Here is a 72089-nt window from a genome sequence, read left to right as displayed (position 1 = left end):
CAATCAACAATCAATTATATTCAAATGCCAAGTTAAAACATAATAATTTCCAAAATATGAAGATAACACTGTGAAGTGATAATCAAAACATGATGATAATATTATTTTTAGTTGGGAGATCTTTAGCACCGATATACCACTTTTCACAATACCACTTTTCACTATACCAATGTTCACAATACCAATATCACCGTACTTTTAACATAGAGTCTGATCACGACCCGATCGGCTAGGCCATTTCATTAGAGATATCAACCAAAATCACTCTCAATACCAATACCACCGTAATGTTAGCACGGAGTCCGATCACGTCCCGATCGGCTAGGCCATCTCATTAGAGACATCAACCACAATCACAATTTTAATTATAATTTTCAGTACAATCACCACCATGTGTGCGGCATGGCATCCGATCACGACCCGATCGGCTAGGCCGTCTTACCAAATGCTGTGTGGATCGACATCATCCTTTTCTATCAATAAATCTCATCCCAATTAAGGAGAATAATTTTATCACATAAATCTCATCCCAAATAAGGGGAATGATCATGATCCACTCCTACACAGGCACGTGTAGTTTCGGGGTTAGGTTATTTTAACCTACCCTTCCCCGGTGACTATCTATACTCTCCAAAAATATATTTTTTTTCACACAAAGGTAACATAGGTATAAATGTATTTACTTCATCATCTTTCACATTGTATGAATCTCCACTAGTAGTTTCAACCAATAACAACAAAAATATTCCCTTGGCTCATTTGGCTATCACACGATTCTTTATTCAAGGCACGGTGGCCGTATTTCATATTTCACACTTTCATTTCTTCCCTCTAATGTATCATCATCATAAATATCAACATATATAATATTCCGGAAATCACAACTTTAAGTTCATTAGAAATGAAGAATTTAAGCACAATAGATTTCTTTCCAAGAATGGAGTAAATTGATTGGCAATCGATGCGCAAGTTAAAACCATAACAAGTAACACACCATTTATTCTTGAAATACTTTTCCCCAGAAAAGGCAATACACAATTTCCACTCACAAATATGTAAGAACGCAAAACACATTAAAAATACTCACAAATCATAGCATTAGTTAAAATAGCCACATTTAGGCATGACTTGAGTACATAAGGTTTTAGGCAATTCTATTTTCGAAGTCAATTCGGAATAGTTGATTCAAGGCTCATTTCATAACTTTTCTCACATCATTTCATCTCATTGGCACCATTGGCCACAAGTATAATTTTTGTTATTGGCACGTTGGCCACACTTGGTACCTCCAACTCACTTCTTTCACTTTCGAGCATCTTTATAAATTATCAACAACAAGCCATTTCCAATCAAGACTTTAGGTACACATATGCGCAATTAAAAGTCTTAAGCATATCGAGTTTTTCTCACACAATTTGGCATACTAACTTTCATTTGGAACACAACTCAAAGCCATAACATTTTAATGCATAACCCATACTTTGGACATATATCTTTCAACATAAGGCTCATTCAGAATAGTCAAGTTTATAAGGATTAACTCGGAACATAAGAATTAGGAACTTGAGCCAACCATACTTGAAACTTACGGGAACATCATGAAATTCAATTCTAAGAGAGTAGTTTAGCCAACATACCTTGCTTTGAGCTTTTCTTAAATTACTATAACATTCCGAAAATTCTAGCAATCCTAATCTATTTTGAGACATAACAAAATTGAACACAAATTAGGAAGGTATTCATGGTTTCAGTTCATTTGAGCATTTTATAAAATACTAGGTGTGCAAATTTGGCTACAAGGTTCTTCTACATTATTTCCTTCATTCTACAATCTAATCTTTACTTATTTAAGCTCAACAATCTTCCCACAAACCTTATTGGTACATGCATGTATAAATAATACTCTCATACCCAAGAATCCTACTCCTAATCAACCATCTTCTACCCAAATTCGAAATTGAAAACTTGGGTATGGAACCTTACCTTTTAGATGAAGAACTTGTGAGATTTTGTTGTTGGATTTCAAAGCTTGGACAAGATCTTGATGAACAAAGCACTTGAGCTTCTTCCTCTCCCTAGAACACTCTCACTTCTCTATAAAATCATCAGATAATTGCCCTAAAATAAGCCCCAAAGCCTATTTATCAAAATGGGATCGGGTTATAAAATTAGAAAATGGACCCTCCGAACTCATGTATGCGGTCGCACAATGGACCGCACAATGGGTATGCGGGTCGCACAATGGACCGCAAAATCGATGCCCAGAACTGGGCAGCACTGGTCAGGTCTGCGACCTTTTTGCGGTCGTAGAATCAGTTTTGCGGTTCGCATAATGATTCTGCGGTCGCACATCTGACCGCAGAATCACATTCTTCCAGCCTTTGGTAATTTGGTCATAACTTCTTGTAGGAGTGTCCAAATGATGAACGGTTTGAAGAGTTAGAAACTAGACTCAAAGATATTTTATTTGATAGGTTTATCATCACATAAATCCATACATATATGTGTAGATATTCTCGTCTAAAATTTGGTCTTGTGCGTACCCATTTGAAACTTTAGTCTATCATGAAATTTCCAACTTGACTTGGAATTAGGGCTCTCCTTAGACTCCACATCACATATAATATGCATCGTACACTTATTATCGTATCCAATTGATATCCATCATATTAATAGTCCTCGTCTGTACACAAAATAATATAATTAGCGCACATCAACTTTCTTAATAGCGCTTAAGTACTTTAAAATTTTTCGGGGTGTTACATTCTCCCCCAATTAAGAACATTCATCCTCGAATGTTTCACAAGTCACTTCTAATAATAGAGTTACCATCCTTTTACCTTCAACCATTATACATAGGCGCTTATGACTACATGGGTCTTATACTTCCTTTCCAAAATCTCAACTTACTTATGACCCTTAAAATTTGGCTATCTTTACAAATTCTAAAAAATTTCGACAGTGTTTCCCCTGTAACTGGGCCTATCCACCTGTCAGATAATCACCAAAATCAACCTATCAACACATCCAGAACTTGGCAAAGCCTCACCATATATATCAATATCACAAATCTCATAATTATAGGCATTATATTATCAAGAGTGATATTTAGACATGAGCTGTACATATTTAAATCATAACACATAGGAAGCACCTTTCAAATCACAATCATTTGACTATACACTCAAGTGAGAACATTTTATTTCCTTAACACTTTTGGCCCTCAAGGTGGCCTCCTCGACTTACAGACTTCGCCATAACACATTAACGGAGGCAATCTCAACTTCCAAAATTTTCTAACAAGGATAGAAAATAGTTGCTCCTCATAATCCAATTATCCATTAACTTCACCTTCTTAGACATAGACACATAAAATGCCGGGTACACGGAGAACAATAATAGGGAAACATCGTACTCATAGTTTGGCCTATTTCCTTCAATATTTCATAAGGCCTAATGTGACTACACATACTTTACCTTTATTAACAATTCACATAGCATCCTCATGGAGAAAATTTTGAGAATAACCCGTTCAATTTCTTCAACTTTAAATCTCTACGCCGAACACCCAAACTAAACCTTTGGCGACTTCCAACAATTAGTCTAAGATGTGCTAGCTTGAATATGACCATAAAATTTCCTATCCAATATATTTGATCACGGGATGATGGTTCTTCTTTGACATGTGACATATGGGAGGCATAATAGGAAGGATAAAGACATTAGCGTCAGTTATTCTTGGAAGACCATGAGTTATGAAAAGGACAACAACCATTGTTTCATTCCATATGTGTCTTGTTCGGCAATAGTAAGCCTCAAAGAGAAATGGCCAAGTACATGACACCAGTCATCTCCTGAGGTGTAGGGAAAATCAGTTCAACTCAAAATGAGAATATTCTGGCACCCTGAATGTAATATGGGTTTCAAAATGCATGAAATTGCATTACGGTCTTAACATTAACTGACACAAGGAATATATGTCACAGTCCCATGGGGATGAAAAAGGAGTTGAACACTTGTGAGATTATTATCATTCTCACAACTTAACCTTTGCCAATAGTTGGTCCTATATGAGAGGACTAGAGATACGATGAATTTGTCTTTCAATTCAATATACTCATCATAAGGCTTCTTAACTTTCAACCTCACACGAGTGAAATCATGTAGATAGTACATCTTAATATTGGGATGAAATCATGTATTGGTTAGAGAGAATGAACACTTTGCTGTGAGCTAGACTTGTTTTTGCCATACCAACTCTCAAGCTGCAATACTAGGCCACTTCATGGGCAACTACAATGCTAGGAACAATGTGAGTTACTTGCTAAGGCATGATCTAGGTGGACATGAAAGTCATACTGAGATGGGTGAATCATAAGATCTTCCTGTGACGAATTGGTGAAAATCTCAAATTTCCAGAAACATTATGCGGACAAGTGACACCTTTCAATTGACAGGTACACATATGATAAGTGCTGAGATATGATGTCATGTTAGTAGACAATGAAAAGGATTCATGATAATATTCACAAAGGAACAAAGTGACTGTTCGAACAATTTGAGCCACATACACCGGGGAGAAAAGAGTAGCTCAAGAAGGATCTCAACACTAGGCTGATTTACCTTAGATATGATACCACATAGGTAAATGTTATGATGGTGCGTGCATAGGCACAAGTGAGCAGATGTTATCCATTCGATTCAAAAGGTTCTGTAAGAAACTCATCAGGTATAGTCCCTTGTTGAGAATTTAGGAAAGCAGGGGAAAGTATTAACCTAGGGTTATAGCTCATTCTAAGGAAATCATTATAAAACTCAATTACTCAAGAGGTTGTAAATAAGAGAATTATGATCAAGAGGCTTCACGAATACTGCGTCTCGTTCAAAGAGTCGGTACATGCTACATTTTATGATTCAACATTTTGGTTAAGACCATATTTATGTAGGCCCTTTCAATATAGATGTACAACAAGGAAAATAATGCGATGTTCATAATGATGTACTAAGGAGTGACTTACTTGATGACTTTAGATTGACAGGGCAGTACCATAATTGATACCCCTCTACTCCACATCCAAAACATACATTAGTACTATAGTGACAGACATACCCCCGAATGACATCTTATGCACTTCACACAACGAGGATGGGGTCCGCTAAATTGACTCACCCCACTTGCCTGATATTTATCCTTTTTGCATACATGATAAGCATTCCCCCTATCCTTCCTCCAGGATCCCGTGATGGGATTAACAATCTCTGTAACAGCTCGTTGTATGGACTTTTCGAATTGACCAAATCTACCACTCCCAACACGCATTTGAGCATACTCACAACATGACGCAAAATGTTCCCGCCTGCATATCGGGCAGACCGGGATGGGTGTATCCAACCTAAGGGCATTTGTTCTTCTGGTGCCCCCTCTTTCCACTAACATAACATATTTTAAGAGTCATTCAACATGTCCCAAAATGGCATTTCTTACAAATCAAACATCCCGGCTTATTGGTACAAACAACCCTTTTTTGTTTCTTAGGTGATCTTACCACATGATACGGTGGTATGATAACATTAATAGGGACAAGGACACTTTCCTTAGCAACTCGTTCTTTCATTCCCTCATTGCTTACTCGAACCTGTGGGTTACTCATATGGAAAATGAGACATGGCGAGGAAATTAGTTTCCTATCTTGAGCTTAATCGCACGATCAGGAGTATCAAAGAAGTGTGAAATTCCTAAATGCCCATGTAGCCTCCTCATTATAGATGTGGTCGACAACACACCGAAAAGAAGGACTCTACAATACACGGCTCCGAGACATCCTAGGACACTTTAAAACCTTAGGCTCTGATACTAAGTTTGTCATGCCCCAAACTCGGGGAGCGCGACCAGCGCGCAACCTAGTGAACCCAGCCGAGAAAGACTATTAGATTTCCTTTTACCCAAACTCATCCATGAATAAAGAGGAGATGCACTCCATTAATCAAACACTAAAAATATTTCATTCCATTAGCAGCTTCATTCATAATTTTCAAAGTATTGCAAGTTTATAGATGTAATGAAAAACATGTTTGCCAAATACCAACATTTCTAGTTCAATTCCCAACATTCAACTACCATTCACAACCTATCTATGGAGCCTCTAAGTACAACACAAGAGTAGTATGGAAGTGTCGGCAACAAGGCCCCGGCTATACCCCAAAACACAATGTACAACTCGAATGACATCAGGCCCGGAATAGAGTAGGGCTCACAAAACCTACTAAATAGAGAGGGACTACTAATGAGGACCAAAGATGCTTGTTGATGAATGTAAGGCCCCGTAAAATATTTCCTAAAAACCAGATTTCTGTGATGCCAAAGTAGGCGTAGAGGTTATATTAGTAGAAATTCTTCGCGGCCAGCCTCCGAGCCGTGGTTCAGACTTTTTGGATTGAACAGTGCATTGGGGAGTTGAAGGAAATTGTTCGGTAGAAGTACGCATTTCTGCGGCCCATTCTGCTACCGCAGAACCACTCTGCGGACCGCAGACTGGTCGTAGAGTGGGGCAGATTTTTGGGGCATTTTTGATGCCCAATTTCGCGGCCATTATGCGACCGCATAACCTTTTCGCGGGCCGCATTCTTGTCGCATATCCTGCCTTGGGATATTTTAGAGGTAGGTTCTACGATGCACTATGCGACCGCAGAACCATTCTGCGGTGCATTATGCGACCGCAGAACAGGTCTGCAGGTCGCATAGTGATCGCAGACCAGGTCAGTGTTTTTCCAGTTTTGGCACCTAGTTTTGCGGTCATTTCGTAGACCACATAACTATTATACGGTCACATATGCGATCGTAGAACCCGTTCCGGAGCTTCATATTTAGGGTTTTTAAACCCGAACCAATTCCGTTAAAACACACCCCAGAGACCATTTTGAGCACATTTATGATATTTTAGAGTTAGAGGAAGAGTTCTTAGAGTGGAAGAGCAATATTTAACCATTACCCATCAATTCTTGCTCAATTATTAAGGATTAACAAAGGAAGTCTTCACCCTAAAAGTAAGAATCTATGTCCTAGCTCTCAATTTTGATATGTTGTAAAAATGGGGTAATTAGAGAGGCAATTATTGGGTGTGGGGGGTTGTTGTCTTGCATTCATGTGTCCTTTAAGTATGTGGGAAGGTTGTGAGTTAAAAATAGTAGAGAGTGGGTTGGAAAATGATAGAATGTTCCGCAAAAGAGCCTTAGAACCTTAATGCACACCTAGTGTTTGATAAAATGCTCAAATGAGCTGAAACCATGATCATCTTCCTAATTTTTGGTTCAATTTGTTATATTTATAAAATAAATTGAAGTTGCTAAGAATTCCGGATCATTTTTGAGTTTGAGAAGCTCAATTGAGGTATGTTGGCTAAACCCCCTTCTTCTTAGAATCGAATCCCACGGTGTTCATGTAATTGGAGTAAGTCCTTGATCATTATTGAATTGGGTTTTCCTAATGTGGTTGTGTTGAAGGATGTTTGTTCAATGTTTATGCTAAATGCTTCATCATGTCATCTTTCCATTTGAGAATATGTTCAAAAATGTGGAATATGTGTGAGGAATGTTAAGACTTCATGTCAAGATTGAAATAAAGGTTGTTATGCCAAATTGTATGAAAGGCCTCTATGTGCCTAAGATTTCCCAAATTGCTCAAATGTGAATTAATGTCTTGAATGGGAAGCCCTATTGATGTTGATAATGATAATGATATTTGAAGGTGGAAAAGGGAACTGGAACTATGAAATACAGCCAGGTGTCAGGAATGACTTTGTAATCATAATCACTAGTGCCAATGAATTGAATGTATATGAAAGAAGTTTGATGTGAGATAATTGACTGAAAAAGGTAATGTCTCAAATGAGATGGCCTAGCCAATCGGGCCGAGATTGGACTCCGTGTAAGAACACGGTGGTATTGTTGATGAAATTGTGGCAATGTCTCAAATGAGATAGCCTAGCCGATCAGGCCGTGATCGGACGCCATGCCGCACATATGGTGGTACTGTGCAAGAAATTATAATGAAATTGTGGTAATGTCTCAAATGAGATGGCCTAGCTGATCGGGCCGAGATCGGACTCCGAGTAAGAATACAGAGGTATTGTGAATTCTGGAATATTGGTGCTAAAGATCACCCAACCTAATAATATGGAAATTTACTTGAAAACGTATATGATCCTTAACTTGTTGTTTTAATATTATTTGAAGCCTTATTGAATTATTGACCGTTCCTCTTGTATTATTATTCATTCTATTGAGTTGGTGTTTAGCTTTACATACTAGTGCTATTCGACGGTACTAACGTCTCTTTTGTCGGGGGCGCTGCATCTTTATATGGATACGTGTGGTTACATAGAAGACAGTGTTGATTACAGATAGTGTTGCATCCTCTTCTCAGCGGACTCGGTGAGCCCTATTTCATTCCGGGGTCATGTATTGTACCTTTCGTTTATATTGTGGTCATTTTTGCGGTATAGCCGGGGCCTTGTTGCCGGCACCATCTTGACTCTCTTTTGTATATTTAGATGCTTTGTAGATGCTATGTGGGATGTATATGGGTGGTGGGAATGTTAAACAAGTATATGTTGTGTTTGATCACTTGTTCCACTCAGACTATAAGAATCTGTGTATTTTGAGACTAAAAGGCTGAATAGCTAATGAAAAGGTTTAATGTTGTATGTATAAACTTCCTTCCATCTAATTAATGAAATCGTGTCTTTTATTGATCATGGTTGAGTTGGGTAGAAAGTATCTAAAAGGCTTGCTTAATCAGGTTCACTCGGTTGAGCGTCGGTCGTGCCTCTCGAGGTTGGGGCATGACAATGAACCACCTGCATCCATTAAAGATGCAGCGCCCCCGGCAAAAAGGGATGTTAGTATATATAGAATATTACTAGTATGTAAAGCTAACTATCCTCTTTCAAAATAGAATTCCAATGTAAGAAAGGGAAAACCATGGAAACAACAATCAACAATCAATGATATTCAAATTCCAAGTTGAAACATAATAATTTCCAAAATATGAAGATAACACTATGAAGTGATAATCAAAATTTGATGATAATATTATTTTTGGTTGGGAGATCTTTAGCACCGATATCCCAAATAAGGGGAATGATCATGATCCACTCCTACACCGGCACGTGTAGTTTCGGGGTTAGGTTATTTTAACCTACCCTTCCTTGGTAACTATCGATACTCCCCAAAATATTATTTTTGTTTTTGCACACAAATGTAACATATGTACAAATATATTTACCTTATCATCTTTCACATTGTATGAATTTTCACTAGTATTTTCAACCAATAACAACAACAATATTCCCTTAGCTCTTTTGTCCATTCACAAGATTCTTTATTCAAGGCACGGTGGACGTATTTGATATTCCACACTTTCATTTCTTCCCTCTCACGTATCATCATCATAAATATCAACATATATAATATTCCGGAAATCACAACTTTAAGTTCATTAGAAATGAAGAATTTAAGCACAATAGATTTCTTTTCAAGAATGGAGTAAAATGATTGGCAATCGATGCGCAAGTTAAATCATAAACAAGTAACACACCATTTATTCTTGAAATACTTTTTCCCAAAAAGGGCAATACACAATTTTCACTCACGGATATGTAAGAATGTAAAACACATTGAAAATACTCACAAATCATAGCATTAGTTAAATTAGCCACATTTAGGCATGACTTGAGTACATAAGCTTTTAGGAAAATCTATTTTTGAAGTCAATACGGAATAGTTGAATCGAGGCTCATTTCATAACATTTCTCACATTATACCTCCAACTCACTTCTTTCTATTTCGAGCATATTTATACATTATCAATAACAAGGCATTTTCAATCAAGACTTTAGGTACACATATGAGAAATTAAAAGTCTTAAGCATATCGAGTTTTTCTTACACAATTTGGCATACTAACTTTTATTTGGAACACGACTCAAATCCATAACATTTTAATGCATAAATCATACTTTGAACATATATCTTTCAACATAAGGCTCATTCAGAATAGTCAAGTTTATAATAAATAACTCGGAACATAGGAATTAGGAACTTGAGCCAACCATACTTGAAACTTACGGGAACATCATGAAAGTCAATTCTAAGAGAGTAGTTTAGCCAACATACCTTGGTTTGAGCTTTCCTTAAATTACTATAACATTCCAAAAATTCTAGCAATCCTAATCTATTTTGAGACATAACAAAATTGAACACAAATTAGGAAGCTATTCATGGTTTCAGTTCATTTGAGCATTTTATAAAACACTAGGTGTGCAAATTTGGCTACAAGGTTCTTCTACAAGATTTCCTTCATTCTACAATCTAATCTTTACTTATTTAAGCTCAACAATCTTCCCACAAACCTTATTGGTACATGCATAAAATCTTCCCACTTGAGCTTCTTCCTCTCCCTAGAACACTCTCACTTCTCTCTAAAATCATAAGATAATTGCCCTAAAATAAACCCCAAAGCCTATTTATCAAAATGGGATCGGGTTATAAAATTAGAAAATGGACCCTCCGAACTCATGTATGCGGTCGCACAATAGACCGCACAATGGGTATGCGGGTCGCACAATGGACCGCAAAATCGATGCCCAGAATTGGGCAGCACTGGTCAGGTCTGCGACCTTTTTGCGGTCGCAGAATCAGTTTTGCGGTTCGCATAATGATTCTGCGGTCGCATATCTGACCGCAGGATCACATTCTTCCAGCCTTTGGTAATTTGGTCATAACTTCTTGTAGGAGTGTCCAACTGATGAACGGTTTGAAGAGTTAGAAACTAGACTCAAAGATCTTTCATTTTATAGGTTTATCATCACATAAATCCATATATATATGTGTAGATATTCTCGTCTAAAATTTGATCTTGTGCGTACCCATTTGAAACTTTAGTCTATCATGAAATTTCCAACTTGACTTGGAATTAGGGCTCTCCTTAGACCCCACATCACATATAATATGCATCGTACACTTATTATCGTATCCAATTGATATCCATCATATTAATAGTCCTCGTCTGCACACAAAATAATATAATTAGCGCACATCAACTTTCTTAATAGCGCTTAAGTACTTCGAAGTTTTTCGGGGTGTTACAATTCTGCCATATTGTTGTTGCATGGGAACCTGAGCTTGGCGGATACCAGGTAATGTTGATTGCTTTCTGACACCAAAACAGCTCTGATGCCCATTCCTTTGAAGTTTGTGGCTCCGTCAAAAAACATCCTCCAACCATCATATGTTTTGGCAACTCTTCAATGGTTCGTATTCTCCATCTACGGGAAAATATGTCGAAAAACATCCTCATCGGGAAAATACATCTTCAATGGTTCGTATTCTCCATCTACGGGGTTCTATGCCAGGTGATCGGCCACTGCTTGGCCCATGATTGCCTTCCAAGTCACATAGGATGTCGAACTCACTTTGCAATATCTGCCACTTTGCTAACTTACCCGTAGGCCTGGGTTTCTGAAAGATGTAATTTAGCAGATCCATCCTCGATATGAGATATGTGGTGTATGCACAGAAGTAGTGCCTCAATTTTTGGGCTATCCATGTCAATGCGTAACAGGTGCATTCCAACAAAGAGTATCGGGCTTCGCAAGGTGTGAACTTCTTACTCAGATAGTATATCGCCTGCTCCTTTCTTCCGGTTTCATCGTGTTGCCCCAGGACGCAACCAAAAGCCGCATCTAACATGGATAGGTATAGTAATAGAGGTCTCTCAGGCTCTGGTGGGAACAACATGGGTGGCTTGGACAGGTACTCCTTGATTTTATCGAAAGGCCTTTGACACTCTTCGGTCTAGCTTGTCACAACATCTTTCCTCGGCATTGAAGATCGGCTCACATATTACCATTGAATGTACTATGAAACGGCTAACATAATTGAGGCATCCAAAAAAGCTCATCACATCCTTCTTGCTCTTTGGCGGTGGCAAGTCCTGAATAGCTTTGATTTTTTACGGGTTTAACTCAATACCATGGCGACTGATGATGAAACCCATCAACTTTCCAGAAGGGACTCTGAAAGCACATTTTGCAGGATTCAACTTCAGATTATACTTTCATATTCGGTCGAAAAACTTTCTCAGGTCTGTTATGTGATCTGAACTCCTCTTAAACTTGGAAAAGAGTAGTCATGGACCTCATGTAGGTCACCCTGGCATTCTTTAAACCAAACGACATTATTTTGTAGTAGTATATTCCCTATGGCATGATGAAGGCTTTCTTTTCGGCATCCTCTTCGTCCATCCAAATCTGGTGATATCCTGTGAAGTAATCCACAAAGGATTGGAGTTCATGCTTGGCATAGTTGTCAATTAGCATGTGTATGTTGGGCAATGGGAAATCATCCTTAGGACTTGCTCTGTTCAGATCTCGATAGTCAACACACACCCTGACTTTCCCATCCTTCTTTGGAACCGGTATAATGTTGGCTATCCAGGTTAGGTACTCGACCACCCGAAGGACCTTGGCTTTGATTTGCTTGGTAACCTCTTCTTTTATGTTTAAACACATAGGGTTGGTAGGTAGCTTGTGAGCCACAATCGATGTGCTTAACATGGTCATGTCGTCATAGGACAATCGATGTGCTTAACATGGTCATGACGTCATAGGACCATCAGAATCCCCTATGTTAACTGCCTCAGTTTCTTCTATATTGGACTTTGGTTTGCTCTCAAAATTCTCTACTTCTTTGACAATAGGTATTATATCATCTTCCCAATCTTCCGAATCACTTTCCTTATGTTGCATTGTCTCATTACATGTCATAATCATAGGTTCATCAGGATATGTAATAATTATGCTGAAAAAGAATGTAGAAAGATAATAATATAAATAAACGAAAAGCAATGATGCATTAATAAAACTTTAAAATGTCAACAAGTACGACTCGATGTCTTGAGTAATTATTTCAAACCAAAACACTGAAAATGTCTTAAATGCCAAAAATAATTTTTAAAAATAAATCATACTAGTTCTACCAAGGCTACCCAGGTGCTCGACGAGCTCGGGATGGTGCAGCAGTCCAGTTCCTGAGAACATCTCCTTCTCCTGTTGTCTAAATGGTAAGGTCTTCCTCCTTCTCCTCCAAGATCGCACTCCAGTCCATATTTTCCTCATCCAGAAATAGATTCCTCATGCCGGCCAAAACCTCATATTCCTCGGATCCCCAAATTACATTAGTCTGGCGAAATGTCTGGTGCAGCGGTGGTATGGGCTGTTCCAATGGATAGTAGAAGTCACGTCGTGGCAATGTCCAATCATTATATTCTTGCATGGTGTATTGATATCCGAGACCAAAGGTTGTGCCATGATATTGTGGTTGTATCGGTTCTGTGTTCCCTTGAAGCTTTGGACCAAGAACCTTGCCTGGTTCATACCCTAACCACATCAGTATGCTCTCTATCTTGTTGCTCCACCATCGCCCCTTCTCGATTGCATTTATCTGCTCAATGTTGTGGTATGTTTCTCCTCCAAATTTCCTCCGATTCTCGATAGTTGGCACAGTCTGGTCGGTGTATATAAGGTTACTTCCATCTCGGTGAATAATCACCTCTTAGTGATTCCACTCTAACTTCACAACCTGGTGCAAAGTAGAAGCGACTGCCCCAACTGCGTGTATCCATGGTCGTCCCAGTAACAAGTTATAAGCAGCGGATATATCTAGCACCTGGAATTCAACGTCGAACCAAGTCGGGCCCATCTACAGATCCAGGTTGATCTCTCCGATAGTGGCTCTCTAAGACCCATCAAATGCCTTCACGTTCATAACTCCCATCCGTATCTCATGTAGGACTATACCCAGCCTTTTCAAAGTAGTCAGCGGGCATATGTTCAGACTTGAACCCCCGTCTATTAGAACCCTAGCAATGAACTTGTCTTCATATTGCACAGTGATGTGCAATGCTTTGTTGTGACTCAAACCTTGCGGCGATAGCTCGTCTTCGTGGAATGTAATCTTGTGACTCTCCAGTATCTGTCCCACCATATTCGCCATCTCTCCACTAGTGATACCAGTGGGTACATAAGCTTCACTTAACACCTTCATCAAGGAATTCTTGTGCGCATCTGAATTTTGCAATAGTAATAAGATGGATACTTGAGCAGGAGTCTTGTTTAAGTGATCAATAACAGAGTATTCCCTCGCATGTACCTTCCTCCAAAGATCATCAGTGCATGTCTCCACGACAGGTAGTTTCGGTGCGGTCTCATTACTTATTCCTCCAAGATTTTCGGGTGTGAAAACCCTGTCAATTCTGGTCATTCCTTGTGCAACACATGTCTCTTCCATCTTGGATTTTCCTTTTCTCCTTGCCTCCGCCACATAATCCCATGGGACAATATTTAACTAATAAAACGGTGTTGGAGCTACCATCACAATGAAAGGTGTAGCTACTTCGGCCTCGAATGGTGACTCGGTTTGCACCACAATTGGCGAGAGGGTGACCGGGGATGTTTTGGGAGATTCCCCCTCTCGGATAAGCTCGATGGATATTTTTTGATCCCATTCTTCATCTGTTTCTATCACATTCACTCTCTCGCCCCTACGATCAGGAAGAGGGTTATTGCGGACATCCGACGCAAACTCCTTTGCCTGTATAATTTTGGTGTGAACCAGTGTCTGGATCTTGTCTTTCAACATACGGCAGTCCTCGATCGTATGACCCTTCATGCCTGAATAGTAGGCACAAGTTTTGTTGGGGATAACCCACTGGGAAGGATTTTCAACAGCTATAGCAGGAATGGGAGTGACATAACCTGTGACCTTCAATCTCTCATATATTTGGGCTATGGGTTCAGCGATAGAAGTGTATTGTCTGGGAATTCTGCGATCAAAGTTCGGTCATGGCTTTGGGTAGTTTTGGCGGGTTGGAGGGGGTGAATGGTAATATACATGTTGGGTATTATATGTATGGTAGGTAGTGGCAGGGTATTGGTATTTTGGAGGTGAGGGTTGATATGTGGGTGGAGGTGTTTGATAGGTAAGGGGAGACTTAGGGCCTTGGGCTACCATCACGGCACCCACTTCCTTCTTCTTCGAGATACCTCCTGACTGTAAGGCTTTGTTGGTGGCTTTCACGCCTCAACATTGGTCACCATACCACTCTTGATTCCTTCTTCTATTCTTTCTCTCAACTTGATAATGTCGGAGAACTTGTGATTCTCTATTACTATTAATCTTTCATAATACTGTGGATCCTAAGCTCTAACAAAGAATTTGTTCATTCGCTCTTCTTCTAGTGGCAGCCTCACCTTGGTGGCCTCCGATCTCCAGTGAGTAGCATACTCACATAATGTTTCTGTTGGATTCTTCTTGAGATTTTGGATATAGAAAATATATGGCACGTTTTCTGTGTTAAACCTGAATATATCCATGAAATCAGATGCCATGCTTACCCAGTTCGCCCACTTCTTCGGATTCTGGCTAATATACCAAGATAAGGCATCACTTATAAGACATCGCATGAGCAATTTCATGCGGATTTGCTCATTCTTGCCCACTCCTCAAGCTTGTCACGTTAGGTTCTTAAATGCACCTTAGGATCGCCGATGCCATCAAACATCTCGAACTTAGGAGGTTTGTAACCCTCCGGCAGTTCCACATCTGGATGGATACAAAAGTCTTCGTAGTTCAAACCTTCAATGCCTTTCCCTCCTTCAACACTCTGGACACTTCCTGTCAGTTTACTTTTCTCCTCTGTCATGTTTTGGATGAGCAGGTCCTTATCGGTTGGTTCGGGTATGTATAGGGTTTGTTGTGGGGTGTGTGGTAAGGTCTCTACCTATATTGGTTGCCTTGGTTTGTTCCCAGGACTTGGGAGTATGCGTGATCATTGATTGAGGTTTGAGGGGGATCAGAGGTAAGTTGGGGTGCGTTTTGTGGGGTATGATAAGCAGTAGTTTGAGGATACTGGGTTAGTTGATGGTGGTGTGGTTGAGGGGTTTGTACTGGTGGGGGTTAAGGTTTTGAGGAGGTGCGGGATTGTGATACTAGTGCGTTGCGGGAGGATTTTGTAGAGCTATGGGTGGCGGATTTTGGGCTTGTGTGTTTTAGGGTGGTGTTTGATTCTGGGTGGTGGTATTCTGATGGTTGATGTCGGGGACATTAAGAGTAAGGGGAAAGTTCTTAAGATTTCAGACATGCTCAAGCTCACCTTGTAGCCCCAAGATTTTCTGTTCCAACTGTAGGACAAACTCATTCTGTCCTAGCGTACTCCTTCCATATAAGGTTTCAACATATTATGCCATCGTGGCACTGTCCTTTCGATTACCACTCAGATTATCCATCTTCCCTTTGACTCTGCCTTTGCGTTTTGGGCCGCTAAGTGGAGAAGAATGTGGAGGACCTCTGGATCTGGTGTGGTATGTTAATGATGCCAGAATGCACGAACCAACCTTTGGAAATGGGAATAATCAAAACAAAGAAAAATAAAAGGTAACCAAGTCAGTAAGACGAAATAAAAAGAGTGTTTGCAATATTTAAGCAAGTATCACGTAAGGTTATGCAATAATTCGCGTCCTAATTTGGGAACCTCATTGTGCCCGAGATAGGCCTAAGCGACATATAGATTTGGAAAAAATTCATGACAATGTTGCCTCATTTCATTAATGCAAAAAATAAATCAAATCAATCTTTACTAAATCAAAATAATAATATGAAATCACAAATGGCATGAAGCCTTATTACATCAAAATCTAACGAAATCTAATCTAGAAAGTAATAAAAAACATTATATCCTAATCTATTTAGTCCCAGAAGGACCTTCTCCATGCTTGGCTCTTTTGACTCCATCGATCACACTTCCCAGGTCACGTATGTCGAGTAGCAAGTAAGCTATTTCCAGCATCACTCCTTCATCATAGCCCATACCTTAACAATCCCAAAGCCTCTTTCTCATCTTCCCCTCTATCTCCATCAATCCTTGCTCTAGGTGCTCCAACCTTTTTGTCGACTTATTTGCAATTTCCTTTCATTCTTTGATCACTTTCATGTCCACCTTATACTGTTGTAGATGCTTAGCTTCAGACTCCAATACTCTTTTACGGAGCCTCTTGTACTTTACCTATGTCTCAGCCACCTCATCTATGATTCTATCTTTCAGATTGACCCCCGATTCGATGTCCCCGGTTATGTCGCCTCCCAACCATGAGAGATAGTAGTACATATGACCGGCATGATACCTATTTGGTTCAATAGTCTTTCCATCCATAATGATCTTTTGGTTCCACATGTGTTAGGCTTCGAATTTGAATGGGATAACATCTTCTTTGAAATCTACTTTATACTAAACCATGTTGGAAACCCGAGGTACGACTTTCTTCCTCCCATATTGCCTCATTACCCTTATAAGAGCATAACGGTAGATGCCTCGCAACCCAATCAGTACCAAATAGGTGGTTCCTTTAGACCTGATGATGAACTCGCTACTAGGGAACCACTCGTAACATCAAATGCACTTGCTCGTCTGTCAGATTACTGAAGAAACACACCCAGCCTGCAACATTCCTAGGCTTGGAAAACCTGTCTGGAGCGAATGTCATCTTCTTTGGATGATGACTGGCTATGTAGTCATTCAGTGGCCTACAGGAGCTCTTGGCGATAATTTCCCCTTTGGAAGTGTTCTAGCACCCAAATCTGTAGTAGGAGATTGTAACCCTCAAAATGTCCAAACCCATGCTTGCACCGATCCAGAGCACGGTACATCTTGGCTAAGATCATAGGGATGATGGTGTATTTTTTCCCCTTGATACCCTCCATCACGGTCCTAGCGACCATGGCTAAGTGAGTATGAAATGATCAATAAACCCAAGAAACAAACTATGAAGACGTAAACCCGATGGTGTACCCATCCCAAAGAGGTAATGGCTAGCTCCCCGTGATGCAAGCAATATGATTTGTTGTGCCCATATCGCTCATAGAGAAATTTGAAGGGGATGTAGGATTTCTTCAGGCAAATCAATTCGTCGTTCTTCTTAAACCCTAGCATATTCCAAAAACCGCGTGGGGGTGCGATTTTCTGGCACTAGTAGGCTCGGACTATCCTATAATAATTCTTCTAGAAGAGGAGTCATTTCTATATTGCCAAATTTGAAAACAACCCTCTTTTCATCCCAGAATATGGTGGCTGCCTCAATTAATTCCCTGTTGGTTCGAATATTCAGTAAAGATGGCAAGTTACCTAGTACTCTCCTCACATGATTTCTGTCACATGGTGCAAGGTCATTCCACCAGTCAATTAGCAAAGGCAGGATATTCTGGACCATACCAAACTTAGGGATTTCGTGCTTCATTTTCTGTAAATGAATAAAAGTTAGCCCTGTCCCCCTCCAGATTCGACTATTTATGTAATAACGGTCACCATGTTGGCACATTTTTTCTCCAAGTAATGCACATAATATGATGGTGTCCTTTGGAATTATGGAAATCCCTTTGGACTTTGGACAAGGTTTATCTCAGCGGGTTGATGCATCAATGACGTCTCAATCCATACTAGGTTTAACATGATGCATGTACATTTCAAATCAGAGTGTGGTTTCTAGAAGGGTCTAGACTGGTACTCTCAAGTGGATGACTTGAGAGGGAAAGGCACGAGGCCGTCGACTGCACCACTGATCGACTAGTCTACCCTAATAAGCCTTTTCGGTTTAAAAGGGTGTTTTTAGGAAAGCACGGACACTCATCAATCGCCGCTATGTTGATAATAAGAACGAGTGGAGTATGATGTTGAAAGTATGCAACTGCAAAAATAGTAACACGTTGCCAGATATTTGCATGATGAAAGTACGTAAAAATAGTAAATAATATGATAAAGATGAATAGGAGAAGGAAAAGAAGAAAAAAAAGAAAGATAAAGGAGAGAAGTTAGCATAACTCATGAAAAAGTGTGAGAATGTACTCAAACGAAGCAAATTGTGGAGATAGGGACGGGAGACATGATATAGCAGTTTTAAGCAAGATAAAGGAAATAGGAAGGGAATGTACATGACATAGCAGCTTAAGCAAATAAGGGAAATAGGAGGGGATGTACATGTCATCAAGTAATACGTTAATCCACATAAGCAAAACTTCATTATGGTAAGAGCCTAAGTATATCCCCAGTAGAGTCGCCATGTTGTCACGCCCCATTTTATCGCAAAAGCAGGTTTTGCCATGTGACAACTCTTTTAAATAGGTTATTGAATGAGAAGAATCACCACCTAACGATATAAGGTGCGTTAGGGCACGTATTTTCAAATAACTCTGTTTTAACTAGTCCGCGTCACCAAAGATCGGGTAAGGGATCAAATTACCTCGAAGAGAAGGTATTAGGCCTTCTTTAAGATCCACAACTATGGGTCCCGGCCAAAATTTATGCAATGTGGGATTATTGGATTATAATTGTCCTATGAGATCATGTAAATTGAGGGAAAATAGGGAATTATGTATTCAACTACGATATAAAACAAAAGTAAAGAAGATTTCACATATGATGGAATTAGACTTTCTATAAATGATCATTACAAGTCTTTGGAGGTTACAATGTACAACCTAATTTATTCTAATTTCATAGAAACAAAGGCGCGAGTAACAAACATATAAAGGGGGGGGGGGGATCCTAAGTTTTTTAGACTAAAGGATCTCCCCGTGCAACATAAATAATACTTCCCAACTCCCTTAAGGTGGGGTTGCTCATATTATTCAGCGGGCACAGACTATCATCTTCTGCTACCCAATTACTATGTTAAAGTTGCTTACCTAAAGCGCTCTAATTCAATTCTAGGTCGTATCCTATGTGTGTATTACCTGTCCCATGCTTATGGTCCAGGAGTCTTTGGACCTGCTATTTGGGTAGATCCAAACTTTACTTAGGTATCTCAAAATGATAAAACTAAGCACACATTCAAAACAAGTAGGACTACACGTAAAGACAACGAATGGCTCAAGTTAGCCTCCACACATAAGCAACAAAGTCACTCGAACAGATTTCAGATTCTGCAGTAGGCAGTTTTAGAATCGAGATGTATTAGAGTTGTTTAAAACCTATAGGCATGGCTTCTATGTGACCACACAGTTTAAGAACATCTCATAGGCAGTGCCTCTATCCAGATTATCGAAATTACAGATTATAAGTGTTATAAAAAGCATATAGACATGATCTCAAAGTGATTTTCGCCTGGGGCAGTGAAGCCATTGGAAAACTCAGAATTACTCATTTTTTAATCCTATTGGCATGCTTTCTAAGCGAGTAGCAGTATCCTATAGGCAAGTTCTCTAATAGTTGGTATTTGAACACAGATTTATCATTCTTATTCCTGAGGGTATGTTTTCTAAGCGGGCAGTGTGATAAGAATAGCAAAACAGTCAATTAGTTAATCAATTAAGGCCCTATAGACATGGTATCTAGATGAGTATCGGTGGAAGCATTACTTAACACGATCCTATAGGCGTGTTATCTAATAATCACACTACAATTGCACAAGTTGAGCAAATATTCAATGATGTTTGATTCCTATAGGCATGCTATCTAATATTGCATAGAAGTAAACATGTAAACAAGTAAAACACTTAGATACTTGCAAACATCTTTCTGATAATGTGCGGGCATTAGACATGTTGAGTAGGTGAAGTGTTTGAGTTCCTATAGGCATGATTTCTATTAGTATATAAAAATAAAGAACATCAAACAAATACCAAACAAAGCAATTAATCCCTATGGACATGTTTACTACCCATTCATGCAAGAATTAGAATACCCCGACCCTCCTTTTTACTAATTTCCCCATCATTCAGTTTTACAAGTTTTTACAGACCACATTGAATAATTACAGGCCCAATTACAAAATATAGAATAACCCAGTAACATATCTGGGCCTTCAAATACGCTTAGAACTTCATGCGGACAACATGCTCAATCTCCAGGTGCAGACAGTGTACTTCAATCCCCCAATACCAAAGGCATGCCCAGCATACCAGGCCCAAATGATTGAAGTAATTAAGCTAATGGATGCTAAATTTAGCCATACAGGCAACAAAACTACTCATAGAATTAAGTAAAATAACTTAAACACTTAGTTCTTACAACTGAAATAGCTGCAGCTTCAACCAATAAACAAGACCATGCTAAGTTGAAAGGTATCAAAGGCACATATGGGCAAGTAATTCCAGAAAAAAACAAAATTTAACAGTGACAAGATAGGATATCATAAGATAGAAAACTGTTGCAAACAGTTAGAACCAACCTAAAGAACTTCAGATGACAGCCTAGCAGAATCATAGATAAGAAGATGGGAGAGTCAAGGATCAGTTTGTAAGAAATAGTAGATTACACATAAAGGATTTAGCAGGAAGAGATTCATTAAAGCAGATTCTGAGCAAGCAGTTTACACAAAAGGTCCTAGAAATCCAGGGCAAGAATGTGAACTCATAACAAGTAAACGTCACAACATTCAAGGCCTTAGCACAACTAATCAGGCAAAACCTAAGAAGGCCAGAAACCATTTGAGTCAAATACACAGAGTGAGAGTACACTACACATGTTGAAGCCTATCAAGTTTGATGCTAGAGAACATGGAATTGCAGAACATCATTGAGACAATAGAATTACAGTAAAGCATACAACAAACTGGGAGTTCATAAATAGCAAAGAAACTTAGGTCCTGCTTGTCTATAGAAGTTCAGACTCTGGTGGCACGCAGAATACACATACATGAATAAGTAGAGGAGTAACAATTAAGGTTGTAAAGGGTCAAGAACACTAACTAGTTGCAAAGATAAACAAGCAAAATAGTGAGTAACTTAGAATCTCAGCAGTGACAACAATTGAAAGATAACAGTGAGAATCCCAGATCCTAGTGCATCAGAGTTCACATGAGTTTTAGTGACCTCGAGTAGTGTTCGCACTAGGGAGGTTGATAGAGAAGATTCTGGTTGCCTTGGCTTTCAGCCGACCACAATCAAGATTGCAGAAATAGTATAGAAGGTGTGAAAGTGAGAGAATAACAGTAGTCATTAAGATCCTCTAGGGGAAACAGGGAAGGGGGTTTATATAGTGACAGATTAGGACGAACAAACAAGAAAAAAAATTAATTAAACCTAAATAAGGAAATAAAAATAACATGAAATCCCTAAAAGATCTGGTAAAGGAGTGAAAGAAATTTCAAACTTTAGTTGAGTCCAACTGCAATGAATCGGACCGAAAATGCAAGAATCATTCATTGTAGAGTGTATATAGATGAAACATTGCTCAGATCTTCACAAAATTTGAGCCAATCAAGCCCGATTTGAAAGGCAGTACTTACAAAAGTTAGGCTTCTCTTTGACTTCCACAACAAGCGATGATTCAGACCTATTTTGCACAACTACCCATCCTTCATTAGAGTCCGTAAGACGAACTCCCAAAGAAGCCAATCGATGGACTTCCTTGGCCAATGGCCTTTGATATACCTCCAAGTGTGGTAAACTACCCATAGATTTCCGGCTAAGAGCATCTGCCTCAACATTGGCTTTCCCCGGGTGATATAGAATATCGATATCGTAATCCTTGAGTAACTCAAGCCATCTTCTCTGCCTCAGATTTAGCTCCTTTTGTTTGAAAATATATGGAAGAAACTTGTGGTCCGTGAATACATCCACATGGACCTCATACAAATAGTGATGCCAAATTTTTAATGCAAAAACCACCGCCGCAAGTTCTAAGTCATGTGTTGGATAATTCTTTTCATGATTTTTGAGTTGCCTAGAAGCATATGATATAACCTTCCCGTGTTGCATTAACACACACCCAAGCCCAATTCTTGAAGCATCACAATATACCACGAATTCATCAGTACCCTCAGTCAGGGTCAACACCGGCGCCATAGTTAATTTCGATTTCAACTCCTAGAAGCTCCTTTCAAGAGCAGCAGACCATTGGAACTCAACTGCTTTCTGAGTCAATTTAGTCAATGTAGAGGCAAGAGTAAAGAAACCCTCCACAAACTTCCTATAATACCCTGGTAAGCCCAAGAAACTACAAATCTCGGTGGGCATTGTAGGTCTAGGCCAATTCTTTACTGCTGAAATCTTTTGAGAATCAACCTTAATTACTTCTCTAGAGACAACATGACCCAAGAATGCGAAAGATTCTAGCCAAATTTTGCACTTTGAAAACTTCACATACAATTGGTGCTGATGAAGAGTCAACAAAACTGCCCTGAGATAATCGACATGGTCCTCCCAACCTCGTGAATACACAAGAATGTTGTCAATGAACAATATCACAAAAGAGTCGAGGAAAGGCTTCAAAACCCGATTCACAAGATCCATGAAAGTTGTTGGGGAATTTGTTAGCCCAAAAGACATTACCAGAAATTCAAAGTGCCGATACCGGGTTTTGGAAGCTGTTTTCAGAATATCCTGCTCCCTGATCTTCAATTGGTAATACCCGGATCGTAAATCAATTTTGGAGAAGTATCTAGCACCCTGTAACTAATCAAACAAATCATCTATTCTTTGATTGTGACTTTGTTGAGCTGCCGGTAGTCAATGCACATCCTCAGTGATCCATCTTTCTTCCTCACGAAGAGAACCGATGTGCCCCATGGAGACACACTCAGTCGGATGAAACCCTTCTCTAACAAATCCTTCAACTGTTTCTTTAGTTCCTTCAATTCTACTGGTGCCATTCTATAGGGTGGAATGGATATATGATGCATGTCTGGAATCACATCAATCCCAAAATCAATCTCCCTGTCTGGCGGAATACCAGGAAGCTCATCAGGAAAGACCTCTGGAAATTCATTCACAACTGGCATGGACTCGAGTGTAGGTGCCTCAGCGTCGGTGTCCGTAACCTGGACCAAATAATAGATACACCCTTTGTTAATCATCTTCGTGGCCTTAAGGTAAGAAATAAACCTACCCTTCTGTACCACATTATCCCTCTTCCACTCAACAACCGGCTCATTAGGAAATTCAAACATCACAGTTCTAGTTCGGCAGTCGAGCTTAACAAAACCTAAATAAAGCCAATCCATTCCCTTAATTACATCAAATTTGACCATCCCCAATTCAATGAGTTCGTTCACGGTGTCTGAACTACGTACCGTAACAACACAACCCTTATATACCTGTGCGGCCACAATAGACTCGCTAACCGAAGTAGATATGGAGAACGGCTCAGGAAGCTATTCCGATTCTATCCCAAATTCCATAGCAACAAAAGGGGTAACATAGGATAAGGTGGAATCGGGATCAATAAGAGCATATAAATCATGAGTTTGGACAGTCAATATACCTGTGATGACATCTGGAGAAGCCTCTGCACTCTGGCGACCAATCATAGCATAGAAACGGGTGGGTCCTCCTGAACTCTATGCACCACCCCTCGTTGCACCACGCTCTGCTGGTGCCGAAGCGCCTCGAGCTGGAGGGGGTGCTGAAGATGTAGAAGCTGCACAAATGGACGGTTATGTTGTGCCCTTTCCCGTACCATGGCGGGATCAACGGCACTCCCTCTGAATATGACCACTCAATCCGCACCTATAACATATAGGTAAGTCCATGTAGCAGATCCCCGAGTGCATCTTCCCACACCTGGGGCATGGGGTCCTCTGCTGCTGCGGGAATCTCCCTCTTGATCGGCCCTGATGGTAGGGTCCCCTGCTACCCTGATTGGGCCTGAAGCGACTCCCCGGCTGCTGACTATGCCCCGCTGGCGGTGCACTGGCTAAAGATTGAGCATGAGACTGGGTTGGCTCTGATGTTGATGACCCTCCCCTGAAAGCTGATCTCTCCCCACCAAATGACTCCCCAAAGTTGTTTGCGCACCGGGCCTTGCTGGTACCTTCTCGCTCCCTCCTATTCTTCAACTTGCGGTCTTCTGTAGCTTGAGCAAATGCTACCATCTTCCAATAGTTCATGTCTGAATTCAAGGCAGCGGCCTCATTGATAACTAAGGGGCCAAGGCCCTGCACAAACCGGCACACTCTGGCCTCCATAGTAGGCAACATGTGAATAGCATATTTTGACAGGCGCGCAAACTCCATGTGATACTCCCACACACTCCTACTCCCTTGCTCAAGATTCTCAAACTCTGCGGCACGGGCTGCCCTGGTCTTCGCAGGCAAGAAATGGTTTATAAAGGCATCCGCAAACTCACTCCATCTTGCTGGATGGCTCCCCTCCTCCCGAAAGTCCTCCCACAGCTCAAACCAAGAATATGCCACCCCTTTCAGGCGGTAAGTGGCCAATGCCACTCCCTCCGTCTCAGTATTGCGCATAACCCGGAGATTCTTATACATCTCATCAGTGAAGTCTTGTGGGTCTTCATCGGGATTACCACCCGTGAACACTAGAGGATCCAACTGCAGAAACCTGTTCACCTTGGAACTACTAGAATCCCCTTGTTGGCTAGAAGATGTGGGTGCAACATTCGACCTTTGGGCCTGAGAAGCCACTATTTGAGTCAGCATCTGAATAGCTCCCCTAAGATCCCCATCAGAAATACCAGAGCCGGAAGCTGGGGTTGGAGGTGGAATGGGAATATCCAGTGGAGGAATCATCGCACCCTCAGTAGGTGTAGGAACTGGTGTGGCCTAGGCCGGTGTAGTGGAATCAGGTAGTGTAGTAGTCAGGGGATTATCCTCACCCCTCGGGTGTTCACCCGCATTATCAAATGAAAGGTCAACTGCCACTCCTAAGGCGGCGTTGGCTCCTAGGCAAGTTTTTGCTCTCTTCTTAGGTGCCATATACTGAAAGTTAAAGTAATGCACGAGTTAAAGGAGGAACAGTTGCACAGTTAAAGGAATCTGTTTCATTAACTATTTTGCCTTTAAGTCTCAAAATACACTGATTCTTATAGTCTGAGAGGGACAACTTATCAAACAGAACATATACTTGTTTAACATTCCCAACACCCATATGCAACCCACATAGTGTCTACGAAGCCTCTAAAGATACAAAAGAGGGTAAAGATGGTGCCGGCAACAAGGCCCCGGCTATACCTCAAAAGTGACCATAATATAAACAAAAGGTATAATACATGAACCCGGAATGAAATGGGGCTCACCGAGTTCGCTGAGAAAGGGATGCCACTATCTGTGATCAACATTGCCTGCTATGTAACCACATGTATCCATTTAAAGATTCAGCGCCCCCGGCAAAAGGATGTTAGTACTGTCCAATAGCACTAGTATGTAAATCTAAACACCAACTAAATAGAACGAATAATAATACAAGAGGAACAGTCAAGAATCAAATAATATTAAAACAACAAGTTAAGGATCATATACGTTTTCAACTCAATTTCCATATTATTAGGTTGGGTGATCTTTAGTTCCGATATTCCACAATTTGCAATACCTCCGTATTCTTACACGGAGTCCGATCTCGGCCCGATCGACTAGGCCATCTCATTTGAGACATCAACCATAATTTCATTATAATTTCCAGTACAGTGCCACCATGTGTGCAGTATGGCGTTAGATCACGGCCTGATCGGCTAGGCCATCTTATTTGAGACATCAACCATTTTCACAATTTCATCCACATAGCCTCTTCTTCATTCATATAATTATCTTGGATCATAGCCATATCCATAGCCTTATAGTATTCATCCACAGACATGGACCATTGCTTCAATGTCTGAAGACGTTGTTGTAGCTCTCTTTAAAAGGTTGATGGCATAAATCTCTTCCTCATCACCCTCTTCATCTCAGCCCAAGTAGCAATTGGTGCTTGTCCTTCTTGCAATCTGTCCCTAGTAAGTTTTTTTCCACCAAATAGTAGCATAGTCAGAAAACACAACAACAGCAAGTTTAACCTTCTTACCCTTAGAGTAGTTGTGACAGTCAAAGATGGCTTTAACCTTTCTCTCCCAATCAAGGTACAAGTCTGGATCCCTTATTCCCTTGAAAGATGGCATCTTCATCTTTATACTACTTATATTGTCATCTTCTACTCTACCTCTTTGTCCCCTCCTATCTCTTCCCACCCTATCAAAATGAATATTATTAAAATCATCTATAGGGTTTTCTTGATTTACAATGGGAGCAAGGGAAACATTTCTCCTAGCTTGGGGCCTAACATTATTTCCCCTTCTAACTTCAGCTATTGTATCATTTTGCTCAGCAATGGTGTCCCTCATTTCTTGGAATTGCAAATTTCACCTTTCGAATTGTTGATGCATAGCTTGCAAGGTAAAATCAGTTCTTGCTTTGATTTTGGCTTCTTGGATAACCCTCCGTTCATCATCACTACCTATACGCGACATCTTAAATAAAATAATTAAATTGTATCACACAAATTGGCTTTTCCCTCAATTGTTCTAACACACACTTACCTTTTTTCCTCTCGAATTAATCTTTGAACAAAATACTTTGTAGATTTATAGTTAAACCTAACTCGTATGCAGTTCTTAGTAGTAAAATATAGATTTTTTGGGAACGAATGAAAGAAGAACCAAATCCTAGAACTAGCAGGCTCGGTTGAAACAAGACACGAACAAAAAGGAAAGGATTATATATTTAGATCAGAAAGAGTAAAAAAAATTGAATTCTTTTTCTTATCTTTGAAATCTGGGATCCCCTCTTTTTGTTTCCTTTGTTAATTTTTGGAAACAAATTAAATACAAAAGAAATTTCTTGGAGAGCAAGCAATTCTATTTTTTTTAAAAACTGATTTTCGTTTTGTTTAACTTTTTTTTTCAAGTTACTATTCATGATGCTACAGTAACATTATTTTTTTTTGCTCTTAGTATTCAAGAAATCCCAAAAATTATCAAGAACGAAATCTTGATAGAACCGCACGGATACCACTTAATAACAAAAAGGTCGAGAATCCAAACTAGAGTAAGAATTTGAGAAGTAAATGTTGAAGCAATAATAATAAGGAATTGAACAACAAGAATTAAAGTGCAGAAAATAAAGGATATGGGAAAATTCAGGGAAAGAATTATAAGAACTTCCAAGAACGCAAGTTCTATAGCCTTGACAAGATCCAAGCTACAATATTTTTATTTATTGAAGAAAACAAATGCCTTTACTTAAGAACAAATCAAAAACGATAGATTCAAATCTTGACTGCTTTACGAGTAACTTGAGACAATAATTAAAAACTAGTATTAATAGCCTTCTAAGAATACCACAAAGGAATCAATGATATCACAATAAAGAAGTTATCTTACTACCTTGAACTATGAACTAGTAAAGGTTGAAGGATAAATCTCAAAGCATAAGTAACAAATGTTAAAAAGAACTCTCAAAGTATAATACTATTAATCAATAATAAAGTACCACAATGAATGAAAAGAACTCCTATTTATAGGAGTAAAAAGTCCTTAAAACTAGGTAGGGTGGCTGCCATGGCAAACCCTAACTTGGAGGCTAAGCTAAATACTAGAAAACATAATAAAACTAATAAAAATAAGGGGGGGGGGGGGCGTAAATCTCTTTGGGGTGGATTTGGGCCTTAAAACTACTAGTTTGGGTCTTTGGTTTGGACTCCAATTGGGCTCCTTTTGAAACACCCCCTTTTGGACCTCTTTTAAGCTCATTTTAAGCTCTTCTGGGTGCCCTTTTGGTGGACTTCAAGGGCTAATTTTGGGACCCAATCTTCCTCCTCTTGGACTTCAATTTGGCCTACCAAATAATTGTAAAACTTGGACAATTCATCTCCTTTGGTCTTGAGCTCTTCCTCTACACTTCCATGCTATCAGCTAAACTGCTCACAGAAGATAGTCCTCCTGTGTAATTCCGCATCGACATCATCCAATGGCATTTCTCTAGTTACAACTACCACGAAATCAGTAAACCCTCTTGAGCCCATGCTCGTCCACCAGCTGTAAGAGTCCGTTCATTCCCCATTAGCATCAACTGCAGGTCCAACAATACGTTCCAAAACTCGAAGTCATGTTGCATCCCAAAACGATAATCAAGCTTCCACACCCCTTTTCATTCCAAGCAAATTTCTTTCCATCATACTCAACCTTCCTCGGTATAGTAGCCATTATCCCAAATGAGATTTATAGACTTAGTTATTGTCCATCATGATCCCCAAATCGCTCTAAGCTTTCTCAAAGCATGTGGCTATCCTACCATAGAATCCATACGCTACTCTGCCACTCCCACTTCGGTTAAACCATCTCCTTAAGAAACTTTTCGGCCTCTGATATTCATACTTGACTTGCTAGCAATTCAACCACCGCAAGACACCTCCTACCATGTCCTTCCTCCTCCTTCACCGCCACAATTTTGCCTCAAATCATAATCCATCTTTATAGCAATGCAACGACTAAACTGCCACCAACTTTGAGCCTCCATAAAGATCATCTCTCTCGAGCCATCAACACTAGAAATACTATTTCGACTCTGAGGCCGCCATACATCGCATCTCTGATAACCGCTGCTTAGACACCATTCCACAACACCCTGCCCCGAAGTCAATTCAAAGGAGACCATAACACTGATGATCCTTAATGTATTCCAACAAGGATGATGACACCACAACGCGATGAAAATTCCACCATGTTTGAAGATATCAAGTCTCGCTACTCCGTCAACCAAGGCATGAACATCCCTAGTCAATTGCCTTTCCTCCGCCGGAATTAAATGCCAAACTTCTAAACCATGAACTGAGTAATCCTCTTTTCGAGTCATTCACTGTCGCGACACATAAATAAGCACTCTACCATTTACACCAACATTGCGCGATAACAATGCACGGACATCATAATACACTATGCATAGCCTCAAAATCATACACAACACTAGCACTGGGTTGAAACGACAGAGCACCCTTCCACGAGGCGACGATAACAGCCCGCTCGAATACGCAGAGAGAAACATATTGCACCATATCTGCAGTACCACTACCACTCCTTGATACCCAATTGATAGCGAGCGCTAAACATCGTATAAACATTAGTAGAAAGGAAATGAAGGCATAAGCTTCAATAGAACCAAATCGCACGATGAGGAATCAGAAGAGAAGTGCTCTTAATAGCCTTGTAGAATCTCGAAGACAAGTACAGACGTCTCTATACCGACCCGTAAGACTTTACTAGACTCGCTCATGACTTGTCACATCCAAGTACACCTAGACCTCTGATACCAAGCTGTCACGATCCAATTCCCACTATATGTCATGATGGCGCCCAACGTAGCCGTTAGGTAAGCCAACGGTAAATTATCAATTCAATTATTCATTATATATTTTTTGAAATCATAAGTTTTATTAAGTAAAGAATTCAATGCATTCAAAAATCATGAATTCTTAAAATATTAGTAAGATATAAAATAAAAGATGACAATACCAAGACGAACCATAAACAACCACTACAGTATCACAGAACCGGGTGTCACAAGTGCATGAGCATTTACAAAGGAGTGCAATAATAATACAACATCTCTCTGGAATATAAAATAAACAGGATAAAGTAAATAAATAAGATGGAGACTCTTAGTGCTGCGGTGCGTAGCATAGAATACAACTCACCATAAAGTCGCCTCAGCAGCTGCGCCTAAGCACCAAGATGGCCACCAATGGAACCTATCAGATCCTGCACATATCGTGCAGAAGTGTAGCATGAGTACATAAATCAACGCGTACCCATTAATAATCTAGCCTAACCTCAGAGAAGTAGTGACGAGGGGTCAATATTGACACTTACTAGTGGTCCAATAAATAAGATACAGGAACAATAATGTCATGCCCCGAACTCGGGGAGCACGACCGGCGCTCAACCAAGTAAACCCAATCAAGCAAGCTTGTTAGATACTTTCTACCCAAACTCACTTATGAATAAAGAGAATACATATTTCGTTAATTAGACAATAAAGAGATCATGTGTACAATACCAATTCATTACCATTAGCTACTTCATTTTAAAGTCTCAAATTACACACATTTTCATGGTCTGAAGTGGAACAAGTAATTCGAACACAACATAAGTTATTTGACTTCCCCAGCACTAATATACAACCCACATTATGTCTACGGAGCCTCTAATAGATACAAAAGAGTACTATGATAGTGCCATCAATAACGCCCCAGCTATACCTCAAACACAATACACAAGGAACGAGAGATACATGACCCAGAAATGAAGTGGGGCTCACCAAGTCAGCTGGGAAGAAGGTGTACCGCTATCACTGATCAATGTCTCCTACTGTGGAACCACCTACATCCATTGAAGATGCAGCACCCCCAGCAAAAAGGAACGTTCGTATATATGGAATAGTACCAGTATGAATGACAAAACACCCTCTCAATAGAATGATAAATAATACGAGCAAGAACAATCATAATATCAGTGGAAGCCACAAACAACATCAAACCTCAAATTAGGATCAAGACAGTGTTCAAATAAATTTCCATATCTTAAGTTGGGACCTTTTTAGTACCAATATGCCACCGATCACAATACCAATACCACCGTACTTTTAGCATGGAGTTCGATCACGACCCAATCGGCTAGGCCGTCTCATCCAAGACATCAACCACAATCACAATTTCAATTATAATTTTCAGCACAATCACCACCGTGTGTGTGGCATGGCGTCCGATCACGACGTGATCGGCTAGGCCGTCTCACCACAATGATATGTGAATCGACATCATCCTTTTCTACCAATCATCTCGGCCATATTTAGTATTGTGCGCTCACATTTTTCACTTTCAAGCATCATCATCATCAACAACAACAAGGCATTACAAATCAAGGTTTTTAATACATATGTTAGCAATTAAGAGTCTTAGGCACATAGTGATGTTTCACAAAATTTGGCATAATAGCCTTCGTTGGAACTTGACTTGAAGTGGAAACATTTTTAATGCACAACCCATACTTTGAACACATTCTCAAATTATAACATAACATGATAAAAGCATTTGGGATACATATTGAACATATATCTTTCAACACAAGCTTATTCGGAATAGCTAATTTTATAATGAACAACTTGGGACTTACATAAATTACATTAATACCGTGGGATTCAATTCTAAGAGAGGATTTTATCCAACATACCTCGATTTGAGCTTTCCATAAATTACTACAACGTTCCAAAAATCCTAACAATCCCAATCTATTTTGATACATAACAAAATTGAACACAAATTAGGAAGATATTCATTGTTTCAGCTCATTTAAGCATTTTATCAAACACTAGGTGTGCAAATTTGGCTACAAGGTTCTTCAACAAGATTTCCTTTATTCCACAACCCAATCTTTACTTATTTGAGCTCGACAATCTTCCCATAAACCATATTGGTACAAGCATATATAATTAATACTCTTACACCTAAGAATCATACTCCCAATCACCCATCTTTTACCCCAAACTCGAAATTGAAGAATTGGGGAAAGGAATTCTTACCTCTTTGAAGCCCTGGCAAGACCCCTGTGAAATCTTCAAGCCTTGAGCAAGAATTGATTAACAAAATGGCTAGGTATCCTCTTTCTCTCTCTAAGATACTCTCACCTCTCTCTAAAAATATCAGATGAAATCCTTAAAAATGATCCCCAAGGGCTATTTATCAAAATGGGGTCGGGTTACAAAAATCAGAAAAATGAAGCTCCGAAACACATTCTGCGATCGCATAGTGACCGCAGAATGGGTATGCGGTCCGCAAACCAACCGCAAAATTTGGTGCCCCTGAACTGGAAAATACGGGTTGGGTCTACGGCGGTTCTGCGGTCACATAATGCACCGCAGACCTTCCTCCAAACTTGCCCCATAACTGCTTCACTCTTCGGCCATTCTGCGGTCCGCAGAGTGATTCTGCAGCCGCATAGTGGGCCGTAGAAATGTCTTTTTCTGCCAGAAAGTTTTCCTTTACTCCCCAGCGCATTGTTCAACCCAAAAAGTCCGAGCCGCGGCGAGCTAACTCATCGTGAAGAATTTCTACAATCCTCAAACACGTAAGCCTACTTCGGCACCAGGAAACCTTAAATTCCTTTTTACGAGGCCTTACATTCTCCCCACTTAGGATCATTCGTCCACGTATGAGGGTCAAAATCTGTCATTAGCATTCAATATGACTTAGTTGCTATAACACACACCTGCAGTTCCAAATTTTTGACTAACTCCTTAAATTTCCAAATATTTTGCCAGAGTCTCCCCTGTAACTGGGTCTATCCACCTGTCAGAGAATCCTAGAAACAAATCCTAACAACATATACATAATCCGATGACACAGTATAACATAAAAACAACACCAACCGTGGCCTCATAAGCAATATATTACCAGAAAAAGGAACACCCTTAACATCAATTGTACAAATGATACATAACTCATAAAAGGTAATTCTTAGCATTTTCATAGAACATAACTTTATAAATACATGGCTATTCAAACAAATAAGGATACTTCTTCTTCATTTCTTTCTCGGCCTTCCAGCTAGCCTCTTCAACCTGCTGGTTTCGCCATAACACTTTCACGGAGGAAATTTCTTTATTTCTCAACTTTCGGACTTGCCGATGAATAATAGAAACTAGAATCTCTTCATAACTCAATTCCTCATTAACCTCAATAGTCTCAACCGGAACAATGAGTGTCGGGTCTCCAACTACTTTCTTTAACATAGACACATGAAACACCGGGTGCACTAATGACATCTCAGGTGGTAGCTCAAGCTTGTACGCCACCTCACCGATCCTCTGAATGATTCTGTACGGTCCGACATACCTCAGACTCAATTTTCCTTTCTTACCAAATCGCATTAGACCCTTCATGGGGGAAACCTTCAAGAATACCTAATCCTCTACTTTGAACTCCAAATCCCTACGACGAACATCCGAATAGGACTTCTGACGACTCTGAGAAGCCTTCAACCGCTCCTTAATGATCTGAACTTTTTCCATAGCCTGATACATGAGGTCTGGCCCTATCAACTCTGATTCCCCAATCTCGAACCACCCAATGGGAGATCTACATATCCTACCATATAAAGTCTCGAACGGTGCCATCTGAACGGTAGCATGATAACTATTGTTGTAAGAAAATTCTATGAGTGGCAAATGATCATCCCCACTACCTTTGAAGTCAATAACACAAGCGTGCAACATATCCTCAAGCGTCTGAATAGTCTGCTCTGCATGCTCTTCGGTCTGTGGATGAAAGGATGTACTAAGATTCACCTAATTACCCAAACCTTGCTGAAATTTCTTCCAAAACTTAGTCGTGAACTGTTCCCCCCGATCAGAAATGATAGAAACTGGAGTGCCATGCAACCTGACTATTTCTTTAATATACAACTGAGCATTTTGTTCCACTATGTCGGTAACCTTAACCGGTAAGAAGTGTGCTGATTTCGTGAGTCGATCCACAATCACCCAAATCGAGCCAAACTTATGAGGAGTGCGAGGTAGTCCTACCAAAAAGTCCATATAAATCATTTCCCACTTACACATTGGAATTTCTATGTTCTGTGCCAACCCACCGGGCCTTTGGTATTCGGCCTTCACTTGCTGCCAGTTTGGACATCTCGCCACAAAGTACGCTACATTCCTCTTAATATCATTCCACCAATAGACTTCCTTACGATCATGATTCATTTTTGTAGAGCTCGGGTGTGCGGAATACCTAGAAGTGGGAGTCTCGGTCATGATTCTCTTCTCAGAGACCATCCACATTTGGAACACATAGACGCCCTTGGTACCTTAGTGTACCATCACCCATGCCAAGAGAAAAGGTCATGGTCTTATGTTTATAAATCCCCTCCTCCAATTTCACCAACAATGGGTCATTGTATTGCTTTTCCTTGACTTCCACAACAAGCGATGATTCAGCCCTATTTTGCACAATCACTCCTCCCTCACTAGAATCCGCAAGATGAACTCCCAAACTAGCCAAACGATGAACCTCATTGGCGAACGACCTTCGATATGCCTCCAAGTGTGCTAAACTACCCATAAATTTCTGGCTAAGAGCATCCGCCACAACATTAGCCTTCCCCGGATGATATAGAACATCAATGTCGTAGTCCTTGTGTAACTCAAGCCATCTTCTCAACCTCAGATTCAATTCCTTCTACTTGAAAATATATTGAAGGCTCTTGTGGTCCGTGAATATATCTACATGGCCCCCTATAAATAATGACGCCAAATATTCAATGCAAATACCACTGCCGCAAGTTCTAAGTCATGCGTGGGATAGTTCTTTTCATGATTTTTGAGTTGCCTAGAAGCATAAGCTATCACCTTGACATGTTGCATTAATACACACACAAGTCCCATTCTCGAAGCATTACAATATACCACGAATACATATGTACCCTCTGCTAGGGTCAACACCGTTGTCGTAGTCAATCTTGCTTTCAATTCCTGGAAACTTCTTTCGCAAGCATCGAACCATTGGAACATAATTTCCTTCTGCGTCAGTTTAGTCAACGGAGAGGCAAGAGTAGAAAACCCCTCCACAAATCTCTGTTGGAGTTGTAGGCCTCGGCCAATTATTCACTGCTGCAATCTTTTGAGGAACAACCTCAATTCCTTCACTAGAGACGACATGACCCAAGAATGTGACAGATTTAAGCCAAACTTTCACACTTTTAAAACTATGCATATAACTTGTGCTGATATAGGGTTTGTAGAACTACCCTGAGATAATCGGCACGGTCCTCTCGATTGTAGGAATATACAAGGATATCATTGATAAACACTATCACAAAAAAGTCGAGGAACGACTTGAAAACTCGGTTCATAAGATCCATGAAAGCAGCTGGGGCATTTGTTAGTCCAAACGACATCACCAAAAATTCAAAGTGCCCATATCGGGTTCTAAAAGCTATTTTCGGAACATCCTGCTCCCTGATCTTCAATTGTCATACCCAGATCGTAAATCAATTTTGGAAAAGTACTTAGCACCTTGCAATTGGTCAAACAATACATCTATCCTTGGCAGCGGGTACTTATTCTTGATCATGACCTTGTTAAGCTATCGATAGTCAATACACATTCTCAGTGACCCATCTTTCTTCCTTACAAAAAGGACTGGTGCACCCCAAGGCGACACACTTGGCCGGATGAAACCCTTATCCAATAAATCCTTCAATTGTTCCTTTAGTTCTTTCAATTCTACTGGTGCCATCCTGTAGGGTGCAATAGATATAGGTTGCGTGCGTGGCATCACATCAATCCCAAAATCAATATCCCTATCTGGTGGGATCCCAGGGAGCTCATCCGAAAAGACTCCCGGAAATGCATTCACAACAGGCACAGACTCAAGTATAGGTGCCTCAGCATCGGTGTCCGTAACCCAGATCAAATGGTAGATATACACCTTGTTGATCATCTTCGTGGCCTTAAGGTAAGAAATAAACCTACCCTTCGGCACCACATCATCCCCCTTCCCCTAAAAAACTGGCTCATTTGGAAATTCGAACCTAACGGTCCTGGTTCGGCAATCAAGCTTGGCAAAACATGAATAAACCCAGTCCATCCCCATTATTACATCAAAATTGACCATCGCCAATTCAATGAGATCGGCTATGGTGTCCGGATCACTCACCGTGACAACACTATCCTTGTTACACCCCATGTTCTCGTACGTGAAAGTACGCCATAAGTAAATTGATGAAAGCTCGGAAATGAGATGTTACATCCCGCATTTTCGTACGTTAAAGTTTCGTCGTAAGTTAATCGACATAAGCTCGAGAATGAGATTATTTTGAGATTATTAGTATTATGCTATTTCAAACAAGTGGTAAGTAAATTTGTGAAGGTGAGAGGGTAAGCAAATCGAAGAAGATGAGTTTCGTTGATGTTTGGCATTTTGAGATAAAATATGGTCCAAGCTATAATACCCTGTATTTATGGACTAGTGCCATACAAGGTACCACATGACCATGATAGTATGATTTATAAAGTGTGTTAAAAGTGTGTAGTATTTTAAGTAATTTGAGATAATTTCTTAATTATGTGGGTAACTAGTTAATTATTGGTTAGTGGGAGATTAACAAGTCAATTAAAAAATTGGTAGATAATTAATTAAGATATTTTGGATAAGCTCCTGAACCTTAATGTGGCATCAAGTGAGGAAGGGCTCAAAGCCCAAATTGTGACTCTTTTGGCTAAAGGATAGGTGGCATAATTAGGGAAATTGCTTGGCTAAGTAAGCCTTATCAAGTGGGGTCCACACCACTATGATAAGGAACCTTTCTAATTCATTTATGAAAGATATCATACGGATATGCTATGGAAACGTAAATTGCTTCAACAAGATTACTACGAGACGACTTAATACTATAACACTGTGGGACTTGCGATTCTAAGGAAGTACGGTGCAATCTTTCTTAAGAATATCATACGGATTTCCCCCTATTTCGATCCGCCGTTACATGTTTTGTCGCGTTTGACGGGTGTTGGAAGGATTGTCAAGAGAATCGGCTCAGGTATGTTAAGGCTATCCCTTCTTTCCTTTTGTCATGATCCATACAATACAAACGAAACGAGCAAATGCATAACTTTCATAAATGACTCTATTCATAGAAGTACTAGAAGTGCCTATGTTCTTGATTCCCCATGTGTCCTATTATTCTATCATATATTCATGGGTCTCAGAAAATACATAAGTTGATAAAGTTTATTTCATGATATTAATCAAAGGCATATTGATTTTATGACATACCGAAAGATCTTACGAACGTACTTCTTATGCATTTCATTCATTTATACATGTACATTAACCCATGACCAGATGGTGTTATATATGCATATATTATATGTATATGGGATATGGGAAAAGGTTACGGCATTATATATGCACCACCACCTGATTAGTTAGTATACGTTGATGATTTTGCCCACAGTGGCTGAGATGATATGATGGGATGCCCTCAGAGTCTTGATGATGTTATGTACGCATATACCTATGCATGGTATGACATTTATACGCATATGCATGGCATTGCAAATATTAATGATTCAAAGAGTTATTCAAACTTACATGTTGAGTCTTTTACTCCATGTTTCTCCAATGTCTATTGTTTACTGATTTTCATTCCTTACATACTCGGTACATTATTTGTACTGAAATCCCTTTTGCTTGGGGACGTTGCTTTTCATGCCCGCAGGTCCCGATAGATTGGTTGAGAGTCCTCCAAGTAGGATATCAGCTCAGTGGAAGATGTTGGTGCGCTCCATTTGCTCCAGAGTTGCTTATTTGGTCAGTATGATTTGGACATGTACAGATTAGTATGGCACGGAACTGTCCCGGCCTTTATGATATTTATGTACTCTTAGAGGCTTGTAGATAGATGTCATGTATACGGATACTTGTATGGCCTTATAGGCCTATGTTTTGAGTATATTAAGGATCATGCCGGCCTTATAGGACCGTACGTCATATGTATAAGTCGGTATATCAAGTTGGGTCACCCTATACTGAGTATTCCCTCATGCTTTATTCTAGTCATCTCATGACAGCCTTTCTGGTTCATTTACATATAATAGTATGATACGAAAAGATATGTTACGTTGGTACTCGGTTGAGTAAGGTACCGGATGCCCATCTCGGCCCATCGGTTTGGGTTGTGACAATCCCTATAAACCTGTGCGGCCAAAATAGACTCACCAACCGGAGTAGATATAGAGAACGGCTCATGAAGTTGTTCTGGTTCTATCCCAAATTCCATAGCAACATAAGGAGTGACATATGACAAAGTTGAACCAGGATCAATAAGAGCATACACATCATGAGATTGGACAGTCAATATACCTGTGACAACATCAGGAGAAGCCACTAAATTCTGGCCACCCCTTATAGGATAGAAACGGTTGGATCCTCCCGAACTGTGTGCTCCACCCCTAGCTACACCACGCCCTGCAGGTGTTGGAGTGCCTCGAGTTTGAGGAGGTGTTGCGGATGTAGTAGCTGCAGAACTGGCTGGCTGTGTCGTGCCCCTGCCCGCACCCTGGCAGGATGAACGACAATCTCTCTGAACGTGACACCTCAATCTGCACCCGTTGCATATGGGTAAGTCCATGTAGCATATTCCTAAGTGCATCTTTCCACACCTAGGGCATGGGGGCCTCTGCTACTACTGAAATCTACCACCATGCCGACCCTACTGGTAGGAGCACCTGTTGCCTTGACTAGGCCTGAAATGGCTCCACTGTTGCTGACTAGGCCTTAATGGCGGTGCACTAACCGAAGACTAAGCAAAGGACTGAGATGGCCCGGACGACCCTCCCCTGAATGCTGACATGCCGCCACCAAAAGAACCACAAAAGTTGCTCGCGGACCGGGCCTTATTGCTACCCTTTCGCTCCATTTTGTTCTTCTATTTACATGTCTCTATGGCTTGAGCTAATGCCACTATCTTCCCATAGTTCATATCAGAATTCAAGGCAGTTGTAGCGGCCTCATTAATTACCAAGGAACTAAGTCCCTGCACAAACCGGCGCACTCTAGACTCCATAGTGGGAAACATGTAAATAGCATACTTGGACAGGTGCGCGAATCTCATATGGTACTCCCACACACTCAGGCTACTTTGCCTCAGGCTCTCAAACTCAGTGGCACGGGCTGCCTTAGTCTCGGCATGTAAGAAATGATCAATGAAGGCATCGGCAAAACTCACCCCACCTAGCCGGAGGGCTCCCCTCCTCACGGGACTCCTCCCAAAGCTCAAACCAAGAATATGCCACTTCTTTCAGGCATTAGGAGGCCAACTCCACTGTCTCTGTCTTAGTAGCACGCATAACTCGGAGAGTCTTGTGCATCTCATCAATGAAGTCCTGGGGGTCCTCCTCTGGGTTAGTACCCGTGAACACTCGAGGATCCAACTGGAGAAACATGTTCACCCTAAAACTAGTAGAATCCCCTGACTGACTACAAGTAGTAGGTGCAACATTTGATCTCTAGGCCTGGGAAGTCACTATCTGAGCCAACATCTGTATGGATCCCCTAAGATCCCCATCGAAAACACCGGAATCGAAAGCGAGGGCTGGAGGTAGAACTGGAATATCAGTTGAGGGACCATTGCACCTTCAGTATGTGTAGGGGCAGGTGTAGTCTGATCAGTTATAGTAGAATCAGGCAGTGTAGTAATTGGTGGAATATCCTCACCACTCGGGTGCTCACCCGCATCATCAAATACAGAATCAACTGCCACTCCTGGGGTGACATTGGCTCTTTGGCCAGTTCTTGATGTACTGAATGTCAGAGCAAAGCATGAGTTAAAGGAGGAATAGTCTTACAATCAACTTTATCGCACGATCGAGAACATGAAAGAAGGGTGACATTCATGAATGTCCATGTAGCCTCCCCATTATAGATGTGGTCGATAACACACCGATAAGAAGGGCTATACTAGACACGACTCTGAGACATCCTAGGATACTTTAAAACCTTAGGCTCTGATACCAAGTTTGTCATGCCCCGAACGCGGGGAGTGCGATCGGTGCTCAACCAAGTGAACCCGATCAAGCAAGCATGTTAGATACTTTCTACCCAAACTCACTTATGAATAAAGAGAATACATATTTCGTTAATTAGACAATAAAAAGATCATGTGTACAATACCAATTCATTACCATTAGTTACCTCATTTTAAAGTCTCAAATTACAGACATTTTCATGGTCTGAAGTGGAACAAGTAATTTGAACAAAACATAACTTGTTTGACTTCCCCAGCACTAATATACAACCCACACTATGTCTACGGAGCCTCTAATAGATACAAAAGAGTACTATGATAGTGCTGGCAATAAGGCCCCGGCTATACCTCAAACACAATACACAAGGAACGAGAGATACATGACCCAGAAATGAAGTGGGGCTCACCAAGTTAGCTGGGAAAAAAATGAAGTAGGGGTCACCAAGTTAGCTGGGAAGAGGGTGTACCGCTATCACTGATCAATGTCTCCTGCTGTGGAACCACCTGCATCCATTGAAGATGCAGCGCCCCCGGCAAAAAGAAATGTTAGTACATATGGAATAGTACTAGTATGAATGACAAAACACCCTCTCAATATAATAATAAATAATACAAGCAAGAACAATTATAATATCAGTGGAAGCCACAAACAACATCAAACATCAAATTAGGATCAAGACAGTGTTCAAATAAATTTTCATATCTTAAGTTGGGACCTTTTTAGTACCAATATGCCACCGTTCACAATACCAATACCACTGTACTTTTAGCACGGAGTTCGATCACGACCCGATCGGCTAGGCCGTCTCATCCGAGACATCAACCACAATGACAATTTCAATTATAATTTCCAGCACAATCACCACCATGTGTGCGGCATGGCGTCCGATCACGACCCGATCGGCTAGGCCGTCTCACCACAATGATGTGTGGATCGACATCATCCTTTTCTACTAATCATCTCGGCCATTCTTTGTTCACATCTTTTTATTTCATTGGCACTAGTGGCCACAATTATAAAATCATTCTTGGCACGTCAGACATATTTAGTATTTCATGCTCACCTTTTTCACTTTCAAACATCATCATCATCATTAACAGCAAGGCATTACAAATCAAGGTTTTTAATACACATGTGAGTAATTAAGAGTCTTAGGCACATAGAGATTTTTCACAAAATTTGGCATAATAGCCTTCGTTTGAACTTGACTTGAAGTCGAAACATTTTTAATGCACAACACATACTTTGAACAGATTCTCAAAAGATAACATAACATGAAAAAAGCATTTGGGATACATATTGAACATATATTTTTAACACAAGCTTATTCGGAATAGCCAATTTTATAATGCACATCTCGGGACTTATATAAATTACAAGAATACCATGGGATTCAATTCTAAGAGAGGATTTTAGCCAACATACCTCGAGTTGAGCTTTTCTTAAATTACTACAACGTTCCGAAAATCCTAGCAATCCCAATATATTTTTAGACATAACAAAATTGAACACAAATTAGGAAGATATTCATGGTTTCAGCTCATTTGAGCATTTTATCAAACACTAGGTGTGCAAATTTGGCTACAAGGTTCTTCTACAAGATTTTCTTCATTCCACAACCCAATCTTTACTTATTTAAGCTCAACAATATTCCCACAAACCTTATTGGTACAAGCATTTATAATTAATACTCTTACACCCAAGAATCATACTCCCAATCACCCATCTTTTACCCCAAGGTCTGACCCTATCAACTCTGCTTCCCTAACCTCGAACCATCCAATGGGAGATCTACATCTCCTACCATATAAAGCCTCGAACGGTGCCATCTAAATGCTAGCATGATAACTATTGTTGTGGGCAAATTCTATGAGTGGAAAATGATCATTCCAGCTACGTTTGATGTCAAGAACACAAGCGCGCAACATATCCTCAAGCGTCTGAATAGTCCGCTCTGCCTGCCCGTCGGTCTGTGGATGAAAGGTTGTACTAAGATTCACCTTAGTACCCAAACCTTGCTGAAATTTCTTCAAACAATTAGCCGTGAACTCTGCCCCTCGATCAGAAATGATAGAAATTGGAGTGCCATGCAACCTGACTATTGCTTTGATATACAACTGAGCATATTGTTCTGCTGTGTCGGTAGCCTTAACCGACAGAAAGTGTGCTGATTTCGTGAGTCGATCCACAATCACCCAAATCGAGTCAAACTACAATCTTCAAACACGTAAGCCTACTTCGGCACCACGAAACCTTAAATCCCTTTGCGAAATTGTTATGGGGTCTTAAAAATAAGCAGACATGAAATACAACAGGATCAACAGAATAAGAAACAGTAATCAACATGAGCCTTTAACGAAATATCAATTTAAAATTACCATATAGCACATGCCATCTCAACAAGTAAGAATCGTCAAATAAATATCCGATCTCTGGTCACAAGGGAATATCATGTAATTTCCATGTCCCCTATCAAGAGGGTAATCCCGTGGGTATTCGGAATCCATGTGATTTTACGCACGAATTATGCCGAGGTCATTCGGCCCGATCCGTATAGTCATGTACATACATTGCCGAGGTCGTATGGCCCGATCCATGGATGCATCTCATATATATAAATATTGCCAAGGCGTTCGGCCCGATCCCCAGGAAGAGAAGAAACTTATCAAACTACGGGCTACATGTTTGCAATATATAAACAGAATGTAAAGTAATTAGATTCGATCTAACATGATCTCTAATCACATTTCATTTATAAGTCTTAGGTAATTAAACTAACAAGTTGAATTCAGATAATACAAATGTTGCATGATAAAGTCCTAAGCCTACTCGGACGTAAACATGATATTAGCTACGGACGGACTCTCGTCACCTTGTGCGTACATAGTCCCAACAACAAGTAGCACATATCAAATACATCACCTATGGGGTAGTTTCCCCATCACAAGATTAGACAGGAGACTTACCTCGCTCTGAAGTTCCACAACTGGCTCCAACGCTCTTCTAACACCTCAACCAATGCCCATCGATCCGAAACTAGTCAAACAACGTGCAAATCAATCAAAATATACTCCAATACTTATAATTTAACAATTTATAACAATCCTCAACTCCACTCGACAATTCAACAAAGTCAACCATCGGGCCCACATGCCCGGATTCCGTACATTTTTTAAGATAAATATTACCCATAACAGCACGAACTCAAATATATAATTTATTCCCAATTCTCTGTCTAATTTCATGGTCAAAATCCAAAAATATCAAATTCTAGGTTTTCTCCTAAAATCCCACAATTTTCATAAATTGTGGGAAAATCCACATATAAACCATGTATTTATCTTACAACAAGTGGGAATAACTTACCTCATGATAAATGATGAAAATCTCCCGTCCAAGAGCTCCAAAATTTGCCCAACAAAGTGAAAATGTGAGAGAAATGGGCTAAGTCCCGTAATTAAAAACATTCTGCCCAGGCCCTTCCTCTTCGCGATCGCGGTAGTACCCTCGCGATCGCGAAGGCCAAAACTCCGCTGACCAAAAAATCCTTCTTCGCGGTCGTGTCCCCCACGTCGGTTTCGCGATGCCTCCAGGTCCCGATGCTTTGCGTTCACGGTCACTTAGCCGTGTTCGCGAAGGCTTAACACCTCCAGGCCCCCAGCTCACCATCCTACTACGCGTTCGTGACTCCCTGCTTAATTCGCGAAGGAAACCTTAGCTTTTTCTCCGCGTTCGCGAGCCCAGTGTCGCGTTCGCAATGAACAAATTCCCAGCAATCAAAATGTCAAGAGCCAAAATCCACTATAGGTCGTGATGGCGCCTAACGCCGCCGTCAGGCAAGCCAACGGTGCTTAATAAACTTAGTTACTCATTTTATTATTTTTGAAATCATGAATCCCATTAAATAAATAGAGTAAGGTCTGGTACTCGCAAAAAACCCGTAATTTTTATTTCCAACTTCTGTATAAAATATAAATTACAAGGTGAAATGATAATAATTACGTGAACTAAAATAATGAACATCCAGTAGGAACCCCCAAAATCCGGTGTCACAAGTGCATGAGCATCTACTAAGGAGTACAATAATAATACAACATCTATCTGGAATACAAGTTAGACAGAAAAATATAAATAACTCTGATGGAGACTCTGTATGCTGCGGATCGTAACATGGAATGCAGCCCACCATAAAGTCCCCGCAACAGACGCGCCCTTGCGCCCAAGAAACCACCAGACATATATATATACCTGCATAATAAGTACAGCAAGTGTAACATGTGTACGTAAATCAACGCGTACCTAGTAAATATCTAGCCTAACCTCGGAGAGGTAGTGACAAGGGGTCGACGCCGACACTTACTAGAGGTCTAATAAAGCAGTATGCTAAATCCTAAATAGATATGAAGCACAACAGTAATAGTAGGATGAAACGGTAACCAGCATAATCTTTCAAAATTTCTTTTAAGGATATAAACTTCTCATCTCGTATTCTATCTCAACAACTCGGAAAAATATCAAGTGCCAATATCCGAAGAATAACAAACACCATATAAAATGCAAGGCAATCAGTGGAAGGAAAATCTCATGAATATTCGGACTGCTAGCGATATAACACATGATTTTTGCTGAGGTCGTATGGCCCGATCCCATAAGGAATATGATACTGCCGAGGCGAGCGGACGGATCCCATAATAATGTGTACATTGCCGAGGTCGAGCGGCACGAACCATAGATGCATCTATTATACTGCCGTGGCGAACGACCCTCTCCCGTAAGAGTGTGGTACAAAATCCCGACGAGGCGAACGGCCCAATCCCATTAGAATAAGAAGCTTTAACGGGTCCTTGACCCAACTCACGAATATACATGTGAGTTATGAAATTTAAGGAAAACTTTGCAATAAGTACGCACAATGCGGGAGAAATTCATAAGGGAAGCACAAATTATTTTGCGGATTATCAAGTAGCTCGTCACGTCTCTACAATAGCGAGTCTATCACCCTATGAAAGTCTGGTCTCAAGTCGTAACGCGAAATAAAGGAATTAAACGAGCAAAAATAACTCAAATAGTACAATTATAACATGGCGTGAACCTAAGTCTACCCGGACAAAATCAGGAATTCTAGCATACGCATGGACACCCGTCACCTCATACGTACGTAGCTCCCACAACATGTATCAAATAGGAATATAACACCTATGGGGTGAATTCTCCCTCATAGGATTAGACAGGAGACTTACATCGCTCTAAAGTTCCATAACCGGCTCCAACGCCACTCTAACACCTCAAACCAATGCTCGTCGCTCCAAAACTAGTCAAACAATGTGCAAACCAATAAAAATATACTCTAATACTCATAATAAATCAATTTATAACAACTCCCAACTCCGCTCGAAAAGTCAATAAAGTCAACCCTCGAGCCCACATGCCCGTATTTCGAACATATTCGAAGATAAACTTTACCCATAACACGACGAACTCAAATATATAATTTATTCCTAATTCCATGTCCTATTTCGTGGTAAAAATCCAAAAATACCAATTTCTAGGTTTTTTTCAAAATCTCACAATTTCTACTTATTTCCATATTCAAATCCATGTAAAATTCATGTATAGTTCATGCATTTAACTCAAAATATGTAGAAGTCACTTACCTAGTGATGGATGACGAAAAAGCACCTTCAAAGTCGTCCCAAGCTCGGCTCCCATGAAAGATTTGAGATAAAATGAGCCAAAACCCATTTTTGCAATTTTATACACTGCCCAGACGACCTTCATCGCGAACACGAAAATCACCTCGCGTTCGCGAAGCACATCCAACTTCAGCTGCAAAACTCCTCTATGCGAACACAAGAAAGGGCACGCGAACGCGAAGCTTTACCAGCCTGCCTATCGCGAACACATCTGCCCTTCTGCGAACGTGAAGACCAAGTCAGCCACCAGGCCAGCTCCTTCGCGAACGCGAACATCAAATCGCGAATGCGGAACCTTGCTTCCCAAACCTTCGCAAACGCGTAACCACTATCACAATGCGAAGCACAAAAATCCAGCGGCCATGATCCTTCTTTGCGAACGGGATAACCACTACGCGTTCGCGATGTACAACACCAGAACTAGCAACAGCAGTAGCCAAAACATACCCGTACCACCGGTCGGGTTGTTATATTCTCCCCCACTTAAACATATGTTCATCCTCGAACGTGCTAATAACTGTTTCGGAGTTGTCCAAAATAACTATTTAACACCTCGTGCACCTACCCGTACCACCACAACCCATGTGAGCATATTAGCTCGAACCAGACTGAAGATCCTCCCTTTTATTTAGTCAATAGGCCATAGAACCAAATTCCAACATCCGGAATTCTCTACAAGACATGAATCTAACATACGAACACTGTATCAATCTCCACACGCTGAACCCTTACATGATCATGCACCTATGCTGACATCACATAATGCACTGCATAACTCATTTGCCCAATAACCTCCTCCAAGCATAACAGCTACAAATTCATTGACTCGATGCATGTAGTATACCTCATAACACATATAAACCCAGTCTCAACCCTCATAACACTGCAACGATGAAAGAGATGTGCGGGAAGTCATAATCACCCATCAAATCAATAACTCGCGGAGTTTCTCCATCTGACAAGAATCATTACCTCATTCGAAACTGAGTAGTGACATTCTCCTTGTAATATACCTTACATAAATCTGACCGCACCGATTTCAGGTCCAATAACTGCGTCTCACCCAGTACAAGCTGCTCAGGCAATAATCCATCCAAAACACTGACCAAGATCTCATATGACTCCATCAATGCACCGACAAACTACAACTTGAATATGACACATAAGGAAGAACGAACTCTGGAAAAGAACTACCCAGCCCCAGTAACAAATAAAATGGTCGAACAGATGCTATGAAACCTTCTTAAAGAATGAGAAACAAAATACACAAGAACAAATATAGGGAACCGCACTTAACACCTCACTGTTGTGGCGTGCAACCTGATCCACACATGCTACCGTTGCAGCGTGCAACCCGATCCAAACAGCATACCCGTGGTGGCGTGCCACCCGATCCACACATAACAGTAAATAAGGAAATACCCATCAAGCCATAATGCTTATACCTACGAAATACCCGAATATCGACCACAAGCACGCCAAGTGCAAAAATACAACCCTGGGGAGACGGATAGTGCCATACGCTGCAAAAACACAAGCACGACTAAGGTGCAATAAATGACCTGCATCTCGAGAGCCATCCTGCTCAAATAACACCACAAGCTACACAGGATCACAACACATGTGCGAATAATCAAGCTGTCTCACAACCAACATGGCACAATAGAGTATTACATGGAATAGCTAACGGAGGGAATAAAATCCAATGCCTGAAGACTCCTCCATAAGCAATGTTATGCCGAATGAACAAATCTGATCTGATGTAGGGCACACATTCACATTAGACCCACCAACGGACCTCAAGTCGATTCTGATCATACTATACTGGGCCAATAACTTTTCAAGGATCCACAATGGTCCTATTCATGACACAAACGAGTAGTCATCCAATCCAGACCAAACTCCCACAGTCCATAACCAAATGACTAGAGCGCCTTTCAGGCATAAACTTTCACATTAGCGATAGTACCAGAATCTCCATGCTTGGTTTCAATCCTTAACAATCAAGTGACTAACATGTCAAACTTATACAAATCTCCCCGTGGGATACGCTCCCACGATCTTCTACACCAGGTAGCAAAGCCTACACATCTATACCACCAACCGTACTAATTCCGTAAAGAAAATCAGTACACAAAGCATCTTACACAGGATACCGTTCTCAGGTGACACTAAAGAAAATGCCAGATTAATTTGAACATCTGAATTCTTCCCTGCTTATCCGAGCTCATGACATTCTTATCAACACCGAGCCGCAATCTTGATCCTCAACTTCCAATTCCTATGCCGCTCACTGCACCTATCATGCCGCAATGCGAGAGTATAAGAATTCATCATGACCCCTGAACTACTAGTAGAATAAACACTACATTGGCTAGAAGCCTTTCACTTAACTCATTTAAGAAGAACCATTGCAACACGCAACTGAATTCCCATAACCGCAGAAAATACAAACCTCGAGTTGTGGTCTAAATCGCCATAACTCTTTCGGGATCCATTTACACATAACAAGGCAATTTGAATCAAATACCTCCCAAATCAATCAAATTATGGTGGCTGTCAAGCCCGCACGTACAACCACAAACCATGTGTAAGCTTAACACGCCGAAGGAACTGATCATTGCCGCAATCATGTTGATTCAAACCATTACTAACCGACCCAACTTCTAATTTACTCTTGACTTCCCTTAGAGATAATAATAGCTCAATTCAAAAACATAACAAACTCAGTCAGAACTCATCCCGAGTAACCCGAATCACGAGACCGCATCGTCTCAATACCCATGAACCATCTCATATCCTCCTCAAATGCACAATAGCATCTCCAACTGGTACACCCATTCTACAAGACCTTTCGGGAATCTGAAGCTCTTTCTCTCATTACTCCAATACTACCCCACAGACCCGATGATAACATAGAAAATTCCCCAAGTATTCTTCACACTCTGCTACAAAATCTCGGTCTTCAACCCCACGACGAACCCAAAATCCTTAGATATCGTGCTTACATCCTTGAACCTATTAGAACCACTATTGAGAGTCACCTGCTCTGACCTTGTCCCTAATATAATCAAACTCCAATGCTCTATTAGCACATGAACACTCCCAAAGAAGCAACCGGATTAATTCTTCTCCTTGTACATCACATCCGCAAGAAGCATAAACTCTGAGTCTTCCTAAAACCTGCACATTAATTGATAAGGCGAAATATAGCACACATTCATCAACTTCTTTGCTCAAATTACCCATGATGTTTCCTTTTCTTAGTCAAAAATAATCCATCAATGCACCGATAACTAGAAACCGCACAAGAAGACAACCACGCGATCTCAATCATAGACGGTGAGCTCCCCCACTTAGATTTAAGCTACCATCACATAATGTAAAACCCACAAATATTCCTCCTTCTTGTAGTCTCTTGTTAAACTTCTCATGAACATTCCGAATTATCAGCCATAATTGCAAATTCGACCTTCGGGCGGGTAGTAAGTAGAACTCTTCGTAGAACTTCATCAAAATCATGCAACCGCTAACCTACTCACAGGAGATGACCCACCTGTGGAATTCCATACCGACATTTTCCAACAACGCTGCAATGGTTACCACTACTATGAAATCAGTAAACCCTCCTGAGCCCATGCTCATCCACCGGCTGTACAAGTCTGTTCATTCCCCATTGACATCAAATGAAAGTCCGACAATACATTCCAAACTCGAAGTCACGTCGTATCCCATAACGATAATTAAGCTCTTACACCCCTAAACACTCCAATCCAACTTCCTTCCGTCATATTCAACCTTCCCTGGCACAGTAGCCACCATTCCAAATAAAATCCGTAGACCTAGTCATTGTCCACCATGATCCCCAAATCGCTCTAAACGTTTCTCAAGGCATGTGTCTATCCTACCACAGAATCCATATGCTACTCTGCCACTCACACTTCCATTAAACCATCTACTTTAAGCAACTTCTCGACCTATGCTTTTCATATTTGACCTGCTAGCAATTCAACCACTGCGAGACACCTCCCTCCATATCCTTCCTCATCTTTCGCTACCCAAATGTTGCATCAAATCAAAATCCAGCTTTATAGTACCTGAACTAATAAATTTCTTCCAACTCTAAGCCTCCTCGAAGATCATCTTTCTCGAGCCATCAGCATTCAAAACACTAATTCGATTCTGAAACCGATACACACCGCCATCTCTGACAACTGTTTCTTAGACACTATTTCACCACACCCTGGACTGAAGGTAAATCAAGAAGACCATAACACCACTGAGCCTTAATGCGTTCAACAAGGACGACGACACCACATCACAATCGAGAATTCTACCATGCTTGAAAATATCAAGTCTTATTACTCCATCAACCAAAGTCTGAACATCCACAGTCCGATTGCCTCTTATCTGCTGGAATTAAATGTAGAACCTCTAAACCATGCACTGAGAAGTCCTCCTTTTGAGTCATTCACTGCCTCGACACATAAACAAGCACCCTACAATTACACCAACACTATGAAATAACAATGCATAAACATCATTATAATATGTACATGGCCTTGAAACCATAGGAAATACAGATACTTGGCTGAAACGATAGAACACCCTTCCGCAAGGCGACGATAATAGCTTGTCCGAATACGTAGGGAGAAACATCCTGCACCACGTCTACAGTACCACTACAACTCCTCGATGCCTAATTGATAACAAGTGCTCCACGTCGCATAAGGTTGAGTAGGAAGGAAACGAAAGCATAAGCTCCAATGGAATCAAACCGCACGAAGAGGAATCAAGAAAGGGAGTGCTCCTAACAGCCCCGTAGCCTCTCGAAGATACGTACAGACGTCTCTGTATCGATCCGTAAGACTCTACTAGACTTGCTCATGACTCGTGAGACCCAAGTGAACCTAGAGCTCTGATACCAAGATGTCACGACCCAAAATCCACTATAGGTCATGATGGCACCTAATGCGGCCATCAGGAAAGCCAACGATGCTTAATCAACTTAGTTAATCATTTTATTATTTTTGAAACCATGAATCCTATTAAATAAGTAGAATAAGGTCTGGTACTCGTAGAAAATCCATGATTTTTATTTCCAACTTCCATAAAAAATATAAATTACAAGGTGAATGATTATAATTACGTGAACTACAATAATGAAAATCAAGTAAGAACCTCCAAAACCCGATATCACAAGTGCATGAGCATCTACTAAGGAGTACAATAATAATAATACAACATTTGTTTGGAATACAAGTTAGACAAGAGAATATAAATAACTCTGATGGAGACCCTGTATGCTGCGGATCGTAACATGGAATGCAGCTCACCGTAAAGTCCCCGCAATAGTTGTGCCCTTGCGCCCAAAAGACCACCAGACATATATATATATATACCTGCACAATAAGTGCAGCAAGTGTATCATGAGTACGTATCTAGCCTAACCCCGGAGAGGTATTGACGAGTGGTCGACGCCGAAATTTATTAGAGGTCCAATAAAGCAGTTTGCTAAATCCTAAACAGATATGAAGCACAATAGTAATAGTAGGATGAAACGGTTACCAGCATAATCTTTCAAAATTTGTTTTAATGATATAAATTTCTCATCTCGTATTCTATCTCAACAACTCGGAAAATTATCAAGCGCCATTATCAGAAGAATAAGAAACACCATATAAAATACAAGGCAATCAGTAGAAGGAAAATCTCGTGAATATTCGGACTACTAGTGATATAACGCATGATTTTTTATGAGGTCGTATGGCCCTAGCCCATAAGGAATATGATACTGCTGAGGCGAACGGACCAATCCCCTAATAATGTGTACACTATCGAGGTAGAGCAGCACGAACCATAGATGCATCTATTATACTGCCGAGGCAAACGACCCGCTCCCATAAGAGTGTGGTACAAAATCCTGCCAAGGCATGATCCCATTAGAATAAGAAGCTTTAATGGGTCCTTGACACCACTCACGAATATACGTGTAAGTTATGAAATTTAAGGAAAACTTTGCAATGAGTACGCACAACGCGGGAGAAATTCATAAGGGAAGCGCAAATTATTTCGCGGATTATCAAGTAGCTCGTCACGTCTCTACAATAGCAAGTGTATCACCCTATGCAAGTCTAGTCTCAAGTCGTAACGCGAAATAAAGGAAATTAAATGAGCAAAGATAACTCAAATAGTACAATTATAGCATGGCGTGAACCTAAGTCTACCCGGACAAAATTAGGAATTCTAGCATACGCACGGACACTCGTCACCTCATACGTGCATAGCTCCCACAACATGTATCACATAAGAATATAACACCTACGGGGTGAATTCCCCCTCACAAGATTAGACTGGAGACTTACCTCGCTCCGAAATTCCATAACCGGCTCCAACGCCACTCTAACACCTCAAACCGTTGCTCGTCGCTCCAAAATTAGTCAAACAATGTGCAAACCAATAAAAATATATTCTAATACTCATAATAAATCAATTTATAACAATTTCCAACTCCGCTGGAAAAGTCAATAAAGTCAACCATCGGGCCCACGTGCCCGTATTATAAAAGTATTCGAAGATAAACTATACCCATAACACCACAAACTCAAATATATAATTTATTCCTAATTCCATGTCCAATTTTATGGTAAAAATCCAAAAATACTAATTTCTAGATTTCTTTCAAAATCTCACAATTTCTACTAATTTCTATGTTCAAATTCATGTATAGTTCATATTTTTAACTCACAATATGTAGAAGTCACTTACCCAGTGATGGATGACAAAAAAGCTTCTTCAAAGTTGCTCCAAGCTCGGCTCCCATGGAAGAGCCAAAACCCATTTTTGCAATATTATACACTGCCAAGACGACCTTCATCGTGAACGCGAAAATCACCTCGCGTTCGCGAAGCATATCCAGCTTCAGCTCCAAAACTCCTCTACACGAACGCAAGAAAGGGCACGCGAACGCGAAGCTTTACCAGTCTGCCTATCGTGAACGCGTCTGCCTTTCCGCGAACGCGAAGACCAAGATAGCCACTATGCCAGCTCCATTTTCGCGAACGCGAACATCAAATCGCGAACATGGAGCCTTGCTTCCCAAACCATGGCAAACGCGTGACCACTGTCGAGAACACGAAGCACAAAAATCCAGCGGCCATGAGCCATCTACGCAAACGCGATAACCACTACGTGTTCGCGATGAACAACACTTGAACCAGCAACAGCAGCAGCCAAAACATGGAGAAATGACCCAAAACCATCCTGAAACACACCCGAGGCCCCGGGGACCCTGTCCAATCACACCAACAAGTCCCAAAACATGATGCAAACCTGCTCGAGGCCTCAAATCACACCAAACAACATCAAAACTATGAATCAATGATCGAAAACTTTCTTTAAACTTTCAAACATTCAAACTTTGACGAACGCTTTCGAATCACACTTAAACATTCCGGAATGACACCAAATTTTGCGTGCAAGTCACAAATCACGATACGAACCTATTCCAAAGCTCGGAACCTCAAACTAAACTTAGAAAATTCTAAAACCTTCAAAATACCAAGTTTCCACAATAAGCGCAGAAATACTCCCGAGCAACTTGATACTCAACCCGAACATATACCTAAGTCCGAAATCATCATACGAACCTATTGGAACCTTCAAATCCTGATACTGAGGTCGTTTACTCAAAACTAAAATCTTAGTCAATTCTTCAAACTTAAAGCTTCCGAAATTAGAATTTTCCATCTGAATCAACTCTGAACTTCTCGAAATTCAACCCCGACCACGTGTACAAGTCATAATATATGAAGTGAAGCTACTCAAGGCCACAACCCGCTGAACAACGCATTAGAGCTCAAAACGACCAATCGGGTCGTTACACAAAAATCCTTTTTCGCGAATGCGTGCATCCCTTTGCATGGTCCGAAACCAGACACCAGCACCAACACCAGCAAATCACCCAAACATGGTCTGAAACCACTCAAATCACACCTGAGACCCCGGGGACCACGTCAAACTACACCAACCATTCCCAAAACATGACATGAACTAGCTCGAGGCCTCAAATCACCCTAAATAACACCCAAAATATGAATTGATGATCAAGATCTTTCTTTTAACTTTTTAACATTCAAACTTCGACGAACGCGTCCGAAACATATCTAAACATTCTGGAATGACGCCAAACTTTATGCACAAGTCTTAAACCGCCTAATGGAAGGCTAAAGCTTAAAATGACCGGTCAGATCATTACATGGATTCTATATAACCTGCATCTTGGAGGCCACAATTATTAACTCAATCTATGAAGTTCAGGCTCTCCTCTAGCCTGTGGTTTCTACCCTTTTTTTCCTGAGAGGAATTAATAACATTGAAATCTCCAATGTCTCCCCAAGGTTCTTCGATGTTGTTGGCTATGGTTCTCATATCATCCCAAAGATCTTTGTTAAGTTCTTCAGAACATATTGCATAGACCATAGAGATGAAGAAGGAAGGATCATCATTATGAGTCACTCTAATAAGGACATGTTGTTCCTTGTCTTGAATGATAATCACTCATTGGTCCACATGACACATATTTTATTGGAACTATTGCAGAAACATTGGTGCACTCCTCTTATACTTTTCCGGTTTCCTATTAACAACCATAGGTTCCTGGAGGCAGATTAGAGGGAGGTAAAATTATTTTTTGAGCAATTGCAGTCTTTTTAAGGATTCTTTAGACCTAATTCTCCTAATATCATATGATAATGTACTAATCATTGGAGACATTGGGCGACGGGTATTATTGATAATTCTTGGATTCTTTTGTCAAATTATTGTTGGAAAAGTAAGCTCCACCAATAATTTGATTGTTTCTTAAGGACAATTTTTAGAGTAAGTAATATTCAGACATATTTACATAGATAATTCATCGGGTTCTTCATAATCTGCACTTTTGTTTGACCTTCTAATGATCCCATCATCAAACTTTAAAGAGTTATTATCTTCATTTATGTACTCCATGAACATATCTGGGTCAGGAGGTTTCTCCACCCTGATTTCCATATCTTGAAGTTGATTCTGTTATAATTCCATTTTCTTCTCTCTTTGTTGATATGCATTAGGTGGATCTGGTTCTTGAGTCCTTTCCAAATCACTCTCTTTCCTCATTCTATGGCCCATTACCTCTTTCCCTCTTATTCTTATCCTATCGTCAGAATTTCTATTGATTTGTGCAGTATTAATAGCTGGCCAGTTTGCTGTAGGCTGCTCCCTGTAGCTCATGTCCATCTTATTTCCTTGTTGTATTTCTCCCTTTAGTATGAGTTCTTCAGGTATATAGATTTTATCTTTGAACTTTGTATTCTTTTTGGATATTCTTTTGATATCTCTTCATCTACAACTACCAATGCAACCATTTCTCCTTGTAGTTGAGCTTCAACATTTTTGAAGTTTGGTGATGTCTAGTTTCTGGGGCCTTTGACACTCAACTTATTTTGCTGCCTTTTGATCTATGCCTTCTCTTTATCACCTTGAGCTTTATCACATCTAGTAGGTTTTTGTGTAGATTGGATATGCAAGGCTTGAACATGGATACTCTCATAGTCAATAGGGTATAGGTTAGTTTCCATTTCCTCAATGACAACATTGTTTTGAAGTTGGGTGTATAAATTTGATTCTCCTTGTTACTATATGGTTGTTGATTCTTCTCTTCCCCTTTTGTACTTATTTGGTCATATTTGTTTTCCTTCACATTATTTACCTTTTCTCCTCTACACTTGTTATTCCTTTTCCCTTTTATTCTTTTCACATGTTGCTCTCATTCTTTATCTACATTATGTTTGTTCCCTTCACTGTCTTGTTCCTGGGATATTGTTGCATCTGCCCTTATTTGAGTGCTTTATTAATTGTGTCCATTTTCCAACTGGTGTTGGCATTACTACTGGCTTTGTTATTATTCAGTTGCCTATTGGAACCATTTCCTTTTAGATTCTCTAGACCCTCCTTCCATATATCTCTATTTTTGCTCCTTCCCTTTGGATTTTTGGATGTAGAACTTTGTACTTTTCATATGATTTCCCTTGAATTTTGTAATGAAAGCATTAAGCTAGTATGGTTTCATATTCAAATTTCTGCTCAAACACTTCCATTTCACCTTGTAGATTTCTTATTTCCACAAAAACTTCGAAGAGCAAAGGCTTAGCGAGGTCAACTTCTACTCTCAATTTGGCAGTGGTAGGTCTAGTTTTTAAAAAAGTAGCTTTATCAATAATAATTGGTGTACCTATAGGACTAACAATCGTACATAGAGCATCCCATTCGTAGTAGTCTCATGACATATCATGTAGGTTAATCCAGACAGGGGGCAAGAGTAGTCTCAGCTTCTAGCTTGAATTTAGTGGGCCACTTTATGATTTTCCTGTTGCTTTCCTTATCAAGGTGTATGAAAGATTTAGAATAATTAGTATTAAATTCTCCCTCATATTCAACATCTATGAAAACACGTTTGAGGTTAGTAACCATAATTTTCACATTCAGTAATAATCTTGGCAAAGTCAACTCTAATGTTTTCAATTGAAGGTCGAGTACGAACGAATTTACCAGTAATAGTCCATCGGCAGGAGCTAGCAAGCAAATCATGTTCCTCTTTAGTGAATACAACAACTGGTTTGCCATTTACCATCTCGAATTGTAATGGTGGAAGTCGGATTCAACCTCTGGGGTGAGCGACTGTCGGATGCCCTAGAGCTCCTACATATGAAGCTTGTTGATTTGAAGTAGACCCAACTACAATTGTCGTTCTTTCTTGCTGAATTTTAGTGAGTCCAACTGTAATTTTTCCTTGCTCAGTGGTTGTAATTCGATTCGGGGAACTGGGTTCTGACAAGAGGAGTGTTACATTTCGCGTTTTCGTACATTAAAGTTTCGTCGTAAGTTAATCGACGTAGACTCGGGAATGAGATTATTTTTGAGATTATAAGAATTTATGCTATTTATAACAGGCAATAAGTAAGTGCCGTGAAGGTTAGAGGGTAAACGAATAAATGAAAATGAGTTTCGTTGAAGGTTGTCAATTTAGGATAAAATACGGTCCGAGCTATAATACCCGGTATTTATAGACTAGTGTCATACAAGGTAACACATGACCATGATAGTAAGGTGTATAAAGTATGTTAAAAGTGAGTTGTATTTTAACTAATTTGGGATAATTCTTAATTATATGAATAATTGGGTAATTATTGATTTGAGTGGGAGATTAGCTAATTAATTATGATCTTTGGATAAGCTTAATGAACATCAACGTGGCAGCCAAGGACCTTAGATAAATGTGACTCTTAAGATCATTTAATAAGGTGGCACACTTAGAGGATTATGTGGCTAAATCATCAAAAACAAAATGGGGCTCACAACCAAAAATTTTAAGACATATTCCTACATCTTTAAGGGGGGTGTATGTGCTAAGTTACGGATGAATTCCTAAGTGAATTCATATGAAATTTCATGACGCTACAGCAGCGTGAGATTCAATTCTAAGAGAGCACGGTATAATCTTTCTCAAGAATATCATACGGTTTTTTCCTACTCCGATCCTCCGTTGCGTGTTTTTCGCAAAAGACGTATTAGAGGGATTGTTAAGAGAATCGGCTCAGGTATGTTAAGGCTATCCCTTCTTTTTTTTGGCATGATTCATACGATACAAACAAAATGAGCAAAGGCAACACTTTCATAAATGACTATTCATAGAAGTACTAGGGGTGCCTATGTTCTTGATTCCCCATATGAATTATTATTATATCTTCTATTCATGGGTCTCAAAAAAATACGTAGTTGATAAAATTTATCCGAAGGCATATTGATCTTATGACATATCGAAAAGTCTTATAAACTTACTTCTCATGCATTTCATTCATTTATACATGTATATTGACCCATGACCAGATGGCGTTATATACGCGTATATTATATGTATGTGGGATATAAGAAAAGGTTACGATGTTATATACGCACCACCACCTGATCAGCTGGTATATGTTGATGATTTTGCCCACAGTGGCCGAGATGATATGACGAGATGTCCTCAGAGGCTTGATGATGTGATGTACACCTATACCTATGCATGATAAGACATTTATACGCACGTGCATGACATTATAAATGTTTCAGGATTCACAAAGTTATTTAGACTTACAGGTGAAATTCTTTACTCCATGTTTCATCTATGTCTTTATGCACTGATTTTCATGCCTTACATACTCAGTACATTATTCGTACTGCATCCATTTTACCTGGGTACGCTGTATTTCATGCCCGCAGGTGCAGGTAGACAAGCTGAAGGTCCCCCTTTTTAGGATCCTTGATCAGCGAGAGTTGGTGTGCTCCACTTCATCCGGAGCTGTTATTAGTTTTGGTATGCTACTTTTATATGTAGATATGGGTACAACGGGGCCCAGTCCCATCCTTTATACATTTGTACACTCTATTAGAGGTCTATAGACAGTCATGTATAGTCCGATAGTATGTGGCCTTGTCGGCTTTCAGTTTTGGATATATAGTTGTCCATCGCAGCCTTGTCAGCTTGCCCTACCATATACACACATGTATATATATATATATATATATATATATATATATATATATATATATATATCTTTTGGACATGTTTTCCTCACGTATGTTATTCACGTGCTTCGGCAGTTTAATGGCAGATGTTATTCATTACCTACCCTTAATTTATATTTATATCTTAGATATATGCTTAGGGGTGTTCGACAGGTAGGACTTAGGCACTCGTCATGGCCCATCGGGTTGGGTCGTGACAAAAGTGGTATCAGAGCAGTTCTGTCCTAGGGTTGTCTACAGACCGTGTGTAGTAGAGTCTTGTTTATGAGTGTATTGTGCACCACACTTATAGACATGAGGCTACAGGACATATAGGATGTTATCCTCCCTTCTTATCTTAGATCGTGCTATATAAGAATTCATTTTCCTAATGATGTGTTATGCTTTTAGCGATGCCAGAGAAGGCTACATCCACCCAAAAGGGCAAGTCTGTGGCTGATGAGACTACTAGTCAAGCGCCACGAGTTACCATGGCTCGGGGAGAGACTCATAGTGAGATTCCATCACAAACTTCACATACCCCACCCTCTTCAGAGGAGCTCCGAGGGGCACCAGCTCCTGCACCCACACTTGTATATCCAGCTCCTCAGCCAGGTGCACCGGGTCAGGAGATGAGAGAGGCTATTCAGCTATTAAGTCGATTAGTAGTCACATAGGCTCGGAGTCAGGAAGTAGGTATTGGTTATGCAGATACGGCCATCAGTGCAAGGGTTCGTGATTTCATTAATTTAGACCCTCCGGTATTCACTGGAGCAGATCCAAACAAGGACCCTCAGGTATTTATCGATAGGATACAGAGGACTTTGAGGGTAATGAAGGCCACTGCGACTGAGTTAGTTGAGCTAGTTTCCTATAGACTTCAAGATGTTGCAGTTAATTGGTACGAAACTTGGGAGTTGTCCAGAGGTGAGGATGCCCCTCCAGTGGTATGACAGGAGTTTACAGAGGCTTTTCTTCGTTATTATCTGCCACCAGAGCTTAGAAGGGCTAGGGTTGATAGGTTCTTGACCCTTCGGCAGGGTAATATGAGTCTTCGAGAGTACAACCTTCAGTTTGATTCGTTGGCTAGGTATGCTCTAACTATTGTAGTTAAGATGGAGGATCGGGTTCACCGATTCGTGATGGGGTTGGAGCCACACCTGCTTAACGACTGTATGTCGGTCTCACTTTAGCTAGGCATGGATATTTCTCATATTCAAGCATACGCTCAGGGTGTAAAGGAGCATAAGCAGAAGTAGAGGGCCGATCGTGAGCATGCTAGGGGCCAGAGTAAGAGAGCGAGATCTTCGGGTCCTTCTGGTGAGTTTCGAGGTAGTTAGAGACAACAATACCCGAGGTATCCAGCCCAGCCATCGGCTAGTGCACCACCTCAGTTTGCCGATAGGAGATTTGATCGTTCCACATATTCAGGGCCTAGTCAGAATTCCAAGGCCTCAAGTTCTCAATATATGGGTGAGTCAAGTCAGATGAGGCCGCCCTTGCCACGATGTGCTCATTGTGGTAAGCAGCACGTCGGGCAGTGCCGTATGGGGTTGGGTGTTTGTTATACTTTTGGTTATCCAGGCCATGTTATGAGAGATTGTCCGACGAGAGGTGGTACAAGCATAGTTCAGCCAGGGGATCTGTAGTTGGTTCGTCATCATCAGTACACCCCCTTAGGCAAGGTTCACAAGCACCAATCGGTTGTGGTAGAGGCAGAGGTAGAGCGTCTAGCTCGAGCAGTCCTCAGAACCGCATATATGCATTAGCAGGACGATAGGATCATGAGTCATCACCTAATGTTGTTACAGGTATATTATCAGTCTCCTCATATGATGTATATGCACTGATTGACCCAGGTTCGACCTTATCATATGTTACTCTGTTGGTTGCTAGTAAGTTTGGAATAAAACAAGAGTTGTTTAAACCTTTTGAGGTGTCCACACCTGTTGGGGATCCAGTGATAGCTAGGCAGGTATATAGAGGTTGTATAGTAGTAGTTCATAGTCGATCTATAGTAGCAGACCTAATCGAGTTAGATATGGTAGAATTTAATGTTATAATGGGTATGGAATGGTTGGCTTCTTGTTATGCCAACGATGATTGTAGATCAAAGATGGTCAGATTCCAATTTCCAGGGAAGCCTGTTTTGGAGTGGAAATGTAATACGGCATCGCCGAGAGGCAAATTTATTTCCTATCTCAAGGCAAGGAAGATGATCGGAAAAGGGCTATATTTATCACTTAGTTCGGGTACAGGATGTGAAAGTAGATTCACCAACGATTCAATCTATCCCTGTGGTTAATGAGTTTCCTGATGTTTTTCCCGATGAGCTTTCGGGTCTTCCGCCAGAGAGAGAAAATGAGTTTTCTATTGACCTATTACCATATACTCAGCCAATATCTATTCCTCCCTTTAGAATGGCACCTGCAGAGCTAAAAGAGTTGATGGAACAACTAAGGGACTTTCTTGAAAAAGGCTTTATCAGACTTAGTACATCACCGTAGGGAGCACCTGTGTTATTTGTGAGGAAGAAAGATGGTTCCTTGCGGATGTGTATTGATTATAGACTGTTGAATAAGGTGACGATCAAGAATAAGTAACCACTCCCGAGGATTGATGATTTATTTGATCAGTTGCAAGGTGCCAAGTATTTCTCGAAGATAGACCTGAGGTCAGGGTAACATCAGGTAAGGGTTAAGGAGAAGGATATTCTAAAGACAGCATTTAGGACCAGATACGGGCACTTTGAGTTTCATGTTATGTCATTCGGTTTGACTAATGCCTTGGTAGTATTCATGGACTTGATAAACTGAGTGTTCAGACCCTTTAAAGATCTATTTATGATTGTATTTATCGATGATATATTGGTGTATTCTCGTTCAGAGACTGAGCATGCAGATCATTTGCATACTGTGCTCAAAGTTCTACAAAAAGGGAAGTTGTATGAAAAATTCTCTAAATGTGAATTCTGTAGCTTTCCTTGGACATATTATTTCATGTGAGGGTATCCAGGTTGATACCCAAAAGATTGAGGCGGTGAAGACTTAGCCTAGACCCACAACACCAATGGAGGTTCGTAGCTTCCTCAGTTTGGCTGGTTATTACAGGAGATTTGTAGAGGGATTTTCTTCTATTTCAGCACCATTGACAAAGTTGACTCAGAAGGGAGCTAAGTTCCAATGGACTGATGCTTGCGAGCGGAGTTTTTGAGTATTGAAGGACAGATTAACTTTAGCACCGATTATAATGCTCCCATAGGGGACCGATGGTTATGCTATCTATTATGATGCTTCGGGTGTTGGATTGGGTTGTGTACTGATGCAGCATGGTAAGGTTGTAGCTTATGCTTCTAGACAACTAAGAAAGCACAAGAAGAATTACCCAACCCACGATCTAGAGTTAGCCGCAATGATTCATGCACTAAAGATGTGGAGACACTATTTGTATGGCATTCATGTTGATATCTATACGCATCATAAGAGCCTTCAGTTTATATTCAAGCAAAAGGAATTGAATTTACATCAAAGAAGATGGTTGGAGCTACTGAAAGACTATGACGTTGATATTTTTTACCATCCAGGGAAGGCGAATGTAGTAGCCGATTCCCTCAGCCGTAGGTCTATGGGTAGCATGTCATATTTACAACTAGAGAAGAGTGGGATAACCCATGACATTCATCAACTAGCTAGTCTTGGAGTTCGATTACTGGACTCAGGTAATACTGGAATTACTATTCAGGGCACAGTAACATCCTCTTTAGTAACTGAAGTGAAGCAACGCCAGTACGAGGATCCTGTGTTAGCTCATTATAGAGATACAACCCCTCAGAAGGAGAAGACACCATTTGAGATTTTAGAAGATGGGATCCTCAGATATCGAGGACGATTATGTGTCCCTAATGTTGCGGAGCTGCGTCGGCAGGTTATGGGAGAAACTCACTATTCTTATTATTCTATCCATCCAGGAGCAACAAAAATGTATCATGATATCAGGGAAATATATTGGTGGGATGAAATGAAAAAGGAAATAGCGGAGTTTGTTGCTCAGTGCCCTAACTGTCGGTAGGTTAAAATTGAGCATAAGAACCCCGGTGGATTATTGCAGGCTATAGAGCTTCCGACTTGGAAGTGGGAAGTAATCAATATGGATTTCATCGTAGGTTTATCTCGTACCCAGCATAAGTTCGATTCTATATGGGTGATTGTTGATAGACTTACAAAATAAGCCCATTTTCTGCCCGTTAGGACGACATATTCCGTAGAGGATTATACAAGGCTTTACATTAAGGAGATAGTACGACATCATGGTGTCCCTATATCTATTATCTTGGATAGAGGTGCTTAGTTTACAGCTAATTTCTGGAAGTCCTACCAAAAAGGATTGGGGACTCAGTATGACATTTCATCCCCAAACAGACTGACAGGCTGAGCGTACTATTAAGACACTTAAGGATATGTTACGAGCATGTGTGATAGATTTCAAGGGTAGCTGGGATGATCATCTGCCGCTTATTGAGTTCGCGTATAATAATAGCTATCATTCCAGTATTAAGATGGCTCCATGCAAAGCTCTTTATGGACGGAAGTGTAGGTCACCTATAGGATGGTTCGATGTTAGGGAAACTAAGTTAGTAGGACCAGAGTTTGTACAATAAGCAATTGAGAAGATTAAGCTTATACAGGGAAGGCTATTAACAGCTCAAAGCCGTCAGAAGTCTTCTGCGGATAATCGATGACGAGACTTGGAGTTTCAGGTTGACGATTGGGTATTCCTAAAGGTATCACTGATAAAAGGCATTATGAGTTTTGGTATGAAAGGAAAACTTAGCCCTCGGTACATTGGACCCTATAAGATCATATGTCAGGTAGGCCAGGTAGCATATGAGTTAGACTTGCCTTCTGACTTGGAGTCTGTACATCTAGTCTTTCATGTCTCTATGCTTCATAAATGCATCGAAGATCCTTCTAGAGTCATGTCAGTTGACGATGTTCAGGTCATAGAGCAGCTATCATATCAGGAAACTCCCATTTCTATACTAGATAGACAGGTTCAGAAATTGAGGATTAAGATGTAGCTTCGGTGAAAGTACTTTGGAGAAACAATAATGTGCAAGAAATGACTTGGGAACCCGGGGATTCATGATGCTAAGATGGACTTATGTGTTGATGATTGTAGAGATTCTTCGCGGCGAGCTTACGAGCCGCAATACGGACTTTTTAGGTTGAACAGTGCTTGGGGAGTTAAAGTAAATGTTTGGCAGAGTAGGGCATTTCTGCGGTCCACTATGTGATCGCAGAATCACTCTGTGGGCCGCAGATCGACCGCAAAGTGCAATAGAAAAATGGCCAATTTTGGAGGGTCATTTTGCATTCCAATATGCGACTGCATAATGCTTTCGCGGGCCGCACAATCCATCACAGATTCAGCATGAAGATTTTCGGAGGGAAGTTCTGCGGTGCATTATGCGACAGCAGAACTGGTCTGCGGATCGCAGACCTGACCCGAATAGCCCAGTTCTTGACATCACTTCTATGGCCCATTTTATAGATCGCATATCTGTTCTGCGGTCCACTCTGCGACCGCAGAGCTGTGTTCGGAGGGCCCAGTTTTTGATTTTTATAACCCGACCTTATTTCGATATATAGACGATAAGGACCATTTGTAAAGAGAAAAGCTGATATTTTTAGAGTAAGGAAGTGCTCTAGAGTGAGAGGGGAGTTCCTAAGCTATTTCTCATCAATCCTTGTTCAAAGGTTGGAGAATTCACAAGGAAAACTCACAAGTTCTTCATCCAAGAGGTAAGGTTCCACACCCTAGTTCCAGTTTCGAAATTAGGGTAGAAGATGGCTAACAGGGGGTGTGATTCTTGGGTGTGAGAGCGATCATTTTATGCATGCATGTACTATCAAGGTTGTGGGAAGGTTGTTGGGCTCAAATGGGTAGACTTTGGGTTGTGCGATGAAGGAAACCACCATAGGAAGACCTTGTGATCATAACGCCCACCTAGTGTTTGTTAAAATTCCCAAATGAGCTAAACCCGTGAACTCCTTCCTAATTTGTGTTTAAATTTGTTATATTTCCAAATAGATCGAAGTTGCTAAGATTTTCGAAAATATTGTAGTAATTCAAGGAAACTCAAACAAGATATGTTGGCTAAACTTCTCTATTAGAATTGAATCCCACGATGTTCTTTTAAGTCTCGAGTTATTATTTATAAATTGACTATTCCGAATAAGCTTGGTGTCGAAAGATATATATATATATATATATATATATATATATATATATATATATATATATATATATATATATATATGTTCAAAATGTGTTCTGGATATTTTTATCATATTATGTTATTCTTCGGGAACGTATTCAAAGTATGAGTTATGTATAAAAATGTTGTGACTTCAAGTCAAGCCCAAATGAAAGTTATTATGCCAAATTGTGTAAGAAATCTCTATGTGCCTAAGACTCTTATTTGCTCATATGTGTATTTAAATTCTTAATTTGAAAAGCCTTGTTATTAATGACCCATGATGATATTTGAAAGTGAAAGAAGGAAGTATGAAATATGAAGTACGGCCAACGTGCCAAGAATGATATTGCATTATGGCCATTGGTGCCAATGAAATGAATGATATATAAAAGATTATGAAATGAGTGATAAATTCTTTAAATAATAAATTCTTTGGGAGTATAGTTTAGCCACCGAGGAAGGGTAGGTCGAAATAACCTAACCCCGAAACTACACGTGCCGGTATGGGAGTGATTGAGGGGTAAATCCTCGTGTTAATGTGATGAAGTTGTTTCTTCTTATATGGGATGAGATTGATGTGTTGATATGTTTCCCCTTAAATGGGATGAGATTGCTAACGAGATGTGATGTGATGTCGACCCACACGTCATTATGATAAGATGGCTTAGCCGACGCCATGTCGCGCACATGGTGGTATTGTGAGTGGATGTCTCGGGGTGAGACGGCTTAGCCGATCGGGCTGAGATCGGACTCTGTGCTAAAAACACGGTGGTATATCGGTGCTAATGATCTCCCAACTTAAGAAAACTAAAACTTACTTGAAATTTACCTTTTCCCTAACTTGACACCTTGATACTGTTTGAGTCTCTTGTTGATTTCATATTTCCCTCTCCGTTTACTGTTACTCGTTCTATTGAGAGGATGTTTAGTTTTACATACTAGTACTATTCCATATGTATTAACGTCCATTTTGACGGGGGCGCTGTATCTTTAATTGATGCAGGTGGTTCCATAGCAAGTGGTATTGATCAGTGATAGCAGCACATCCTCTCCCCAGCTGACTTGGTGAGCCCCACTTTATTTCGGGGTGTCCTTTGCACATAGCATTTTGAGGTATAGACGGGGCCTTGTTTCCGGCACTGTCATAGAACTCTTTTGTTTCTGTTAGAGGCTCCGTAGACATAGTATGGGTTGTATCTTATTTTGGGAAAGTTAAAATGAAATGGTTGTAATTGTATCACATGTTCCACTTCAACTACCAATGTATAGTGTACTATTTTGGAGACTTGTTAATGATGTAACTAATGGAAATGAACTGGTTCTATTCACATGACCTCTTACTTTCTAATTAATGAAATTTATCTTCTCTTTATTCATGGGTGAATTGGGTTGTTACACCCCATGTTTTCGTATGTTAGAGTACGTCGTAAGTCAATTGATGTAAGCTCAGAAATGAGATCATCTTTGAGAGTACATAAAGTAAGTTAATCATATTACCTTGGAGATTACAAATCCTTAAGATCATGGATAACAAGTACCAAGAGGGTTGACAGGCTAAGAAGCTAAACAAATTGAAGAAAATAAGCTTTGTCGAATGTCGACAAGTTGGGAATGTTATAACATGTACTTTTATGATGAGACTAGTATGCTTAATAATATAAGGAGGTTATGTTATGATTTATTTTATTCGTATGATATTCGTGTGTTATGTTTTTAAGTCAAGCAAGTTGTGGAACAAAAGTTGACAAAGGTCATCACAAGTTACATTCATAAATGTGCTGAAAATTAGGTCAAATGTAGATGCGACTTTCTCCCAATTTACTTCGCATTATGGGGTGATCTACCTACCAAATTGAATATCTTTGAGTCTAGTTTCTAACACGTTAAACCGTTTGTTGATACAATATTAGAGTAGAGAGATATTTGCGTTTTTGGGAAACTGCGCCAAACAACTCTCTATGGGACCCACAATGGCGATTGAGATATATTGATATATATAAGACGCCTCAAACCCATTTTAACTCATTATGTTTCAGTATCTTCAGACCCTAGACACCTAAAATTCCCTCTCAAGGTTCTCTCATGATCCAAGACCCAAACAAAGGGCAAACAACACAAATCAAGTGTCGGGAATCCCGTCGCGCTAGTAAGTTTCTTGTTCTTCTTGTTGTTGCTGATTTTTGGGTGGTTCCAGCTCGTGTGGGAGGTTGTTTTAAGAGGTTTAAGTTCTGTAAAATACTCTTCCAAGGTTTTAATATTAACCCTAGGTTAATTCAAGTCTTGCAATTGGATTACACCATATTTTAACATCAAAAGTTAGTTCTAGTGAAGAACAACACCTCTTTGAGGTTGTGTTGTCATTGAGGATACTTGTGGGCTGTGTTTGGATTAAATTTCAAGTTTTTGCTACTGGCTACGGTGAGTATAACAGACTACTAATTGTGCTTAATCTTGTTTGTATGTTTATTAAGTTGTTAGCATGATAAACTATAAGATAATACTTGGATTAGCTTAAGTCACTTCCATGGTGTTGTATTGTCATTGAGGGCTATTGTAAGCTAAGTATAACTTGGATTTCGACTTGAAGCTACTGTAGGAGGTATTTGTATTGTGTTCTTGCATATGCTTAAGGTTATATTGATGTTTATTAAGTTAAATGGATGTACTAGACATGAACTAGTGAATAAAGTTGCCAATTGAAGATAGTTGGAGTTGTGGATTGTTTCCTTTGTTATAAATATATGATAAAAGGATGGAATCATTGATGAATGAATTCATTATCATATTAATGATACTATTAAGTTAATGTAAGAAGACTATAAGGGGTGATAATGGGGTTGAAGGGTGCTGAAGGGATTCAATCCGAGTTTGCCGTTCGTCGTGATATGTTGACGACTTGTTAATGAAATATTTTGTACCATATTGTTGATGTTGTTCTTATTGTATTGCTCTGGTTGTTGTTGTTGGTATATGGTATTGGAGGAGGCCCTTGTTACAAGGGAGATGCTGCCCAAATTTACATAAAACGAGCTACTAGCTTAAGTTACAGACTTAGCCTTTATTCAGCACTGATTTTGAATCTCCTTATGCTATGGTAGACTGAGTTGGGTTGTTTGAGAAGTTGTTGGGAACCTATTCAGGACTTAACGAGGTTAAGGTATGTTAAGGCTAAACCTTTCTTTCATTTTGGCATGATCCAGTAATTACATGTGTTTGATAACAAGACATAAAGAGAAGTTCATATTCCTGAATTTGTGTACATTGGCCTAGTCTCTTAAGTTATAGTATTCTCCCTTATCAGGACTTTCTATTCAGTTAAGTATTGTCTTCTTCCAGTCAAGAGAGCAGAGGCTCTCTATATATATACATTATTACAGTATTTTTACCACCATTGAGCTATAATCGATGGGTAGGCCTGTAACACCCCGGAAAATTTCGAAGCACTTAAGTGTAAAGCCTAGTAAAATTTTGCAAAAGAAAATAATGTTTCGTGGTGCCGAATTGGGCTTATGTGTTTGAGGATTGTATAAGCTCGGACTTAAGCTCTTAATCTCGGACTTTTTAGGTTGAACAATGCACTGAGGGATAAAAAAAAATTTTGGCAGAGAAATGCATTTTTGCGGTCCATTATGTTACCGCAGAATCACTCTGCGGACTGCATAATGGCCGCAGAGTGAGGCAGGAGAGGGGCAGTTTTGGATGCCATTCTATGGTCAATTATGTGATTGTAGAATTGTTCTGCGGTTCATTATGCAACCGCAGAACAGGTCTGCGGGCCACCTAGTGACCGCAGACCCAGGCAGATTTTTGCCAGTTTTGGACATCAATTATGCGGCTGATATGCGGTCCGCATATCAATTATGCGATCGCATATACGATCGCAGACCTTGTTCCAGAGCTTTTTTTTGGGTTTTTATAACCCAACCCTACTTCGTTAAATATACGAAGAGGATCATTTTTGAGCAAAAGTTCTGATGTTTTAGAGAGAAGGGAGAGTGTCTTAGAGAGAGAGGAAACCCTAGGCTAATTTTCATCAATCTTTGCTCAAATCTTGGAAGATTAACAAGGAAAACCCACAAGGTCTTCGTCCTAAAGGTATGATTCTATACCCTAACTCTCAATTTTGAATTTTGTCTAGAATTGGGTAATTAGTAAGATAATATTTGGGTATGGGAATTGTCCATCTTGCATGCATGTGTTATCAAGGGGTGTAGGAATATTGTTGAACTAATTATGGTAAGGAATGGGTTGTGGGATGATGAAATCCTCCATAAAAAGGACCTTTAAACCTTAATGAACACCTAGTACTTGATAAAATACTCAAATGAGCTAGAACCATGATCATCTTCCTAATTTTGGTTCAATTTTTTATATTTCTACAATAGATTGAAGTTGCTAAGAATTCCGGAACATTTTAGAGTTTAAGGAAGATCCATTGAGGTATGTTGGCTAAACTCTTCTTTTAGAATTGAATCCCATGATATTCATGTAATTTATGTAAGACCCGAGTGGTTCATGAAAAAATTGGTTATTCCGAGTAAGTTTGTGTTGAAAGATATATGTTCAATAAGTATCCCAAATGCTTTATTCATGTTATGTTACCACTTGAGGATGTGTTCAAGTATGGGCTGTGCATTAATAATGTTTCGACTTCAAGTCAAGTTCAAACGAAGGCTATTATGCCAAATTTTGTAAAGAATCTCTATGTGCCTTAGATCCTTAATTGCTCACATATGTACTACATGCCTTGATTTGAAATGTTATTATTGTTGTTGATGATGTTGATGTTAGAAAGTGAAAAGGTGAGCATGAAATACTAAATACGGCCAACGTGCCACGAATGATTTTATAATTATGGCCATTAGTGCCAATGAAATGAAACGATGTGAAAGAAGTATGAAATGCGATGATTGATATAAAAAGGTTGATGTCTCGAATAAGATAGCCTAGCCGATCGGGTCGTGATCAGACACCATGCCGCACACATTGTGGTGATTGTGCTGGAAATTATAATTGAAAGGGTAATTATGGTCGATGTCCCTAATGGATAGCCTAGCCGATCGGATCGTGATCGAACTCCGTGTTAAAGATGGTGGTATTGATATTGAGAGTAATTGTAGTTGATGTCTCTAATGAGATAGCCTAGACGATCGGATCGTGATCGGACCCCGTGCTGAGAGTACGGTGGTATTGGTATAGTAAATAATGGTATTGTGAACAATGGTATATCGATACTAAAAATCTCCCAATGTGAGATATGGAAATTAATTTGAACTCTATCTTGATCCTAAGTTGAGGTTTGGTGTTGTTTAAGGCTTATATTGATAATATGATATTCTTGTTTGTATTATTTATCATTCTATTGAGAGGGTGTTTTATCATTCATACTAGTACTATTCCATATGTACTAACGTCCCTTTTGCCTTCAATGGATACAGGTGGTTCCACAGCAGGAGACATTGATCAGTGACAGCGGTACATCCTCTTCCCAGCTAACTTGGTGAGCCCCACTTCATTTCAAGGTCATGTATCTTTTGTTCCTTATGTATTGTGTTTGAAGTATAGCCGGGGTCTTGTTGCCAGCATTATCATAGTACTCTTTTGTATCTATTAGAGGCTCCATAGACATAATGTGGGTTGTGTATTGGTGCTGAAAAAGTCAAACTATGTTATGTTGTGGTGCTATTACTTGTCCATTTGAGACTTTCAAAATGATGAAACTTATGGTAAGAAGTTGGTATTGCAGACATGATCATCTTATTGTCTAATGAACGAAAATATGTATCCTATTTATTCATTGATGAGTTTGGGTAGAAGGAAATCTAATAAGCTTGCTCGGCCGGGTTCACTCGGTTGAGCACCAGTCGCACTGCCCGATTTTGGGGCGTGACAAGGCCCCTATTGGGCAACCTCTGATCAGATGGTATGTTATATATCGAGCCTACTGTAGCCGAGCGCCTATGAGCGAGCCCAGAATGGCCAAGATACAGAGCCTAGTATGGCCGAGCGCCTACGAGAGAGCCTGCTACGACAGAGCAGTTACACATACCGAGCCTTATAGGGCCGGACAGCTATTTTACTTATTATATTGAGATAGTTGAATCAGTATCAGCAGGTAAGCATATCTTCAGATTATCTTTGACTCCCAGTTACTTTCAGTTATTGTATTATTAGTTCAGTTGCAGTTTTCAGTTATTCTATTGTCTTACATACTCGGTACATTATTTTGTACTGACGTCCCTTTTGCCGGGGACGCTGCATTTCATGCTTGCAGGTCCTGATAAACAGTTGGATAGACCTTCCCAGCAGATAGAGTCAAACATCATCTTGGTTGGTAAGCTCCACTTCCTCGGAGTTACCAGATCTAGACCTTCTTGGAGTCCATTTTATATATACAGGTTTGATGGGTAGGTCGAGGCCCTGTCCTGACCATGATATAGTTTAGCTATCTCTAGAAGCTTGTAGATGAGTCCTGTATATTTTGTATATCACTAGATGTTCATGGCGGCTTCGTCAGCCTGCAGAGTTATATATATATATATATATATATATATATATATATATATATCAGCTTTTGGGTATGTTTACCCCACATATGAGAAAGGCATTATTTTCAGACGATTCAGAATACGACCTCATCGACCTAAGTTGAGGGTTAACCCTCCAGAGTTCACAGTTACAGAGTGGTACGCTCGGGCCGAGTATTGCACCGGGTGCCAGCCATGCCTCTTCAGGTTTATGGTGTGACATGGGTAGATGACATTGTCCAGGCTTGCTCGACTGGGGTATCTCAATTGAGCGCCGGTCACGCTCTTCAAGGTCGGGGTGTAACACCAAGCAATGCCACAAAATGATGTACAATTCGACCTTTCTCTTTAAGCACAACTATGCATTCTCTAGGCTGGATAAAAGGAATAGGAGGTGTATTTTCTAAAAAAAAATTCAACAATCTCCCAAATTAGGTTGCCCCGCTAATGATCTTTCAAAACATACATGCACCTTTTGGCCTTTCTATGGTTTCACTCAAAAGCTACTTTCACCTTACTCTTCTAGAAACTTAAGTGCTTTCAGAGGTAAAGGTTCAAGAAGATCAAATTAAGAAAAAAAAGGGCATCGGCTTATAATGTGGCTGATAAAACAAAGGTTTATAGTCTCA

At 40.2% G+C, this 72089-nt stretch overlaps 1 protein-coding gene and 1 long non-coding RNA gene across 2 annotated transcripts; one reads left to right on the top strand and one right to left on the bottom strand.

The window, feature by feature from the left end:
- Positions 1-23518: 23518 nt before the first annotated feature.
- LOC138902686 (uncharacterized) lies at positions 23519-25576 on the bottom strand. Its single transcript, XM_070190575.1, has 2 exons — positions 24682-25576; positions 23519-24030 (listed from the first exon to the last, which is right to left on the bottom strand). Exons 1-2 carry the CDS (start codon positions 25574-25576, stop codon positions 23519-23521), a joined length of 1407 nt encoding a protein of 468 aa, XP_070046676.1.
- A 28130-nt stretch (positions 25577-53706) lies between these two features.
- Positions 53707-66261, top strand: LOC138903716 (uncharacterized). Its single transcript, XR_011413075.1, has 3 exons — positions 53707-54768; positions 58390-58483; positions 65937-66261. It is a non-coding gene; the product is annotated as an uncharacterized lncRNA (long non-coding RNA).
- The last annotated feature ends 5828 nt before the right edge of the window (positions 66262-72089 follow it).

This window comes from Nicotiana tomentosiformis, chromosome 12 (genome assembly GCF_000390325.3).
Source record: "Nicotiana tomentosiformis chromosome 12, ASM39032v3, whole genome shotgun sequence".
NCBI classification, from domain to species: domain Eukaryota; kingdom Viridiplantae; phylum Streptophyta; class Magnoliopsida; order Solanales; family Solanaceae; genus Nicotiana; species Nicotiana tomentosiformis.
Note: the sequence above shows the minus strand (reverse complement) of the source record. Positions and strands in the feature narration are given on the sequence as shown.

Excerpts from the sequence above, each read along its gene's own strand:
- LOC138902686 (XM_070190575.1), bottom strand. The coding sequence starts at position 25,576 with ATGATTCCTCCACTGGATATTCCCATTCCACCTCCAACCCCAGCTTCC. Across the intron at positions 24,031-24,681 it reads TCGCTTCAGGCCCAATCAGG|GTTTTGTTAAGCTCGACTGC; the intron begins GTAGCAGGGGAC and ends GGCTTTATTTAG.